Source organism: Physcomitrium patens, chromosome 4, assembly GCF_059467195.1.
Source record: "Physcomitrium patens ecotype Gransden chromosome 4, ASM5946719v1, whole genome shotgun sequence".
Classification (NCBI taxonomy): domain Eukaryota; kingdom Viridiplantae; phylum Streptophyta; class Bryopsida; order Funariales; family Funariaceae; genus Physcomitrium; species Physcomitrium patens.
In genome coordinates, this window is record NC_143413.1 from 1,013,610 (window position 1) to 1,077,190 (window position 63,581).

The following is a 63,581-nucleotide window of genomic DNA, read 5'->3' on the forward strand; positions in this document are numbered from 1 at the left end:
AAATTTTAATTTATGGTTATTAAGTCAAAAATTGACCATTACTAAAGAAATATTTTTTAAAAGAAAATCAAGGTAATCTATAAGAATTTTCTTTCTTAGCACATTCAATATTCTACAAAAAGATTTCAACATGTGAATTGGTGCTAAATCAAAAAAATAAAAAATAAAAAATAAAAAACAAAAAAAAATATGTATAAATATTTGTATATATAAAGTTTTATCCAATATATATATATATATATATATATATATATATTAATACAAAAATTAGGCATATCTCTAAATAGAATAAATTTTAATTTTGAAATTATTTAGTAGAATACACAATGTTTTTAGAGATTTAGAACTTCCTTAAATAGAAAATTGTTTTGAAAATTATGAATTCAATACATTGATATTTGAAAATAACACACATGTTTTTGTTTTTGTTTTTGATTTTTTGTTTTTTTTTGGAATCTGCCTTAAAAACATGCATAATTAAAAGTGTAGGAAGTCATCTTTATTCAACTAATTTTAAAAGCTTTATTGTGATAACATGATTCATATCCACATACTTATAATGGTTATAATTACATATTAATTATTTAAAAAAAAATTATAATTTTGATGTGAGGTATATACAAAGATCAAAGTATCAATATATAAATTATACAACCTCTTGCCCTTCCATCTACTTCTAAAGTTTTCCAATCCTTATTTTCAATAAATTTTTGTCACATAACCTTTCAATTTTTTTCATCAAAAGTTTTATTCATAGAATATAAAAAAGAGGAAAAAAAAATATAGAATAAAACTTAAGCATAGAAACCATGTTTGAAAAGCTATATCAACATTCTATAAATCAAAACCTTTATTAAAAGTAATTATTATTGCTTTTAAGATTGATGTTGATGCAGATCAGAGCGTTACACTACATTCATACCATCTTAGAGTCTAAGTATGCAATTCTATATAAAATTTATACTTTCATTGCTCTTATTGTAATTCATCTCAATTAGGTGATCTGTACAAATACCTTGTTAAATTGCATTTTGGACAATTCTAGTTGTGTACTACTTCTTCAAAAAATATGAGACCATTTCTATAGCAAGTGAATGCCAAAAACATATAATCACCAAATAGTCTCAATTTTAGGTTTTTCTTACCTTCCAAATAATCTTTTAAAAATATAAAATTTTCTTGAAAGCATCTCACATTTGGCTACAAAAAGTGATAAATTACACGTTCTTGGCATTGTTGTAGAAAACCTAGATAGATTTTAGTTCTATTTTTTGATAGTAAGGTTCTAAAAAATCTCAAGATTGCAATAAATATAACTCTTGAGATAGCTTGCTCCTTACCTCCAATGTTGATTATCTCTCACAACTTGCACCTTATTTCTAAACTCCATTGTCCTTTATAATTTGTGCCTTACGTACTTAGTGCTTAATTTTCTAATTTATTAAGCTTATTCTTAAATTATTCATACATAAGGTTTTTTTTTGACTAGAGCTTTTGCATGCTTTCTTTCTTGGAAATATTCCAAAATATCACATTAATCAAAATCAAAGTAGATTTAATATCTCAATTAATTTGAATTTTGATTTACTTTTTATAAAAGTTTTTTGATGTAAACAATAAAGTATTCAACAAATCAAAGAAGGTTTTTATTTCTTTTTATTTATTCCTTATATTTGACTCTCATTGAACTATTATATATATATATATTTAAAATATATATATATTTAATATATATATATATATATAAATAGATAATTATAGATTAATTTCATAAAATATTTTAAAATACCTTTGTAGAAGCTTCATAAACACTGCTTTGATTTTACATATGTTTGAATTTAATTAACAGGCTAAAAACTTGATTAATAATTTAATCAAATTATACACATATTAGTAGTTTATAGAAGAAGCTAGCTATGTGGTATGCATATACATAATTTTTTTTGCAAGTTAAGTCATATGTCTAGCAAATTGAACACGTGTTGGAATTCTTATAGAATATTGCTATATAGCTTTTAGTTAGAAAGTATATATGGAAGTAACAGTGAAGCCTTTTTGACTCTTCTTAATGACTTTTTAATCCTTAATCTAATTTCAAAATTTTTTAGTCTCCTTTTTTTTGATTATAGCCATTGTAGTTAAATATATTACTATCTTTGAAGAACTTTTTAGTCTTTTGAAGTGATACAAGATTATATTGAGATTTTCTTTCTTTGAGATTCATATCCTTGGCAGTTTAATAAGAAAATTAATTAATTTTTTTTCTTATTTTAGAAGTGAATAGATTACTTTATTTCTATTATTCTATTTGAAGGTTATAGATTACCTATCTTTAAATAAATTATTTAGTTTTTAATATTGATTTTTTCTTTAAAGAGAATAAATTACCTCTGTTTGTAGAAATTTTCATTTGATATTAGAGGTTGCAGATTTTCTTCCTCTCATTTGACTTGTGGATTTATTAAATTATTTGAAATAGAAGAAAAAATCATGGATGCTATATTTGAAAAAAATAAAAATAGATTTGAAACTATTATAGATTTTTAAAAATTTGTCAATATTTTTAGGATAGAAATTTCATGCATTACATGCATCAACTATAGAAATACTAATCCTATGCCTATGGAAGAAGTTTAGAGTCTATATCAAGAAATTATGCAATTGAAGGAAAGAAGTAGATCAACCTCACAACCAAATTCAAGAAGTTTTACTTTTTACAAGTATGATGGGAGCAAAGATTAGTATGCCCATGAAGTTTAATGGAATAAGATCCAAGTTTAAAGGATTTTTGTAGCATATAAAGTTCTATCTAAAGTTGCATTTCTTCCAATATCTTAATAGATTTATTGAAGTTGGATTTATAAGCTTATTTTTAGAAGTACGCTCTCTTGATATGTATCCTTGATGAAAAAGGATTCACAATTCTTTCATGATTTGAATTTATTCTTAGAAGTATTTATGACTATATTTAAAAAAAGTCATTAAAAAAGAGTAGTAAATACCAAACTCTTATCTTTACAACAAGAATCATGGTCAGCCACCATATATTTCAAAACCTTATTTGCGACATAGACTAAAATCACAAAGCTTTTATCAATCAATTTTGATTCGAATTGAAAGATAACGTCAAAGCTTTGTCATTAATAATCTCAAGAACAAAATCTTTAGAATAATTTATTACTCAAGCCATTGCATGCAATAATTAATTATTTGAAAGATGTCAAGAATGAAGACTTGGCTAGAGAGGAACATATCAAGTAATCACCACAATTTCCAAGTTTTCAAAAATTATTCATTAAGGCCAAAATCAATGCAAATTGATTTGATATATGTTAAAACTTTTAAAAAGTAAGAAAAGACTTGATATTATGAAAAAGTTTTATGCTTATATTGTCAAAAGACTAAATACATTATTCAATGTTGTTCAAAGAAGCAATGCAATCAAAATATGAAGAGCACAATTGCCAAAGAAGACAATATATCAAAAAATAAGTTTCTCTAGCTATAATAGGAATTATGTGGCTGAAATTATATACAACTTCTATTAATAGACTTATTTTTTTCTTCAATCCCTCATCTTGTTTTACAATGAATGTGTGTTTAAAATCTAAAAATCAAAAAGTCTTTGCATTATTAGATTTAAAAGCTTCAACCTATTTCATTGACAACGACTTTGTAAAAAAAAAAATCTTTATTCAAGAAAAATAAATCCATATATATAGAAGTCATAAATGGTTGTTTGTTGTCTTTTGGAGATATTATCCATGAGACTTTTTTTTTTAGGTGTAGCAATTAAAGATCATAATATCATAGTAATATTTAATATAATAAGATCTTTATTTAATCAAGTTATTTTAGGATTATCTTGGTTAAAAAAGTGTAATCTTGAGATAGATTAGATGTTCTATAACCTTAATTTTTTTAACAATTTGATCCAAAATTTTATTAATTAAATAAAAATATATAAATTTATTATATCCAAACCTTTATTGGTGAATGAAAAAACTTTCATGCATGCCACAAAAAAAGGCTCATCTTTTGCTATATATGCTATATCTATTTTTGATGGTAGAAAGATGGTAAGTGATATTTTTAGCTAGTATAAATATTTTCAGGACATTATTGAAAAGTAAAATTTATGTATTCTTCAAAAGCATTGATCTTATGATTGTTTAATTGATTTGCAATAAAGAGCTCAACCACCATTTGGATCAATATACAATATATTAGAATATGAATTGGTAGTAGTAAGGGAATACATTCATAAGAACTTAGCTAGAAACTTTATATATTATGTAAAATCTATAATAAGAGCTCTTAATTTATTTATGAAGAAAAATTATAGATCTTTATAGATTTGTGTAGACTATCAAAGACTTAATAAGATCACTTTCAAAAATAAGTATCTCCTACTTTTAATTTTTAGACTTCTTGATCAACTCAATCAAGTGAAGATCTTTTTAAAAATAGATCTACAAGGAATATACAATTTGGTCTACATCAAAAAAAAAAATGAATAGAAGATTACTTTTTGGCCTAAATATAGATTTTTAAAATATAATATTATACCTTTTGGACTCCAAAATATACAAATTACTTTTCAATATTTTATGAATGATATTCTTAGTAAATTTTTAGATGATTTTATTATTTATAATTTATATAATATTTTAATATATTATAAGAATATAAAAAAAATATAAAATTTATATTTTTTGTGTGTTTAAAAAAAACTTAAAAATGCAAGATTATATATCAAGATAGAAAAGAGTATATTTCATACTACTCAAGTTGACTTCCTAGGATACATAATTTTCAATGAAGGTCTAATGATGGATCCAAACAAGGTTTAAACTATCAAAGATTAGAAGATTCAAAGAATAATAAAAGATATGTAATACTTTTTGAGATTTTCTAATTATTATAGGATCTTCATCAAGAACTTTTTTCAAGTTGTGGATCTTTTTATACATCTGATATATAAAGATAAACTTGAGTAGAGCAAAGAAGCTAAAGCATCTTTGAAAGCCTTAAAGACTACTTTTATTTTTGTATCAATTTTGTATTGCATTAATTTTTCTAAGGCATTCTTTATGGAAATAAATGGATCAATTTTTTTTATAGGTATCGTTTTATCATTAATAGGAAAAAATAATAAGTTCCACTTGATAGCTTTTTATTTTAATTTTTTTCAGTAGCCAAGTTTAACTATGAGATCTATGATAAAAAGCTTCTTATAATTATGGATTCATTTCAATAATAGTGTCATTAACCAAAAAGTGCTTCAAGTCCTATCATCATATATACAAATTACAAGAACCTTATATATTTCATGTTAACATATATCTTGAATTGTTGTTAAATCCGATGGAGCATGTCTTTATCAAGATTTGATTTTAAGATTACTTATGAATATAAAAAAATAATAAGGTTTGTCAAATGGCCTTTCTAGATGTTCTTATCTTATACCAATACAAAGTGATGTATCATTTCATCAACAAAGAATGATTTTCTTAAAGCTAAGGTATTTTTATTTTTAAGTAATAAAATCAATATTGAATATTGATTCAACTTTTGTTAAGAAAATTCAATCAAATATGTCCTTTGATTCTCTTATTCATGATATCAAGCATAATTATTTTAAGTCTCATGATACTTTTTAAATTGAATTCAAAAACAACCTACTCTATTTTAAAGGTTGCTTATATATTCTAGAAAGAGAAGCAAAATTATATATTCTTCAAATATGTCATGACTTTTTAATGACTAAATATTTTAAATATAACAATACTTTAGAGCTAATATCAAAAGATTTTTAGTAGTAAAAAATGTGAAAGATTGTGAAAAACTTTGTATAGTCATGTGATATATTTTCAAGATTAAAAACTCATTGTTATCAATCTTATAGACTTCTCCAGCTATATCCTATTTTGGAGTAAGCATGGTCTTCTATTTCTATAGATTTTATTATGGATCTTCTAGTCTCATGTTTGTATGATTCTAAATTTGTGATAGTAGATCATTTTGTCAAGATGGCATATTTTGTACTATGTATAAAATTTATTATAAGTAAAGAAATAACTAAGCTATTCTTTGATGACATCTATTGTTATCATGGATTGCTCAAAGATATTATATCGAATAATAGGACTTAATTTATATCAAGATTTTTGAGAATTCTTTTTAAGATTCTAAAAGTAGATATAAATCTCTTTTAGGATTTTCACCTTTAAATTGATGGACAAAAAATATAAATGAATAAAGTTCCAAAGTAGTATAACAAAGAAATTTGAGGCTTTTCATTGATAATATCCATCAAAATCAAGATGAAGAATATCAAATCTTTACTATAAAAAGAAAAAGATATAAAAAAGATAGCATTCTATCTTCTACTTTTGTTTATAGCTTTTATATATTTATAGTGCTAAGTAGATAAAAAATCAACAACCAGTAGATTCAACTCAAAAGTTATTGTTTGATGAATTATCAAACAAGATATCGTAATTGTTACAATCTTCAAGATGATGTAATCAAGATAAAAATATTTAAGAATAACATTTCTTTCTTGAAATACATGGTAAGATACAATATATTTGATATTGTGAATTTAGAAGAGATTTTTGATGTTTAATGATTTTATTAGAGATAAGAACAATTCTTGACATTGTTTCAAATGTTTTATTTGAAGGAAGTTATGAAGGCTTTAATAATGATCAAATAACAATGTGATCTTTTTGTTCTAATATAAGATACTATTGATGACTAAAGGACTTATCAACCATCTTCAAAAAAAATAATGATCAAGATATATGACAAATATAATTTGCTACATCTTTGATTTTTTCAACATTGTCATGATGTACCTAATGTAAGTTCATCAAAGATATTTAGAAGGTAATTAATTTTACTTATAGGAGGAATGAGAAGAATATAATATTAATATATTTATAATTTGAATAGAATTTCGAATATAAAATTGATGTCTTGAATGGATTATTTGAGCTTGAAAATATTATCTTTTAAGATAAATATCGGGCTCTATAATGGTTTAAGAGGTATATTGGAAGAGGGTTAGGAATAGGAATTTTTGATATCAAGATTTTTTTTTTGAAAAAGAAAGGATGGAGTCAAAAAGAGGGAAAAGAGAAGGTTGTTGGAGTTTTTAGGATAGCTGGGTCTTTTTTAAAATTTCTAATAAGCTATTTCATGCAAGATGAGGAGCTATGATAAGAGAGATTCAAGGTAATTTCTAAATAAGAATTTTGAGGCAACAACTACAATAAGTGGTTAATTTTTTTCTCCTTAGTTTGGCTCTTATTTTCTTAAGATTTATTTATGGACTTTTTCAATTTGAATTTTGTAGCTTGAACTAAATTTAATAAGCTAAAATTTATTTAAATTAGATTAAAAAGAGAGTGAAGATTTTGCATGGAGGTAATTTAGAGACTTGAAGTAATTTTGAAGGAAGTTTGACAGATGAATTTTAAGATGAAGATTTTGATAGAGTCACCAAGAGATTATTTTTGGAGTAGATTGAGCAACAACCAAAGAAGTCTATGGCCTCTAATGAATTGCTTAAAGAGTTTGAGAGAAAATTCTCTCAATTGTCATCTTTAGAGAGACTTTTATTGAGTATAAGGAAGACTAAGTTCTTTTTGCAAGGAATACATAAAGTACTAGAAGATATACTCTTTGTGCTTTTGGTTGATAAGTCCATTGAAGGAGATTTAAATAATGATTGGAGGAGAGTGGAAGATGATGTACTGTTGGTGACTAAGAAATGGAAATTAGAGATAAGAAGAAGAACTTCGGGTTGTGAAGCTCTACTACCTATAATGCCAATTATTCTATCAAGTCTAGTGACATCTACTCCAATCTAAGTGATATGTAGGACTCTTTTCAAAGTTATTCTTAAGAATTTGGTTAAAGGCATGAGAGAATTGAGAGTAGAGATGAGTGAATTAAAGTCGAACCAAAGAGCTATATCTTTGTGTACATCCGAGAGATCATAGGGATTTGTTATGAGATGCATGTATTGTGATAGTCTTGAATATGAGTAGAAAAATTGCTTTAAATATGATGAAGACTTGAAAAAAAAAAATCTTTTTTAAAGAAGGTAGAATGAGATTCATTGCTACGAGGCAACCTTTGGAGCTCAATTTTAGAAGACGAGGTATGAAGAAGCTTATAGAGATCTATATAGGGAGAACAAGTAGATTACATGTGAGAGAGACTGAGTTTTATTTCATTGAGATAGAGACTAGGAGTACATCAGCTATTTTGAAGCTATCAATAGAGGCTATGGTTAGAAGAGCTGAAGCCATTAAAAAAAAATGGATTGAGACGACCTAGTTGATGCTATTAGTATCAAAGTCTTCTTAAATGGCAATAAAGATTTAGAGGACCAAGATGCTATTGTAGAAGGGAAGAAGATTAGGTCCTCTCAAAAAGATGTCATTGAACTCTCCAATAGGAGAAGACCACTTAAGATTAGTGAAACTACTCAAAGAAGAGAAGGATCTTTATATCTACAAGCACAAGCAATATCTTCATTTCAACTAAGAAGTGGACTTAGAGCCAAAGAAAGTGGAGCAAAAGACAAAAAAAATAAAGACTTAAATAAGCCTAAAGATAAGGGCCCTTCTTATAAGCTTCATTCAGATATTGAAAGCTTTATTAATATAAAGGAAACTTTAGAAGAAAGGATTTTTGATGCAAAAATGGAGTTTACCTTGAGGGAGGTACTTGGTATTACAAAAAAAAGACTTTTACAAGTTTATTATTGATATTATTAAGAAGAAGAAGCAAATAATGGTAGAGGCAATTATGGTGAAGATATTAGATTCTTATTTGGTTGAAGAAGAGGACTAAGAAATAAGACAACTCTTCTTTTAACTTTATGCTCCTAAGGTTGAAGATACTTTATTTAAAAAAAAAAGAGGTGACTGCTCGAGGCTATGATAGAGGCAAAGATCATGAAAGAGCAAGAAGTGGCAAAAAAGTAGAGTATGGAGTAGATATAAATGAGATAAATGTGTCTAATTGTGCTTTTCATAAGAAGTTTGAGGGTAAGAGGATGAGTCCTCAATTTACACATTTTTTTTGAACTAGGGCTATCACAGAGGTTCAAATGAGATTGAGAGATCTCAAGGAGTACATCTTAGCATTTATTGATGATGGATTGGAGATCAATATCATATCAAAGAAGATTTATGAAATAGGAAAGTGGCCTATTGATGTTAACTATATATGGATATTTACAGAATAGGCAAATAAACTTTGTGGTAAGTTACTGGTTGGTTATTGATAACCTTGAGAATTAGACTGATGGTTAGGCAGTTTAATTGGTAACAATAGGTTGTTAGTGGAATAAATGGTTAAGAATTCAAAAGGTCATAACCTTTGAAATCTGCTGGCCGACGGTCCATCTTTTGGTAGGATAAAGAGGTTGAGGAAAAGGAGATCGGAGCCAGATTGTGATAGTCATAAGCCAGGACAAGCTTGGTACTACATCTTTTTTGTTTCTTTGTTGTTGACGAATAATGGATAGTTTTTGAATACTGAGAAGTTAATCTGGAGTGTAAGACTGTGAGAGTCGTAAGCAGAGATATTGAATTCTGTGTGATGAATTGAAAAACTGAATACAATAGGTAAGCTGGAGATCAGTAATTGAATATATATAAACTACAAAGAGAGTAAGTGGAAGATGAACGGATAAGAATATGGAAGTATTGTTGAATTAATAGTCGTAGAATGGATTATGGATTGAATTAAGATCGATGTAGTAAGTCTTGGTATTTTGTAGTTGATAATTGATTTCAGATAGCTAGAGTACAGTCAATTGTGATACTAACAGACCCAGTTCATATAACTAGTCTTTTTCCGTATTCGAACCTACCTCTATTAGTTCAATTGCTTTGGTATATTGAAGCTTAAACACAACGAGAATAACATTTTGGCACTACTTCTGAGGAAATGATAACAATATGAAATGTTAGAAATTGATTATATGGGAGATGGAATTATATGTTGAATGAAAACATGAAAAGAATCAGTTTTAGGATTACAAATATATGAGTTATAATTCAAGGCAGTATTGATTTTGTAAAGAAGAATGAAAGATTATGAGTGATAATCATAAAGAGAAGGATTATCAAAGAATTAATTGACAAGCGAAAGAAAGATAAGAGCGATTACACATAAGAAATCTCCTAGGAGAACGATAAAAAGGAATTGTAGGTCCAAGTAAAATCAAAGGAAGAAAAATTCAAATTCAAATAACAAAGAGACCGGTGATAACACCAATGGCCACAGGAGTGCCAGAAGTACCAATTGCAGTAGAAATGGGAGTAGTAGGAGACCGAATTATAAGTATGGCACCATTACCTACTTTTATTGGTTGGTCGGGCTGTGATCCCGATCACCATATATCTCAATTCTTGACAGCCTGCGTGGCTAATAATGGTAGAATTGAAGACATTTGGTTGAGATGGTTGCCAACAACTTTAAAAGATACAGCTTTTGAATAGTATATTCGGAAACCAGTGGATAGATTTTTCAATAGGGAGGCCTTGAGGAATGCCTTCCTAACCTATTTTAGACCAATTAGATTCGAAGATCGGCTTAGAGAAAGTTTTATGAATAGCAGGATGTTTGCAGGGAAATTAGTGGAGTCCTATTATGGCTGGGTCGCGGATATACTTCATAAATGGGTAAATAATCAAATGCCAGATGTATTTATATTATCGATATTAATCAATAGTTTGCATCCACTAGAATTGAAAATATTTGTAATAGAGACTCGACCAGCTATAGTAGAGGCATTGTTGGCACGAGCAAAGGTATGGAAAGAATGTCATTATGACCAATTATTAACAATGGGGGCCATAATGATTCCAAGTTCAGGAAGCCAACAAATACAACCAAAAAATGTGTCGATGGATAATTATCCACAAATGGCTACCTCCAACATGAGGAATGTTATGTTGCAAAAATCAATTAATGCTACACCACTCCAAGCAATAGCGCCAATAACAATGACACCTTATTGTACATTGCCAACCTATCAACAATCAGAGTTGCTCACAAATACGGCTGTTAAAGATCCAAATGAAGCCTTGTTATTAAATCTAATAAAGAAGATGGAAGAATTGGCCGTAAATTTGACTAAAGACAAGGAAAAATGACATAAGCCTTCTAATATAAGACCTAATGTATGGTGTAATAATTATAAGGAACAAGGTCATTTTGATACGCAATGTCCATCACCTAGACAAATGGGTGTTCAATGTATATTTTGTAGAAGAAAGCACCCTATCCAAAACTGTTGGCATTTACAAAGGCAACAACAGTTCAATAATCAGACGATACAGCCAACTCAATGGGATGTTAATCAAGTACAGACTAGAAATATGGGTAGTTGAAATAATAATCGCTTAAATCGACCTAATCATGGCTTTGGAAATTTTCAAAATACTAATTATAATCTGGTTTATGGAACAAAGATGTAGAACGGTGGAAATAATCAAAGGGGTAATCTCCAAACTATACCAATTCAATAGTCCAATTCTCGACCAGTAGCAACTGATCAGCCAGGATCATTTACTATGGCTACCTAGAATCGGCCTAGTAGATATATTCTAGTAAATGGATTTCACCAATTGTTATGGTACCAAAAAAGAATGGAAAATTTTACATCTGTCAAGATTTCCACAAATTAAATGTGGCTACCAAGAAGGATTATTTTCTTTTATCATTCATGGATAGTATATTGGATGCTGTCACTGGACATGAATATTACTCATTTCTTGATAGATTCTCCGGTTATAATCAAGTTAAGATTGCAAAAGAAGACCAGTTAAAAACTACTTTTACTACAGATTGGGGGACCTTTGCCTATAAGGTTATGCCATTTTTCATGTCGACCATGATGCTTTAAAATATATGATTAATAAGCTTCAATTGAGTGGTCGTATTACATGATGGGTTTTACTATTACAAGAATTTGACTTTACTATTCAGGTAAGACCATGAAAATCACATTCCAATGTGGACCATTTATCTTGGTTATCTAATATATTGGATAATGAATCCATTAACGATGCACTACTCGATGCGGAACTGTTTGCGGTAGATGTAATTACTCTGGAGTATAGTAAAATAATTCAATACTTGACATTTCAAACCTTCCCATTCAATTTTAATGAAAAGCTTAAATGATGCTTAATATTAAAATGTGCACCTTATACGATGATTGATGAAGCTTTATATAAACAAGGCAAGGATGGAGTTTTGTGATGCTCTATTTATTAGAATGAAGTGCATATTATATTAGAAGGTTGACACTTGGACAGTTGTGGTGGATATTTTACAGGGGACACCACGACTCGTAAAGCTTTACAGGCTGGTTATTGGTGGCTAACAATGTTTGCAGATGCCTACCAATTCGTTCATCATTGTAATCCATGTCAGAGAACGGGTCGACCTACTAGAATTTCAGCAATGCCATTGGTACCAATTCTGGCTCAAGGGCCTTTCGAAAAATGAGGAATTGATTTTGTGGGACCAATTGCACCAACATCAAGAAAAAGACAAAAATGGTATATATTGGTAGCAATAGATTACGTAACAAAATAGGCTGAAGCCGTAGCTACAAAAATCGATAGTACAAGTATAATAGTAATCTTTTTGTATAAAAATATTATTACATGGTTCAGTTGTCTATGAGAATTGGTTAGTGATCGAAGAACTCATTTTATAAATAGTACAATTGAAGCATTCATGGCTAAATATGAGATAAAACATCGAAAGACTACACCGTATCACCCTAGAGCCAATGGACAAATGGAAAAGACTAATAGAATTTTATGTAAAATCTTAACAAAAATAGTTTCAGCAGGGAGAACAGATTGGGACACTAAGTTGTTAGCAACTTTATGGACATATCGTATTGCATATAAAGTTACTACCAATGCTACTCCTTTTCAATTGATTTATGGCCAAAAAATAATATTACCTATTGAATTGGAAGTCCAAAGTTTACGAATTGTTATAGATACTAGATTGGAAGATCAAGATTTATTATGGCACCGTTTAGAAGAATTGGAAAAATTGGATGAAACTAGAGCCAATGCATTAATGATCATGGAAACTACACAAAAATAAAGGAAGATTTATTATGATAGTAAGCTTAGACCAAAGGCTTTTATGCCAAATGATTTGGCACTTCTTTATGATAGTTGATTTAAAAATTTTTTAGGAAAATTTCAAGTTCAATGGCATGGGCCATATCGAGTTCTTGATGGATTTCCAAATAGTTCCGTGTAATTGAAAGATTTTATGGGTACTAAATTTATAACATGGATCAATGGCAATCGACTTAAACTTTACTATACATAAATCCGGGATGGATTTTCTGTTCCAAAAAGAGGGGGAGATAAATAATGATGATGATAGGATATTTCATCATGACGAATCATGGAAAATAAGAGAGAGTCGATCCAATTGATTGGACCATAGTAAGAAGTAGGAGGGGGGCTCTTGACAAGCATCGTATTTTCTTTTGTGATTAAGGAGAAGATGGCGAACTTGGTATCTGAGAAAGCAAGATTGGAGACCAATTGGAAGGAACAGCAAGAACGACTACAAGTAGAGGTTATAATGTTACAGACTAAACTAGCCGCATTAGCAAAGGAGGCCAATAATTTAGTGCAGACCAAAATGCCTATTTCAGCGGCAATACCTTTAGAGATACCTTTGAAATTGACAGAAGAATGGCAGAAGATGTTGGAGGAGCGTGATAACCAAATTATCTGATGTGAGTCTCAGGTACGGGAATTGGATTTATTGAATGAAGATCTGACAGTGTGTTTGGATGGAGAACCTTTGAATACTAAGGCAGATGACAAAGATGTAAAGAGGAGAAGGTCACCAATTCAAAAGATGGTAAGCCAATGCTGCTATATCTTTATAAGTTGAGGCTAAATAATGTTGTGAGGTTGCTGCACAATTAAGAGTGGAGCTATGTAGAATAGACAAATAAAATTTGTGATAAGTTACTGGTTGGTTATTCATAATCTTGAAAATTAGACTAATGGTTAGGTTGTTTAGTTGATAATAATAGGTTATTAGTGGAATAAATGATTAAGAATTCAAAAGGTCATAACCTTTGGAATTTTTTGGCCGACAGTCCATCTTTTGGTAAGATAAAGAGATTGAGGAAAAGGAGATCAGAGCTAGACTGTGATAGTCGTAAGCTGTGACAAGCTTGGTGCTACCTCTTTTTTGTTTCTTTGTTGTTGACGAATAATGGATAGTTTCTGAATACTGAGAAGTTAATCTGGAGTGTAAGACTGTGAGAGTCGTAAGCAGAGATATTGAATTCTGTGTAATGAATTGAGAAATTGAATACAATAGGTAAGCTGGAGATCAATAATTAAATATATATAAACTACAAAGAGAATAAGTGAGAGATGAACAGATAAGAATATGAAAATATTGTTGAATTGATAGTCATAGAATGGATTATGGGTTGAATTAAGATGGAAGTTATAAGCCTTGGTATTTTGTAGTTGATAATTGATTTTAGATAGCTAGATTACAATCAATTATGATACTAACAGATCTAATTCATATAACTAGACTTTTCTCGTGTTCAAACCTACCTCTATTAGTTCAATTGCTTTGGTATATTGAAGCTTGAATACAATAAGAATAATAGTGTTGAAGGCTGTTAATAATAAGCAATGTGATTTATTTGGAGTATGTCGAGAAGTTAGGATACAGATTAGAGATGTAGAGATAGAACAAATTTTTATTGTACAAAATTCTACTACTTATCCGGTGATTTTAGAGCAATCTTGTACTACAACTATGAGGATAGAAATCAAAGTCTTAGATGATGATTTTTATTATACAAGGATTAAGGATAGAAAAAAATTAGTATAATTTCTTATGATAAGATTGGATCATGAACAAAATAGGGACCAAGTGAGAGAAGTTCTTTTGAAGATCAATGAAGAATTTTTGGATTTTTAAAAAGCACATGTATAGCATGGAAGTATAAGGATGCATATGAATCTTTTATCTATATACTTCTTAATGTAGATAATTTTAAGTGTGAATTTTTAGATTTGACAACTTTGGGGGTTTTGAGATTTCAAAGAATTAGAGACTTAAATCATATATATAAGAGCTAAGTAAAGAAACATGAGATTTTTTTAAAAAAATTAGGTGTGATTTCAAGTCAACGTGCATTTTGGATATTATTGAAGAAGAAGGATTTGAAGATGATTATGTAAAAGTTTTAAAGGGATTGGCTTTACATATAGATAGAAATGGAACTAATGTTCTTATAGAGCTTTATTCAAAATAATTATATGAGGAGGTTTTTGAGTTTTTTAAAAGACTTGGAGCAGTTAATAGTCATGTGATATTGCAAGAGGCTATAGTATATACAAAGTATAAGACCATGGCTAAGAAAGAGAAACTCGTAACAACTCAATTATCTCAAGATACTAAAGAATATATCAAACAAGCTACTATAGAATCAAGAACGAAGGAGTCAAGAAAGATTGGTCATAAGTTTACAAAGGAGTTGTTAGGCAAGATGGAAGAGATGATTTTTTGACTGAGGTAGAAAAGGAGAAGTTTTTAGAGATGCTTTCTAAATACAATAAGGCTTTAGTCTTTGTACCTAAAAAAATTGGTTGTGTAGATCTTAGTATAGTATTATCTATGGTTATTTTTATTATTCTACATATGCCTTGAAACTTGAAGCTTATTTCAGTACCAAAGGCTTTACTTCTCAAATTGATAGATTTATTTAAAAAAAGATTAAGATAGGCTTTCTTGAATCTTCTATCGTACCTTACTCTAATTGATGGTTCATTGTACCAAAGAAGTTTGGAGCATTTAAATTCATTCAAGACATACAACTGACCAATAAGGTAACTATTAAGAATATATAGTCTACACCAATGATGGATGAAGTAGTAGAAGCTTTTGTAGAGTATGCTATTTATTCTACTAGAGATTTATACTTAGATCATGATCAATTTCAATTAGTAAAAGAGAGTAAGAACTTAACTAGTATGCAGACTCTTTTGAATCTAGTACATATGTGTACTTTGCCACAATGTACAACTAATTCAGTGGCTCATATACAAAATACAATGAATCAAATTTTAAGGGAGTTTGTATTACAGAAGACTATACCTTTTTTGGATGATGTTTTAATCAAGAATTATAAGAAAGAAACTAAAAATTTGACTTTGAAAGAGGATGGATGCCGTATATTTGTAAAAAACATATTAAATATGTGGATTGTATTTTAAAGAAACTTGAGGAGATAAATCTCACTTTATCCCTTAAAAAATCTATATTTTGATTTAAAAAAATTATGGTTGTTGGACATTTATGCACAAGCTATAGAAAGAAATCAAATCTAAAGAAGACAGATGCCATAGCAAGAATGAAGGCATATAGGAGTACTTCTAAAGTAAGAAGATTTTTGGATGCTTGTGTATTTTATTATATATGGATTTTCTATTATGCTCATATTTCAAAGCCTTTGTATTGATTATTGAAAAAATAAAAGAAGTTTGTATGAAATGAAGAACAAAAGATGGCCATGGATAGTATGAAAGTGCTTTTGAAATCACCTTTGGTATTAAGTCAAGTAGACTATTATTATAAAAGATTAATAATAGTATAGTTGACACAAGCCCTATTGGTATTGGGTAGACTATTAGATATGATGATAAGAAAAATAACAAATTTGTAATTAGATTTAGAGCAAGGATTTTTATTAAGAGATAAAGAGCATATCCACTAATGAAAAGAGAACTTTGAGATATACTTATCACATTGAAGAGTCAAAAGAATTACTTAATAGATTCTCATATGGTATTGGACACTGATTGCTTGTCTCTACTTAGAATGTTTTTTAATTGTATTATATCAAATATTGCTATACTTAGATGGAATGATTTTATTAAATTTTAAAATTCTATTTTGGTGCACGTCATAGACAAAAATAATTCAATAGAAAATATGTTATCTAAGACTAGGTATCCAAAGAAGAAGAAAATGCTTGCACAAAAAGAAGATGGAGACTTCATCCAAGGCTCTTTATTTGCCACAAGCAGAAGAGGCTAAAGTGATGAATTTCTACCTTTCAAAATTAATTTGTATGAAGAGAGGTTGAGAGAAATTGTCTTGTATTTGAGTACTATAAATAGGAAAGAAGATTAGTTACACAAGACCTTTAAGGATATTAGGCAACAATCCTACAACTATCTTTTATGTAATGGATTCTTGTAGAAGAGGCCAAAAAGAAGAGATGATATGCCATTGAGAGTAGTAGATGATTGTGAGACTAATTACAAGGTAATAGGTGACTTTCACAATATATTATAAGCTAGATAGAGAGAAGTTTGAGCTACCTATACTAAGATTAAGGAGCACTATTAGTAGAAGAGCTTATACAAAAATTTGGAAGAATTTATAAGTTCTTATAAAGAATGCCACTTGCAATCTAAGATAAAGTATAGAGATATTTTATGCTCTATCTATCCACTTGCTATTCATTTTCAATGGATGATTGATTTAATTGCCGTGCCAATGGAACTTTGGAAAATAAAGTATTTAGTTTTGAAAAGAGAAGAACTCTCTAATTATGTAGAAAGAAAGACATTGAAGTCAAAGTCTATGGAGGTGGTATATCGATTTATTTTAGAGAATATTATATATTGCTATAGAATCATTGGAAGAATGAGAGTAGATAGGCGTGAACTTGATGCGGCATAGGCATATAATTTTTTTATAAGGTTTAGGATGTAATTGAAATTAACTACCTCTTATAAACTCTAAGTTAATGATAAGAGTGAAAGAAGGCACCTTCTTATTATTTAAGCTTTATTTAAGGCATGTAAGAGTCAATCAAGGTTGTGGCATAGGCTTTTGCCATTTTCTTTATGGACAAATAGAACTACTCATAGATTAGTTATTGGTTATATGGCAGTGGAGTTGATGTTGGGGCAAAAGTCTTTAATACCTATAGAAGAATCAACTCTTTCATGGTTGTTTTTGTCTTGGAAAGATGGTATTAATAGAAAGAATTTTTTGGAACTTCAAATTTGCCAATTAGAGAAATTGCTTGAAAATTATTAAGTTGCTATAAAGATGCTTAAGGTAGCAAGGTTGAATATTAAAGAGAGGTTTGATAAAACGTATTGATTGAGGCCTAAGCCAATTAAAGAAGGTGATTAGATTTTTATTTATGATAGTAGTTTGATTCACCAACATTCTAATCTTTGTAAGTTTGCACAACATTGGTCTTGATCCTATGTAATAGTTGAAGTGCATGAAAATATAATTTATTCTCTTGAAGAATTAGATGGAATACTATTGAAGATAAGGATTGTAAGAAAGCAAATTAAATTCTTCAAGCAATAAGATAAGATAAAATATATAGAAGATTTAGAGGTTTTTGAACCTTAATATTTAGTTTAATGATTGAAAAGTGATATGGCTCCTAATGACTCTGATTCTTATGACGGAGGTATTGCTATCTAATTCTTTGGCACATACAAGGATATATACAGGTTTGAAAGGCATGAGTATTGTAATGTACTAAATTTAAGTGTATCAAAGATATTTAGAGAATAATTAATTTTATTTATATAAAAGAAAAAAATATAATATTAATACATTTATAATTTGAATAGAATATAGAATATAAAATTGATATTTTGAATGGATTATTTGAGCTTGAAGGTATTATATTTTAGGATAAATATCTAGCTCTATAATAGTATAAGAAGGATATTGGAAGAGAGTTAAGAATAGAGATTTTTGGCATCAAGGCTTTTTTTTTTTTTATTTTAAAAAAATGGGAGATTGGGATCAAAAGGAAGAAAAAAAGAGAGTCGCTAGAGTTTTCAAGGTGAGGGGGATGAGATTTAAGTCTAGTTTGGGGTTTTAAAAGCCATTTACAAAATTTTTATTCTAAAATTTTAAAATTTTAATAAAATTTAGATGATATTTTTAGCTTTTTAAAAAACTATAGTATGAAAGAAATAAAGCTATGAGGAGGAAGAACCATGCAAATTTGTGAAAGGGAGGTTATTTGAATTTTCAAGTGGCGAGATTCAAGCCTCGTTAGGGATTTCTATGCCATTTCTTGTATTTTCTTCTTCTTTTTCTGAAATTTTGAAAGAAGTTGGATCTTTTTGTTAGCTTTCCAATAATCTATTTTATGCAAGAAGAAAATCTATGACAAAAGAGATCTAAACTAATTTGTAGATGGGGATTTTGAAGCTGTAAATACAACAAGCAGCCAATTTTTTTCTACTTTGGTTTGGCTCTTATTTTCTTAATATTTATATATGGACTTTATTGATTTGAAGTTTATAGCTTGAGTTAAGCTTAATAAGCTAAACTTTACTTAGATTAGATTAGTAATAAGTAAATTATAGTTATTTTAGTTAGATAAGGTTTGGATTTAAGATTTGAATTAGGAATTGGATACATCTTGGCACAAGAAAGAAATTAGTCTAAATTTTGTACTTAGCTTTTGACTATCTTTTTATATTTGACTTCATTTGGGCAACATTGTACTTCTTACAACCTACTTATAATCAAAGACCTTGTATTCTTTCAAGGAGGCTTGCCTTTTTGACAATGTATGATGATTGATCCTTATAGAATTGGTTCTTAGAAGGAGAGATAATATCACAAATATACATTTTTATTTCAATAATTATCTAAATAATTAGATAGAAGTAAATAAAAATAGATTTATTTTATAATATCTTTTAGAAAAGTTTTTTAGAATCTTCATAGATGCTACTTTGACTTCATACGTATTTATAATTAATTGGTAGGTTAGAAAGTTGGTCAATAAATTAGCCATGTTGTTATACTAAAAAATAACATAGTATATAAAAATAATATGATATATTATAAAATTTTAGATTATAATTAAAAATTACATATAAATATAAATATAAATAAATAAAATATAATATTTATCTAATTTTTTAAAATTTAGTAATTACAAATAAAAGTTGGAGGATTTATTAGTAAGGAGTTTAGATGGGCTTTGGTATCAAAAGTATAATATTTTGACTCCTAGGCCATTCCATGTAGAAGGATAAGATAAGTGATAGAGAACTTTATTCCTATTGATTGAAAGTCATGTCTAATGGACTTTGAGATATTGTTTGAAACTACACTAGAGTTTAGGAATACTTTAAGGTGATCTATTTGAAGCAAGGCCGACCATTTGAGGCAAGGCAATCCATTAAAAGTTAAGAGGTTGTATTTGAAAAAATTGTATTTTGAACTAGAATTTGGATAGAAATAATATAAGATTTGGAGTTTAGATGAATGAGATATTGTTGTTTGAAGTTAAGGTGTGAATTTAGTATCTATTTTTATTCTTTTAAGGATATAGAGACTTATAGAAAATCATATAGAAATAAAAAAGTGAGATTAAAAAGCTAACTTAGAGAGCTGTATTTTATATAAAAAAATTTATACATTCCAATTTAAAACAAAGAAGAAAGAACTATTCAAAATTAGTGTTAAAAACTAGGATTTGTAAGTACATTGTTTTTAATGGAATTTTTGATTTGGACCATATATTGAATTTTTAGATGGATTTTTGGCTAAAAATTTCCACAAGTTTAGATGTCTATGTTAAGAAGTTGTATATAAAAAATTCATAGTATTTGAACATTGGATTTTTGAGATATGATAGAATTAATGCATAGATGCCTAAAAATTGACATATTTAGTATTTACTAGTAATTAGATAATATCCAAAGACTTGTAATGAATATCCTATAGAATATTGCAACATAGCTCCTAATAAGAGGATATATAGAAGCAAGAGTGAAGTCTTCTTTATTCTTTTCAATGCCTTTCTAGTCCTGAGTCTTATTTTAAGACTTTCTAGTCTTCTTGTCTTTGGCAATAGCCATTCTAGTTAAATATATTATCATCATAGTAAGTTGATTATTTAGATATTTTTTTGAATTGCATGCACAATGTATCTAAGATATTATACAATAGTACTTTATATTACAAAATGGTAAATACAACTATGATCCTTCAATATTTCTTATAAGATATTTCATTATACAACAATTTTAATTAGCAAAGAATAAGATGATAACTTAGATACTAACAATATAAGTACCACCAAAAAACACTGTGATTGCTATACATAAGAGAAATCTTAAAAGTTGACTGATTGCACATATTATTTACAATATATACCAATAACTTCATCAAATTGGTCTTGATGGTTATGCTCCCATTTTTTTATTTATAAAAACTTTATATGATAATTAATATCAATTTATATTTCAATGTAATAATAAAAATAAGATTTTTTTATTTTATTTTATTTTATATTTTTTTAAAATTTATATTTTATATATACTAAATATATTATATTAGCAAAGAAATATATATTTTTAATCATTATAATATATCTATATATATATATATATTAAATTGATTTAAGATGCTTATATTACATGTTGTAGAAATAACCAATTCTAATATACCTTTTATAAATGTTGTTGTTTTTTATTAAAGAAAAATATAGTTTTACTTTTGTTAAACCTTGATCCAACTTGTTAAGTTGTATTAAACTATTTAATCCATCTACATTAGGTTTGGTTAATATTTAGTATTAATAAGTGCATTTGATTTTTTTTTCTTTTTGATGTCTTACTTTGCATATGGCACATTTAATAAAACTTCTTAGCAAATTGCAAGAAGTATTTTTCTACCAAATTAGAGTTTCTTTTCTATTAAATATACTTCCACTATTATCCATGCAACTATTAAGTATATGCAAAATACTTCAATATGACAGAAAATACGTCTTGTTTAATGCTTCAACAAATAATTATCTTTATTTTGGAAGTATATTTACATCTTGAATTAAGGATCAACATTCAATTCTCAAATTTTATTTGGAAATTTCTACTAAATTTTTATGAGATGTGTAGATTTGTTTTTTATTTTTTTGAAAATACAACAAAAAAGATTAATATATAAAAAAGTTTAGAAAGGAATTATATATGTTATCAATATATCATTCTTTTTTCACAAATATTATGAAATAAGTATCAATGTATGCCCTAAATCTTATCTTTAAGTAACTTAAATATACAAAAGAGACGTTTGATATTAATTCATATAAAAGCACATTGACAAAGATATTAAAAATATCATTTAATTATAAGATTCAAAATATGCTATATAACATAGCTATTTTGATAATAGAAATTTTTTATCTTCAATATTATTTGGTAAATGTTGCTACTTTAATACTTCCATTATTTCCACATAATGAATTTGTATCTTCTAAAGATCTTCATCCTATCTGCAATGTTGTTAATTGAACATTTGAATAGCTACTCCCTACTAAGAGGAAAGGATGTATGCTCAACTATTGGAGCTTGTTTCAATTCTTAAGAAGTTATAAAATCTAGCAGTTAGTTGTCCAAATGGCCGATTGTATAGAACACCTAACTATACAAGACAATTTGGTGTAGAATCATCTATCCAATATAGACCTTCACAATTCAAAGTTATTAAAGTAACAACAAATGTAGGCCTTTACAAAAATTGCAATGGATGTGGGTACAAAGTATACACTTGTCATACTCAAATTATAGTGCATTCATAACTATCTACAAGTGCATCATAGATATAATGAAGTATATTATAGCTATATATATATACTTACTTAATAAGAAAATTAGCTAATATGTGGATAGTGAGAAATAAGGTTATTGATTGATCTAAGAACAATCATGTTTTAAGATATATTTCAACTATTAACATAGTGTTGATACTTTTCTTTCTACAAAGTTTATATGAAGTATTTTCTAATAAATAAATGATAAATATTTTATCAATATTATTTTTTATTATATATTTTTTTATTTTTAACATTAAAATCTCTATCAATTTTTTAAAATTATATTATTAGATTTTTTAAAAATTAAGGCTAAGAATGTATAAAATACCAAGTATTTATTTTATTTTATTATTGAGTACTTTTATTACAATATCTCTTTAATTTTTAATTACATAGATAGGAATGTGACCTGAATAAATTAAAAGATTATTATTATGTTGTAACATGGCTATAATGTTAAAGAAAAAAATATCAATCATAGTTTAAAAAAATATAGATATAACATAAGAAAGTTGTATATATATTTAGTATTAATATTATTACTTATTTTCTAGGATCATAAATAAGAAAAATTAATTAAATTTAATAAATTAAAAAATAATCATATAAGCATCTTTAAAAATAAGTTAAAAATAGTTTCAAGAAAAAATTACCTTAAAAAGCTAAAAATTGATATTTGAAGACAATCAATTGTGAATCAAGGTCAAAAGTAGACCTTGAGGCACAAAACCACATTCTTATAGCAATTCTAAGATTCTTTTGTAGATTAAAAAGTAAGGTTAGAGAACAAGCTTACTAAATTTTGTTTGAATATTGATTTTGGTTAAACTAAATTAAATGATTTATTTAGAGCTTTTAAAAGTTGGAGGTATTAAAAAAAATAAGATTTTGAAAAATAAAATAGAATTTATATATTTAAGAATTTAACTCAGATTAAAGATTTTTTGAAACTTAATTTTTAATAATATTATAAAAGAGCCAATTGTAGCATCATGTATCTTATAAAGATCTCAATTTATTTGGACAATCTTTCCAATAAAAGCTTAAGTAGAATTATCATTAATATGACATATATTTGTAATAAATTAAAGAAAATATCCTTAATCTGAGATTAATCAATTGATAGAAGATTTTCATAGATATTAAAGACAAATAAGACATATTTAATATGCTTTATTATTTCTTTTTAAAAATTAGATAAACACACTAGCCATACCTTGAATTTGATGGACTTCACTTCATGTGGCTATTTTAGAAGTAGTAATAATAGGTTCTAAATTAGATAGTAGTTTTGGATTTCTAATCGTATGTTGTATGGTTCCAAAATCCAGGATCCAACTCATTGGTGGAATTGTGGAAGATAAAGAACTCATATGTAATACATTTATTAGAAATTTGAGTGACTGAATAACATTGAGTTAAATCTTATTATATTCTATGAGATATGATCTAAGAATATGTTTCAAATTAATTGAATCAATGTCAAATCCAAAGCTTTATTCTTTTATATGTGATTTAAGCTCGCACTATATGTTGTAGGTCATTACTCTACATTGCTCATACTCCACAAGAGATCTTAGTGTTTTGAGTTGTTTGAGCTTCAAAACAATTAGAACTTTAATAACCTTTTGAATTTTATAATTTTTTTCAATATATCTTTGTTTCTTATACATAATATAAAAAAAATCAAATACTTATAGATTCCTACAACTTATGTCTTTCAAACACTTTTAAAATCCTAAAAGACCAAATCTAGTAATTTGATTATCTTTCAAATCTACTTAAGCCTAAAAATAAAATATTTATCAATTTGAAAGACTTAGATGTTTGAATTTCCAAAATCCTAATTTGATCTATAAAAGTAGCAATTTTGCTAGAAGCTTCATCATGACTTATTAAATTTACAATGATCTAAGCTATAGATTTAAATTTTTGGTATTATTAGTAAATATTGGATTCTATAATATATTAAAAGAAAAGTTAATTATTCACTTAATAGGAAAGAGATTAAAACAATGATGCATGATCAATACTATAATGTATAAGCAAATAATTTGTGCTTAGATTTAATACAAAAGCAAGTATTTCTAATGATGTGTTGTATTTTTTAGTTAAAAATATAATAATTTGATACCACATTGAATTATACAAAAGATGAGAATATATTTAAGAGATATATAATATATATACACTATGATAAGCTTAATACAATGTGATTATGGCGGAGATTTTGGATCTTTAATATATAAGTATAAATTACTTCTATATGTTGAGAGCTAATATTAAAAGTCAATAGATTTTATATTTCAATAATAGTATGGAAATAGCAAAGCTATAATGTCTTCATAATAAAATATATGTTATTATTCTTTAACAAACCACTTTTTATGTATTGAAGATCAAAAGCTACAAAAATAAGAAGCAATGTATAGATAGTTGGCTCATTAGATTTAGTGCTTTATTGAATAGGATTGTCTTGTTTTATTCATATGTCGTGCAATTTCACACATTAAAATACCTTTTGCAAGCAATTAGTCTTCATGAATATAATAATAGTCCTAACTTTAGAAGGCTTTGCAATGACATTATTGAAAGTAATGAATATCTTAAAGCTTTAACCAATAATGCACTTAAAGCAAGTATAATCTTTTAAAGTCTGTAAATGATAAAATTCAACAAAAGAAGGCTATAGTAGTATTACATGCAAGAAAGATGTTAGTCTAATAAGTCATATCATTAGAATTACATATTGTTGCTGAATAAAATATCTACTTTGGATGCATTTCAATAAAATAGATACCACGTTGGTCAATTTTGCTTCTTTAAATATTCAACAGTTATATTTTTTTGTATACTTCTATACCTTAAATAACTACTTTATATATTAAACATCTTCAAATATTACTTTTTTTATTAAAAAATTATATTTAAGTTTTTTGAAAAGCTTAATGGTAATAGATCTAAATTTTAAGAATTTATCAATCTATCATAATTTTCTAATAAATTCTAACTACAAATTTATTTATTTTATTTATTTTAATTAATTTTTACTAAAATATTATAAATTAAATAATTTTATTTTATATTTATATTAATAATAAAATTTAAAACTAAAAAAATTAAATAAATCATTAATAATATTATTTAAAATATATTAAATAAATATAATTGAATTTATATATTATATAAAAAATTAGATCTTACAACAAAAAATATTTTATATCAATATATACTTTATAATTTTGATAATTAGCAATTAACATAAATTAAATTAATATAATAGTTATTAATAAAACTTTAAAAAATAAGATTATAATTAAAATTTATTGCTACATAATATGTTTAATTTTCAAATATTATTTTTTAATTTTTTTCAATGTAACAAGATTAAAAAACATGATTTATTTGACACAAATCTAAAATAATTACATAATACTCTAGTAATGGAAATACTTTAGAAGCATTCACATAAAAGAATTTCATATAATAAAATAGATACCATATATATATAAGAAAGCCTATATTAATCATATTAATGTCGAAATATCTTAAATCATGTCATATTTCTAAATCAATAACTAGCAATAGGAATAAATTATATGTAGGTTTTAATATATAGCATGTTATGGATCTTACTAGCTACAAAGAATTATTTGACATTAGAAATAGTAAAAGAAAAAACAAACATAATTTTGATAATAAATTATCCAAGAATAGTTCTTAAAATAGTTAATATTGGTTGCATGCTCAAAAAAAATTATATTAAATTTAAGAAGATAAAAAGTATAAGTTGGCCACTACATGCTAAAAAGCAAGTGTTCAACATTGTGGTTTATATCCCAAAGATGGTGCATCTTTTTCAACTATATACATATGCTTTAAGACAATTAATCTTATACTAGACTGATCAAGCAAGTAAATAGTTGAAGGACTCTATAACTAGTCATAAAAGAGGAATATGGATTTTTTACAATTTCTCCTCCTTCCCTTCTTCTCTACCCTTCTTTGTCATTGATCACTAATTTCCTTAAAATTTTATATTTTTGAAGATTACTTCATTTTTTTATAAATTAATCAAGCTAAGATGAGATAAAGGTAATTTGGAATGCATAAGACAAGGTAACTATGAAAAATGGATCAAAAAAGAACTTGCAAGAATGGTAATTGAATCAATGAAGACCTTGAATGCCCATTCAATGACATAAACAACAAAATTTCAATCAAAGTTGCGGAAGAATAGAACAATAAATCACACTCTAGTTTCCATGATTAGTACTACAAATATATAAGAAGTTGAGTTTGCAATATGAAGAATGTATTAACTATTGAAGAAAAAGTACAACTAATAGATTACTTCAAAAAGATGTATGATGAGAAATATGGTCTTTCATCCTCCACTCTAAAGCTCAAAGTTCATGAAATTAGTAAATCTTGATAGAGACCAATCCATGATAAAACTTGAGGTAGTAGGTGGATGCAATGATTTTGTATTTTCTATCCAAAGTTCATTATATATACATCTAGTTTTCTAAATTTTTCCAAAGCTTTTATCCTATATGAAAAAAAATGTGACAACATTATATGACAATCTAAAAACTTTTTTCAATTTGCATCACTATTTGTTTCATTGCATTTAGAATTATAATTGGACATGCACATAAGAAGGCAATATACTACCTTTGACTTATTTTTTTTTATCTTTTAAATTAAAATTTATTTATTTTTAATTTATTTGCATTGATTTTTTTAATTAAATTTTAATATCTTTTATTTATTTTAATTTTTAATTTTTAATTTAATTTTATTTTTCCTTCAATTTCTACTCACTTCAAATTTCTACATAATTTTTTAAATTTTTATGTTATTTTTTATTCATTTTAAATTTCTTTCTTTTATATATATATATTTCTAAGTTCTTAGTTTGATTTTTTTTAGTTTTGAAGCTAATTTAGTTTTATTTTATTTTTCTAGTTTAGTTTAATCCATCTTTTTAGTATTGGAATGAATTCAATTTGTAATGGTTACTTATGGAGCCATAGATCCATGCCTATGCATGACATGTGTATGTGCATGGAAGCATGTATTTGACTGCCTATTACAAGGTCTAATTTTAAATTCATATATAAGCTTTGGATCTAGAGTATGAAGTTATGTTGCTCCCATTAAGACTTAAGCAAACTTCAAAATTGTAGCTTATTACTTGTTTGATTTAGCTTCTTCTAAAAAAAAAATAAATAAAAAAATCCAAAATCAATTCTTATAAAAAAATAATTTTTAATTTTTTAAATATTATTAAATTAAATGTATGTTTGTACAAAGAATGGAATGTTTAGGAAAGAATGACATCATGATGATTATTGCAAAATTTGGCATGCACTACATATATTCTATAATATTTAACCAACAAGAATGATTGTCATGTAGTAAACGCTTCCAATAAGGCCAAACCTTTTTTTTACATTTTAAAAAAAAATAGTTTTGAACAAATTATATAAAAAGGTATAAACTTGAAGCAACCATGTTTATGTAATTTCAAGCTTGGATGATGTCATATTTGTTTTTAATATGAATTATTTATTTTATAAAATACATTTGCCAAAAAGATGAGATTTCTATAACAAATGCCACTTATTAATACTTAATGGACACAACAACCATGTTATGCTCCAATGTGCCTAATTTATTTGTAGTATTGGTTTGAATATTATAAATTTGCCATCCCACAACTTCTATTATATACAACTTTTAGTTGTATTGGTTTTTAAAGTATTCAAATAATTCTTCTGTCAATATAGAGACTACTCAATGTTAAAAATTTGAATAGGATTACAAGAAAGAATGTATCAATATAATAATTCTTTATTGCATTGTAGAATGTACCAATTCTATCAAATATTCAAAGTAATTTTTTTTACTATGTGGATTTATTCATTGGATAGAGAGACCATAAAAAAATACATAAGATTGTCTAGAATCTATACAAATACTTCTAGAAACACTTTTCTTGTAGATGGTGGCACTTTCAAGCAAGTGCAAAGAAACAATCCTATAGACTCATTAGCCATGCTTAAAAAGTAGGACTTTGGAGAGCAATCAAATACAACTAGTAATCATTTTTTTATATAATTTTTTTAATAGTGCAATCTAAAAGCAAACAATGAGAGAGATGAAATATAAAGTGAAGAAAATAAAGTTAAAAAGAAGAATCAAGAGTCTATAATGTAATTCTTGAAGTTGCCTTATATTGCTTTGTTCAATTAGCAATAATGTAAAGTAGTGGTATATTTTATAAAATCTATCATATTGACCACATACTAATATGAAAAAGTGGTAGATTTAGTAAAACTCCAATTTGAGGTTCTATAAGTAGAAAAAAATTATCAAAAAAAAAAAAAAAAAAAAAAAAAAAAAAAATCTAAGCTAGTAGTAAATAAAGCAAGAAGAAACTAGTATACAAGGTACAATAGAACAAATGGAGCAAATTTGACAACTAGAAGTGCAAGTTGCAAAGAAGGTTCACTTCAAAGTAAACCATAGTGCTGAAAAAAAACTAATAAAGCATATAAAGGACTTATGTGCTTAAGAAGCTACCACAACTTAAATTATAAAGTTAACCAAGCAAGCTACAATTATAGTAGTGAGATATAAATATGTATAAAGAAGACAATAGAAAGTATATATAGATGCCAAATAAAGTTGTTAAATGATACAATATTTAATCAAGTGCATATTTAAGAATCAAGCTAAAACTAACCTCAATTTTTTATTCCAATATTACCATTTGGATCCTACATATTACTGGTCAATGCATACTTTTTCTTCTCTTTTTATTTTAACTTCCTTAAATTTCTATTATTTGATATCTATTTATATATTATAATATTTTTTACATAATTGACTTCACTATTCATGAATATATTATGTACGATACTTCTTACAAGCAGTATAAGATAAAAGAGCATTCCATGGAGCTCTAATCTCAAAGGAAATGGCAAAAGGAAGAACTCTATTTATATAGAGCTTTTACAACTATAGAAAGATTTAATGCACTCACTCTTATTGAAAAGGCCTTTCTTAACCTTTGATTTACTTTGGCTATTTTTAATTAGCTTATGTAGTTTTGAAATAGTTGCATATGGATTTGGAAGTAGTAGCATGTAGATTTGGAATATAAGCCAATAATTTTGAAGCGCAAACTCTTGCCATTCCAATTAGATCAACAAGCAAAGTGTATGCAACTGATAATATTATTTTCGCCTCTTCTTTTGTGTTATGGACATACATATTTTTTCTAATATTTACTTATATGATTAAGTAGAAATAAATAAAAGTAGATTTATTTCATAATAGTTTTTAATAAAACTTCGTAGAAGCTTTACAAACGCTACTTTGACTTTACATATATTTGTAGTTGATTAGTAGGTTAAAAACTTGGTCAACCAATTAACCACGTATTGATAGCTTATAGAACAAGCTAATTATGTAGCATACATATAGAAAACTTGCCTTGTAAGTTAAGATACATGTCTTCTAAAGTCAACATATTTTGGAGGTCCTATAAGACATCACTATGTAATTCTTAGTTAAGAATATATATGGAGGCAAGAATGAAGCCTTCTTCACTCTTGTCAACATCTTTCTAGTCTTTAGTCTTGTTTCAAAACTTTCTAATCTTCTTGTCTTTGGCAATAGTCATTCTAGTTTAATATTATATCATCTTTCATTGATTTTTTAGTCTTTTTGAGTAACTTTAAAGTGTATTAAGGTTTTCTTTCTTCAAGATTCATATCCTTGACAGTTTGACAAGAGAGCTAATTTATTATTTTTATCTTATTTTAGAAGTAAATAGATTATCCTACTTTTATTATTATATTTTAAAGATTACAAATTATCCATCTTTAACAAATTATTTAATTTTCTAACACAAATATCTTTCTTAAAAAGAACGGATTATCCCTCTTTGTAGAAATTTTTACTTGATATTAGAGGTTGAAAATTACCTTCCTCTAATTTGACTTATGGACTTATTAAGATATTTGAAATAGAAGGAAAAATCATTAATGCTACACTTGGCAAAAGTAAAAATAGATTTGTAACTATTGCTGAAGTTTAGAAACTTTTCAACACTTTTAGGATGAAAATTTCATACATCATAAGTACTAATTATGGATATATTAATTATATACTTATAGAAGAAGTTCAAAGGCTACGTCAAGAAGTTGTACAATTGAAGGAAGCAAGTAAATCAACCTCATAATTAAATCTAAGAAGTTTTGCTTTTATAAGTATAATAGAAATAAGGATTAGTATGTGCAAAACATTTGATGGAACAAAATCAAAATTTTGAAGTTTTTAGCAATAAGTCAAGCTCTATTTAAGATTGCATTCCTTCTAATATCCTAATGGATTTACTCAAGTTGGGTTCATAGGTACACTTTTATCTAGAAGTGCCTTCTTTTGGTTTACTCCTTTGATAGAAAATGATGTATCACTCGTTTATAATTTAAATTCATTTCTAATAGTAATTATGGCCATATTTGAAAAAAGTGATTAAAAGAAGAGTAGCAAAGATCAAGCTCTTATATTTACAACAAGGATTACAATCAACCACCATATATTTTATTGAATTCTAAAATCATACTTGCAATGTGGATTAGAATGAAAAAGCTCTTATTAATTAATTTTGATATGAATTGAAGGATAATATCAAAGATTTATTATTGATAATATCAAAAGTAGAATAATTTATAATTCAAGCTATTGCATGTGACAATCAATTATTTGAAAGACATGAAGAATAAAGACTTGGTTGATGAAGAATAAGTCAAGTAATAATGGTAGCTTCCAAATTTTTAAAAACTTATTCATTAAGGCCAAAATCAATGCAAATTGATATGGTATATTTTGAACTTCTCACAAAGTAGAAAATGACTTGATGGCATCAAGAGGGCTTGTGCTTATATTATGAAGAAGCTAAAGATACCATTCAATATTGTCTAAAGAAACAATGTAATTACAAAATGAGGAGCATGGTTGCCAAAGAAGATAATGTATCAAAAAATGAGCTTCTCTAGCTATAATAGTGGTTGTGTAGGTAAAATCTTGCATAACTCCTTATAAAGATCCTATTTTCTTTTCAAATCTTTTACCTTATTTTATAATAAAATTTTATTTAGGACTAAAAAATCACAGAGTCTTAGCTTTTTTAGATTCAAGAGCCTCAACCTATTTTATAGACAAAAACTTTGTCAAAAAAACAAGAAATATTGTTAGTCAAGAAAACTAAATCTCTACATATAGAAGTCACATATAGTCGTTTGTTTTCTTTTAGAGATGTTATCCATGAGATTGTTCTTTTAGATGTAGTAATTAAAGATCATAATCATATAATAATATTTGATATAATAAGATTTTATTCAATCAGGTTAATTTAAAATTACCTTGATTAGCAAAAATATAATCATCAAATAGATTGGATTTCTCATAACCTTAATTTTTTTATAGTTTGATCCAAAATTTAATTAATTAAGTAGAAATACATAAGCTTAATATATCTAAATTTTTATTGATAGGAACAAAAACTTTTATACATGGCGTAAAAAAGCATCATTTTTTTCTATATATGCTTTGTCTATTTCTAATAGTGAGAGGACGTCAAGTGATATTTCTAGTTAGTATTGAGATTTCAAGGATGTTTTTGAAAAGAAATAAGTAGATATTCTTCCAAAACATTGGACTTATGATTGTTCAATTGATCTGTAAGAAAGAACTCAATTACCATTCAAACCAATCTACAATTTATCATAGAATGAATTGGCTACATTAAAAGAACACATTTACAAAATCTTGGCTACAAATTTCTTATGCCTATCAAAATCTCCAACAAGAGCTCTTATCTTATTTGTAAAGAAAAAAGATGAATCTCTATAGATGTGCGTAGACTATCAAAGACTTAACCAAATCATCATCAAAAATAGATATCCTCTACTTTTGATTTTAAGACTTGTTGATCAATTGAATCAAGCAAAGATTTTTTTATCAAAATAGATCTATAAGGAGCTTATAATTTGATATGTATTAAAAAAAGAGATGAATGAAAAACTATCTTATGAACCAAATATAGATGTTTCAAATATAATGTCATACCTTTTGGACTCACAAATATACTAACTACTTTTTAATATTTAATAAGTGATAAATTTTATAAATTTCTTAATAATTTTATCATCTATTATTAAGATAATATCTTAATCTATTCTAAAAATATAGAAGAGTATAAAATTTATGTTTGTTGTGTATAACAAAAAATAAAAGATGTAAAATTATATGCCAAATTAAAAAAATGTGTATTTCACACTACTTAAGTTGATTTTCTAAGATACATTATTTCCAACGAAGGACTAATGATGAATCCAAATAAAGTCCAAACTATCATAAATTAGAAAATTTTAAAAATAATAAAAGATGTACAATATTTTTTGAGCTTTGCTAATTACTACTAGATCTTCATTAAGAATTTTTCTCAAATTATAGCCTCATTTATACATTTGACTTATAAAGACAAACTTGAGTAGAGTAAAGAAGTCAAAACATTGTTTAATGCTTTAAAGAAAGACTTTGTTTTTGCACCAATCTTATATCTTATTGACTTCTCTAAAGTATTTTTTATGAAAATAAATGCATCAAACTTTGTCTTTGTTATATTATTATAACAAATAAGAGTAGATGAAAAATTCCATTTAATAGCTTTCTATTCTAAGAAATTTTCAATGACCAAAATTAAATATGAGATCTATGATAAAGAACTTCTTATAATTGTGAATTCATTTTATAAATGGCATTATTATTTTAAGAATGGTATCATTCTTAAAGCACTTTGAATCGAGTCATCATATATATAGATTACAAGAATCTTGAATATTTCATATTGGCATGTATTTTGAATCATTACCAAGCTCGTTGGAGTATGTTTTTATAAAGATTTGATTTTAAGATCACTTATTAATCCAAAAAACAAAAAGGTTTGTTAGATGTCCTTTTTAGACATTTTTATCTTGTATCAAAAAAAAATGCAGCTTTTAATTAACAAAGAAAAATCTTCTTAAAACCAAAGAATTTTTATCTTCAAGTAATAAAATCAATATTGATTATTGTTTCAATTTTTATCAAATAAATTCAATTAAATATGTCTTTTGATTTCCTTGTTCATGATATTAAGAATAATTCTTTCAAGTCTCATTTTACTTCCAAATTTGAATTCAAAAATAACATACTCTATTTTGAAGGTTGCTTATATATTTCAGAAGAAAAAGCATGATTAAGTGTTCTTCAAGCACATCACGACTTTCCAATGATAAGACATTTTAGATACAAGAAGATTTTGGAGTTCATATTGAAATTTTTTTAGTGGCGTCAAATATAGAAGATAGTCAAAGACTTTGTATAATTATGTATTATTTGTTCAAGATCAAAAATTCTTCATCATTGATCTTATAGACTTTTTCAGCCATTACTTATCTTGAAACAACTATGGTCTTTTATTTCTATAGATTTTATCATAGATCTTCTAGTCTCAAATTTATATATAATTTATATTTGTGATAATAGTTTGTTTTACCAAGATGGTACATTTTGTATCATGTACAAAATCTATCATAGGTGAAGAAATAACTAAATTTTTTCTTAACAACATCTAGTGCTATCATAGATTACTCAAAGATATTATACTGAATAGAAGGAGTCAATCTACATTAAGATTTTGGAGAACTTTATTTAAGATTCTAAAGATAGATAAAAAGTTTTTTTCAATTTTTCATCTTCAAATCAAGAAACAATTGGAAGAGATGAATCAAGTTTTAGAGTAATTTTGATGTGTACCATCAATTATCATAAAGATGATTGGATAATTCTTTTGCCATTAATAAAGTTTGCATATAAAAATTTAATATATTTTTTTACTTAATAAATATTTTTTATTGGTAATTATGGTTACTATCTATAATTTGATACTTTTGACTTTTCAAAAGTTTATAATTTTGTAGCAAAAGATTTAACAAATTTTTTTTTAGAGCTATATGTATCAATGAAGGTACAATTGAAAGAAACTTAAGAAAAAAAAAAAATGAATGCAGATGTCTATTACAAGGAACAACTACAATTCACCATAAGTGACAAAATATGGCTATTTTGTTACAATATCAAGACAACTTGTCCTTGTGATAAGTTGGACTATTGTAAGCTTGGACCTTTTCCTATTTGTAAAGAAACCAATCATATTGTTTATTGATTATATCTATTGGAGTCTATGAAGATTCATCTTATATTCCACATATTTCTTATTGAGTCAAATAAGATAGTAAATATTTTAGAAAGAAGACAAATGTCACTTCTTCTTGTAGAAGTTGATAATAATAAAGAATTTAACATGAAAGAAGTCTTAGATTCAAGGTGGCACCAAAATAGATTAGAATATTTTGTTAATTGATACTGATATGATATTAATAAATGTACATAGGAGCTAGCAAAGAATCTTGTAAATGCAATAAAATAGATTGAAGCTTTTCATTGACAACATCCATCAAAATCAAGATAAAGAATAGTAAATCTTTGTTATAAAAGAAATAAGATTCAAAGAAGATAGCATTCTATTTTCTATTTTTGTTTGTAATTTTTATATATTTGTGATGCTAAAAAGATGGAAAATCAACAAGTAGCAAATTCAACTCAAGATCTATTATTTGCTAACTTATTGCAGAAGACATTGCAATTATTACAACCTTTAAGATGACGTACTCAAGATCAAGATCATTAAGAAGGACATGTCATTTCTTGAATAAATGGCTAGATACAACTTGTATAGTATCACGACCTTGGAAGAGACTCATAATATTTGGTGATTTTATTAGAGGTAGAAACAATTCTAAATGATGTTTCAAATATTTTATTTGAAGAGAGTTATGAAGGCATTAACAACCATCAAATAATAGGGTGGTCTTCTTGCCTTAGTATGGAATACTATCAATGGTTGAAAGGACTTATCAATCATCTTCAAAGAAAACAAAGATCAAAGTATGTAGTAAATACAATTTATTGCATCTTGGATTTTTTCAATATATGATGACCTCTTATTGTTGTATTGTGGTTCGGCTACTATATGAAAATAATGTAACTATGTACTTAATATATAATTTACTAAGTAACATGGTGAGAGCCTTGTTAGTAGATTTTAGTTAGTTGTAGAATATAATTTCATTATTACCTTAAGAAGAGATTATTTAAAAAGATTACTATAGAATTTTTATAATTTTAATTTGTTTTTTGATAGTGGCTTTTAAGATTGGTTTTGGTTGATAGTAAGTTCTAAATATTTAGAATCACCTTTGTTAGACATTGGTGACCTTTGAAAACTTATTTTGGTTCTTTTATTTGGTGTTTAAAGCATAAATTATATAAATCTTATAAGAAAAAAGATTAAAGAAGGATTTTGGTAGCAAAGGGAGTAATTAAGGCACCAATATAGATGAATGGAGATGAATGATGAAAATCTCCATTCCTATTTGTCAAAAATCATGACCAATAGGCTTTGAGGAGGCTGCCTAAGGCCATATTAGAGATTAGGGTTAGTTTTTTGGGGCCATTTGAGCTTTGAAGGCTAGATTCAACAAGTTTAGGATTTTGGCTATGGTTTTGGTGTAAATCTTATATGATTTGGAATTTATATAAAAGAGATATAGGCGCTCAAAGTTAAGGTGTTGATTTGGGAGCTACTGTCACTCTTTTTGGCATAACACACCTGTACAGAAGGCAATTGAGGATTGGCAACTGCGATTGGAGAGAACACTTTTGCGGCTACACTTTTTGCATATTTCTTGCTGGATTTCAAGTTGAAATGAAGGAATTATTAGATTTTGAAGTTAGTGCATGCAATCTATGGGTAGTAAGTGACGCGATTTACTAGTGGTTGTGTCTTGAGCTATATCTTGAGCAATTTGAAAAGATTTTAGCTCAAAATTTCAAGAAATGTGTAAATTTATGTTAATAAACTTTATACATAATTTTGATGACATTTGAGTATTGGATTCTTGAGATATTAAGAAAATAGGACTCAGGTGCTTGTAAATTAGGGTTTAGAGTATCTCCTAGGATTTCTTAGATACGAGAAGTTTGAGAGTGAATTTGGAGTTGGTTTTTTTTGTGATAAAAGATAAAGGTGAATTCTATGTACTTTATAAATTTGAAACAAACTAAATAGCTAAATCAAGAGTTATGAATTTCTAAAATTTGGGATAAAAAAACCCTTTGCGGAAAAAATATGTTTTGAAGGGATTTTGTTATATTTTGAGTTTTATGCAAATCAAAGGAGTTTTGGAAGCTAAGACAAGTTTCATATAAAGGTTCAAGCTAAACTCTCTACGTCTAGATACCTAGTGTATTCCCAGATAGCAAATCATGTCATATAACATCGTTATAGAACTCATCCATAGAAAGAGAGGTAATGTCATGGATATACATATTTATTCTAATATTTATTTACATGATTAAGTAGAAATAGATAAAAGTAGATTTATTTCATAACATTTTTTAGCAAAACTTCTTAAAAGCTTTATAGATATTGCTTTGACTTTACATATATTTGTAATTGATTGATAGGTTAGAAACTTAGTCAATAAGTTAACCACTTGTTAACAGCTTATAAAACAAGATAATTATGTGGAGCACATATATAGAACTTACCTTTTAAGTTAAGATATATGTCTTGTAAAGTCAACATGTTTAAGACGTCCTATAAGACATCACTTATAAATTCTTAGTTAAGAGTATATATATAGAGGCAAGAGTAAAACCTTCTTCACTCTTGTCAGTACCTTTCTAGTCCTTAGTCTTATTTCAAAACTTTTTAGTCTTCTTATCTTTGGCAATAGCCATTCTAGTTTAATACTATATCATCTTTGAATAATTTTTTAGTCTTTTTGAATGACACAAGAATATATTGAGGTTTTCTTTCTTCAAGATTCATTTTCTTAACACTTTGTGGTTTCTAATTGCTGTTGCACTAGCTTTTGTCCCATGAGCATGTGCTCATTAATTTCAAATTGTGCATAGAATCCCACACATGTAGTTGCAAACATGGCTACCTCATAATTCCAACTTTTGTTCAAATTACTCATGATTTTGCTTAAGTCTACACCTTGGTTCAAGGATCAAATACAAAAACACTTTGTTAATTTTTTTCAATTAAACTATTGTGGCAATTTTTTCTTTTTTTACTTTTTTTTTTCTTTTACAACACTTCAAAACCTTATTTGTCATCTTGATTTTTATTTTATTTTTTAAAAAAATGTGTCACAAATTGGTCAAAATCACTAAGTTGGAGGTTTAAGGTATTTTGATGCTAGACATGGATGGCTGAAAGCAGGGACGAGGAGGTCAAGTCATGCCCATGTCAAAACTTGTCGTAGAACCCCCTTCATAAGCACAGGCGTGACTCAATCAGCTATTTTGTAGACATCGCTGTCTGAAACACTTCTCCACCTTCGCTCAAATTCTCCCCGATTAGATCCTTTCCTTCATCCACCTTGTCCTAGCCCTTCTCCGCCCAGCTGAGTCTTTCCACATCATTGACTGTTCTACTAACTGCATCGCTCAAGATTCTCTCTGATTCTTCGTTCATTGTTCCAGCCGAGTTATTGTTTTCTTCGTCGTCCATGTCAAGGTCATCAAACATCCTTGATTGATCAGTTAACTAACGACCCAGTTGATGTAGTTCTAGACATTGAAGCAGCCAGGAAGAGGCAACTATTTCTATCATCATACGTTAGGTCTCCTAACGCAATAATTGCACCTTAGCCTACATGAGGATCTAACTTCTGTAATGACCTTATACGATCGTTGCATCTCTTGAATGCTCTCAGCGATGGTATCAACGAGATCGTGTGCCTTTGATCTGGGTACTTGTCGTTGTGAGTACTGGTAGAATCTTGAAGTACAGCAAAAGGCACTTTTGCTAACAACTGCAGGCGCAATGTTGAGAATCAACGATGTCATTAGCTCTTTTATGTTGAATTCAACATGTTGTTAAAAATGTGACCAAAAAAAAATTAAACCTAGCTTGAAATTGTTGCCTTCGATTTCAAATTGCAGAATTTGTGACAGTCTACTTTCCACCAATTCAAGACGTTTCTTTTCCGGTTTCAAGGTCAAAAGGTAATGATTTAATGTGTCATCCTGGTGAGCAGTTTGAATTGTGCAGCCTGATTAGTAATCCTCACACAAGTCCTTAAATAATTCAAAGATTACATATATGTACGCTTTCTCAGCAGAAGTAACATTCTAAATCATATAAATCTTAGGATTCCATAACCTGCACAACGTAGATAAGGTACACATCCTGTTGGAGATGATTGTATGCCACAAACACAGAGCCTTTCTCCAATTCAGCAACATGGGCTTGGACCGCATCAATAGCATGCGAATCATTGTTATCGAATTCCCAGAGTTGGCGAGCAACTTGGGAAGTGAGTTCCTGAGATTTCAAGCTGAAAAAGCAAAACCCGAGATCGTTGCCGTTCAACGCAAAGGAGGGCCTTCCACCTGAACTCATCCAGCTTCAATTGCAAACTTGGATTGTCAGCGCCTCCTTGTGTCAAGGCTTCCAGAAACGTCTTGTTGAGATAATGCTTTTGTAACTTGGCATACACAGCTTTGTGGCCTTCTAACATGTTGATCCAGCTTTCCGTGTATCTGCCTTTCATGGCATACAATTTTGAGGTTTTTTTTTTTTTTTTTTTTTTTTTTTTTAACTCGCAATTGTAAATCTGATGTGTCTGCGAGATAGAATGGTAAAAAACATGATAAAATCGATGACTTCTAGCTGATCAACTAACAACTCTACAAGATGGGCTCAAAATGCATGTACGAGTATGAAAATTCGGAGTGACCTACCAAGATAAGTTCAGAGAGGAGTGTAACGAACTGGGGCCGTGATGGAGGCTGCAGTACACTACGAGGCAGCCACACCAGTATGCGATTACTACTACACTGGTTTCTGCCCCGGTCGACTCTGTTATTCCCAACACAAAATATGCTTCACTTCATCGCTAATGTTTCTACATACGATCAATCTGTCGTTCTGTTTTTCAGTATGCTTGTTACTGCACTCCTTTCTACTCATCCTCGATACACTTTCAATTGCATGTGGAAGTCAAATAATCGAAAAATATCACTCATAACATATATATATATATATATATATATCTATATTCACCAGGTTTGATCAAACAGTCGATACTTCATGCAGTCAAATACGCCAACTGTACAGCTGGTGACAAGAACCAACACACAGAAAACACTCTTCTATCAATAACAAAGATATATATATATATATATATTGCTGTTAGTTGTGTGGAGTGCAGTTGAAAAATTCTGAGCATCACTCACCACTTGTTACTCATTCAGCAAACCAATAAGGGCAACACTCAATGTGGGTAGACTTGATAAAAGTCTTTGAATGAGCATTCCTCCCTTACATGATTTGTGGGTTCCACTGGTGGAGTTATTAATTTTTTCTGCAATAAATCATCAGTAACATCCTTCTTTTGTTTTCTTACATTGTGGTTGCATCCCTTGACTCACTGTATGTTGGTCTCAGCAAAAGTGGTGTCAACTCTGTGGGTTCTGTGTCTAGCAAATACAGAGCCATTAGCATGCTGTCTTTCTTCTTCTTCTTTCTATGTCAAATGAAATTATAAGAAAATGTGTGTGTGTATGTGTACAGATATATATATATATATATATATATGTATATAAAGTTATTTTATATGTACTTGCAAAAAATTAACGACATTGGAAATCAATTAGATGGCAATCTAAAGTTTAATTTTTTAAAAATGATATCAGTGTTATTGAATGAAGCAACAATAGAGATAATTGTCATTCAATACACACATGTTTGTCATACCATTATAAATAGTATAAAAAATTAATTTAAGAAGAAGATGATGTGAAAAAATATATATATTAAAAGAATATGATTAATTGAATTATTAAATCTTAATAGAACCTAAAATAATTGGAACTCAAAATATTAAAGTTATGGTGAACAATTTTTAAAAAATCCACTCTTATAGTTTTTGAATGTAAAAATAAATAAAAAATCTGAATAGAGATTCAAGGAATTGTGAACCCCAAAGAAATCAATATATACAAATGTTTGTACATTTTATTATTTGATTTGAGTTCCGAAAATTTAAATAGCCACAAAATCAGTGGGTAGCATTAATTCATGTGCATACTTTGTGTAAGTTAGTAAAAATGTACTATCACTTATTTCATATACCTATCTATTTATTGGTATTACTTCTACAACAAATTTTAGATCTACATCACTATATAATATGAAGCACAAGTTTATAAAACTCTTAGAATTTAGAAACTTATGAATACATTTCGTCACGTCTCCTTAAAATTAAATAAATAAACACTTTTAAATCTATAAACTAATCCTCATAAGTTCCATTATCTGACTTAGTGAAAATCACTTATGTTTCATTTTTAAAATAATTTAAGTTGGAAGATAAAATAAGAAAAATAGGAATACCAGAAATAAAATAGATCAAGAAGTTTTTCCACATTGAATTTATTTTTGAATAACTCGCAACTTCTGTTTGATTTTGAATTATATTATAATCTTATAATTGCTCAGATTTCTGTGAACAAAATCTATTTAATTTTTTTTTTCTCCAATGAAATTTAGAGCATAATTTCTTTAATACATTCCTTCCAATTTCTTAAAAATTTATTTCTTTAGGCAATATGATAACAAATCTGCTCTTACATTCATGGATGCCATTGTCTTTATTTTTTTCCGTTCTAATTATACAGCATGAATTTTTTAATTAGAAGACCTTCAATTGATAATTATTTTATTTTATCAAAATTATAATATCCTAAAAAAAAACTATATTCAAAACATCTTTTATGTTTTTATTTTTGTACAATATTATGTTTTAAATAAAATCATGCTTAAAAATATTTTTGAAATTCAATCAATAGATTACACATTTTTAAATTTACATCATCTCATGCTGTCATAACCTTCCTCCTAAACATAATCAGTAAAATAGATGGATCACACAGGAATAACCAATTTCTAGAAGCCAAGTACTGAAAACAATGATTTCTTTATTTATGTACGAAAAATAAAAAATGCCAATAACTTATGTGAAAAATAAAAAATGCCAATAACTTATGTGAAAAATATATATATAGACAATTCCTCACCACTTAAGTTTTGACAATCTTATTAAACTTGTACAACAAATTGTGCAAACCAATTTATAGTATGGCTTCCATAAACACACAGGAATCTAGAGTTCCATATCACCCACTAATTCATTCATCCATGAATACATAGGCATATCCACTGTGCGAGGCATTCTAGAAGCGCGGGAGTCTACGTGGGCCGGCACCGGACCTACGGGAGAAGCTCCCGCCAAACCCTAACTTGTGCGGTCCCGCCTCGCTCCCGCCATGACCGGGAACATCCTTTCACTGGACACGTCGTCTCAGGGATCAGCGTTGGTTTACCGGTGTTCAGGGGTGGGTAACTGGACTTAGGACGGGCTCGTCCAGTCACCTCTCGTTCCCCTTCGCCGTCACTCTTGGAGAGCCGTTGCAAAAATCCATCATCCTGCAGAAGCCATAGCCAATCGCGAGGTATTGACGCCCCTTTCCCTCAACGTTTCGTCCCCCTTCCCGCCTCGAGAGCTCTCTTGCTATGCCATAGCTTCATTACCGGTCACTAGGAGTGTTGTGGTTTTTGTCTTTCGCTGTGTGGTGAAGTATACAGTCTGATGTGTTCGATATTCTGTGTGAAGGTTGGGATTATTAGGATTTGGTTGGTTTCTGTAAGTGACCAGGAGCTTTTGAGGGGCTGGAAGGCTCCTTCACAAGTTAAGCTGCGCAGTTTCAATCTGTTGATTACAGGTTTAGCTTCGATGTGAGTTACCGTTCCGAGTAGCAAGGCTGGATTAGAGGGGTTTGGGCGGGAGCAAAAGCGTGGTTGGAAGCGTGAGCCGTAATTTAACATACTCGTGGAGGCGACGAAGCTTTGGTGGTGGTGGTGGTTGTGGTCGTTGTGCCGGGGAGATAATGGTGGTGTGGAGGTGAGGTACGAAGAATGTGCATGCGTTGGAAGTGCCGATGACTTAGTTGAGTATTTGGGAGTGTTAATTGGATGGTACTTGTAGCAGAAACGCGTTTTGTCACCTTCAGGTATGTGGAGGATAGTTTATCGCGTCTACTTTCGCTGCTGCGATTGTTCGATTGACATGGAGTCCGCTACGCTGGGATCAGTTAGAAAAGGTTGCGATGCAGCGGTGGCTTGAGCTTAGTTCCCCTGTTGGATGTTTTGAGCTATAGAGGTGAATTCCTAGCACACGGGCTTACTCACTTGTAAAGTGCATTTTCTCCAATTTTTTTTGTTGCCATTCTGAAATTTGGAAGCTTCTTCTAGTGCTGGGTGGTCCTGCTAGAAGAGGGGATTCGTGAAAGTACGCGCAGAGGTTTTGGAACATGATTGCATAGGCGTGTAGGATTGGAACTGGATGGCATGTCCCAGGAAACGTCCTACAGAGTTTCAACGCATGTTGTACTTTGTTATGAGATAGACGCATGGATTTGGTGCAAACGAAACGACAGGCTACGCTTGATGATCGTACCATCTCAGGGGTACTGAAGGGTGGATGTGCTCAATTATGCAACACGTACATGTAAATGGCATTGGCGATTTAGCTAAACCTTGTTTCGTGGATAGACCGCGTGTTAGCATCCAGTTTTAAGTATCGCATCGGCGATTACAACGACAGAGTAAATGGACCGCCCCATCGAAGGGGCAGCAAGGAGCGAAGATGGGCCACAGACTAGGAGTAGTTCAGCTGCCAGGTCACTCAACCTGCCCGTTGGCATGTCGCGAGACGCATTGCATCTTGACACCATTGCTAGGCGATCATGGCAAGGATTGGCTTCCCCAATGAAGCACGGTGTATGTACAACCACCTCATCGCCCACCAGGACCTCTTACAGCGACAGGTTCATCCCTAGCCGATCAAGCTCAAATTTGACAGGGTTTGCACTATTGGATCGATCTCCATCCGGAGCCAACATCTCGCAAGCAAATGATACCAGGGAAGAAGGGGGTGCGGCCTACTCAATGCTGTTGCGGACAGAGCTGTTTGGGCAAGAGGCAGGATCGCCGGCTACGCCTGAGAATAGGACGGGGATCAGTGCAAGAGACCCAATGCGGTCGCCCATCAGTCCAACTGTCAGTCGTAACCTGTTCCGATTCAAGAGTGATCCCAAGCCGAGTACCGGGTCCAAGGCGCGGCCAGAGAGACCTTACGATATTTCTCCAGCCGGGATTGATAGTTCGTTGGCGGGGACTCCCATGTCGCCCCGGAAAGCCCCAAGAAAAATCGCGAGATCTCCTTACAAGGTATTGGATGCTCCAGCGTTGCAGGATGATTTCTACCTGAATCTGGTGGATTGGTCGTCAAACAATGTTCTTGCGGTTGGGTTGGGCACTTGTGTGTACCTCTGGAGTGCATCCAGCAGCAAGGTTACGAAGCTGTGTGACTTAGGGCCCACGGACAGCATCTGCTCCGTAAGTTGGACTCACAGGGGTACGTACCTCGCTGTCGGAACTAACCTTGGAGAAGTGCAGCTATGGGATGCTGCGAAGTGCAGAATAGTGCGCACAATGGGTGGCCATCGAACGCGAGTTGGGGCGCTAGCTTGGAACTCACACATTTTGTCATCCGGCAGCCGAGACCGTAATATTCTCCAGCGGGATGTCAGAGTTCCAGACGACTTTGTAAGCAAACTAGTAGGGCATAAGTCTGAAGTATGCGGATTAAAGTGGTCATATGACGATCGCGAGCTTGCGTCCGGTGGAAATGATAACCAGCTTCTAGTCTGGAATCGTCAATCCACGCAACCAGTAGTGAAGTTTAGCGAGCATGGGGCTGCTGTGAAGGCTATCGCATGGTCACCTCATCAACATGGTTTGTTAGCGTCTGGAGGTGGCACTGCCGACCGATGCATTCGGTTCTGGAACACTGCCACGAGCACTGCTTTGAATTGTTACGACACCGGGAGCCAAGTGTGCAATTTGGTATGGTCGAAAAATGTAAATGAGATCGTGAGCACCCATGGGTACTCCCAGAACCAGATCATTGTCTGGAGGTATCCAACGATGTCCAAACTCACCACCTTAACTGGGCACACAATGCGGGTTTTGTATCTCGCCATATCTCCTGACGGTCAAACGATCGTTACTGGAGCTGGTGATGAAACCCTACGATTCTGGAATGTCTTTCCCTCCCCGAAATCGCAGAGTGTGGTCCGTGACAATGAGGTTTGGTCTCTTGGGCGAACATACATTCGGTAACTGCTCTTCAGGAGAAGGAGACCCCCTCCAGCACTCCAATGCTTACATTTTAGTCCTGATGCTGTATTATGAACCCAGGTCACTCATCTAGGTTTAGGCTTTTTTTCTTTTTTCAGATGCAAGTCCACAAATTCTTTATGGTTGCAGGATCATCCCTCCGAGAACATCAGAACTTGTTGCGTGGCTGCTGTATGTAATATTTGGTTCCCAATCTGCAGCTGTGCATCCTGCATGTGGTAGAGTGGAGGAGGTTCCTACTCTTTCAATCCCTGTTTGTCATGCTTGTCTCGATCCCTCTCTGAAAAGCATTTGGAAGTACCCACGCAACGTTGGTGTGGGTGGTTGTTTAAACGAATGATCTCTTCGTAATTTGTTCATACCTCGAGTTTTTTTTTTTTTTTTTTTTTTTTTTTTTTTTCAGATTTGGTATGTAGTGCTCAATTCACAGACACCCATTGTGTTAGTCGGACTAGCTCTTGAGAAATTATACCTTGCCCTGCAAGACTAGCCCAGCAACTGCATTGATATCTGGGAAGGCTTGCATTGTGCAGCTGTCCGTTAGAGACACTTTCAAAGGGCTTGAAAACAAATCAGAAACCCATCATGAAAATATTTGATTTAAGGTGAAGCTGGTCGATATTTTCAATAGCAAAGAAGAGTTTGTGTTTACTTTGGTTGAATCGTTCAATGTTGCTTCGATTTTTGTTCACAAATCTTGCTGATTAATTTCGTATTGAATACTTTTTGCAACTGCGCTTACACGCTTAGAAAACAACAATGCAGAACGTCAACTGTTGAATCCATACGTATGGAACCTAAACAAAGTTCTGCCGAACACCGAGGAATAGAAACAAGAGTGCTAAAAATAAACAAAATAATTAAAACGAGTAGAAAACAACGACAGGGGCAGAATGGATTAAAAAGCAGAGTACTGTGGGGTGCATTGGAAGGAGAACCACCATCGACATCGAACAAAGCGACGAAATCATGCAGAGACGACGACGACGACGACGAAAAGTCTCTCAGAAATAAAAGTCCTGCAAACGTAAAGGAAAGGAAGGGAAGGGAAGGGGAGGACGATTTTCCTCCGACGCCATCGCCAGCGCCACTTGCGATCCCGCAACGCACGCTCACTCACTTCTCACAGGCCTTGCGCAGATCACATGCCCTTTTCCTTGGATTGATTGGCTCCCCTGTCAACCGTTTCATCACCGATTCAGAGACAGACCTCGTCGTTCTCTTGTTGCTGTTGTTGTAGTTGTTTTTATTGTTATTTTTTTCTCTGGGGGAGTGCGGGCTTATTGTATGTAGAGGGAGTAGTGGCGGGAGGGAGGGGGATTTGGAGTTTTGCTGGGTGCGGGAGCCATGGATCAGAGCTCGTTGGAGGCCGTGGTGGTGAGGCTGGAGCAAGCAGTGTCGAGGCTGGAGACATTGGGGTCCAGAGCTACGTCCAGCTCGGCCGATCGGGGGATTTCTTCGCTCGTCGGTTTCGCGGACCCGGGCGCGTCTCAGCCTGCTGGATCGGCCAGTCATCTTTCCGTTGAGGCGTTTGATGAATTAGTGCAGGCTAGGGTTGGTAGGGTGCTCGCCGCGGCGGATAAGATCGGTGGTGGCGTTCTGCAGACGTCGCAGGTGTTGCAGCGGGCTTTCGATGCTGAGAAGGCTATTGTGCGCGCCATTTCTCAGTGCAAGGTGTGTGTGTGTGTTTGATCGCTCTACCTCTGTTTGCAAGTGTATTTTTGTGTGTGTGTGTGTGTGCGTGAGAGAGAGAGAGAGCGAGAGAGAGAGAGAGAGAGAGAGAGAGAGAGAGAGAGAGTTTACACATAGAGGCATTTGCGAAACTTAATTTTCTACTGCGAGATGAGACACGATTCTCACCTTCTTGAAATTTCCTCACAAGGTGCTTATTCGTAGATAGCGTTTCGAGTTGTGATCGCTGATCATATGTTTTTTTAATTGTTGGATTGAAAGCGAATTGAACGCAGTAAGGTTCGCATCGTCGTAGCGGCGTTGAGGATCAACGTCGTTGTCGTTTTCTTCTTCTGCTTCTCCTTCTTTAATTTATTTTTAAATGTCTTAAGAGGACTTCTTTGTTTAAATGGTGATCAGCGTCATCCATTTGTTACGTCCAGGTCAGATTTAGGTGAATTATAAAGAGTATGTAGTCCGGCGAGCATGCTTGATATATTTTTTTTCTCTAAAATGTTCATACAATCTAGTGCATTCCAGAATCAGTGTAGAAGTTTAGGGCTGAAGTACACTTTTATTCTGCAGTCATCCATTTTTCTCAAATCATCAATGTCATACAGATTAGTCGGGACATAATGGTTCTCGTTTTTATTTTTGTGTTTTGTTTATTATTTTAAAACTTGGATCGAGTTTTCCACTTTCTACGGAAGAGAGTGACTTGAGAGAAAAGTGTAGTCTATTTCGGAGCTGAAATTACAAAGTTGATAACTCTTCTAGGTCTTCTAGACAGCGTCTTCATTACAGCGTTTTCTTTCACACATATCTGTTGGAGTTGGAGTTGGAGTTTAGAGGTGTGTGGTATTTTAAATTTACAAAGCTATTTGGAATTGCAGCGGCCAGATCCAGCAGCATTGCAAAAGGTTGTCCAGCCACTGGTTGACGCTCTTACCAAGGCACATGGATTGACTGAGGGCAAGAGGACGGAAGCTTTCAATCATCAGAAGGCTGTTGCTGAAAGTCTGTTGGCCCTTAGTTGGGTCTGCTACGCCGGCAAAGATTGTGGTACTGAACTTGAGCTTTTCGCACTATTCATTGGTGGATTGCACAGTCGCACTCTTGATCTCCACTCTTCGGTTGCATTAGTGGATAATTTACTAAACCCTGCTTAAACTAGTATTGTTAAGTTCACGGATTGTCCTATGAGCTGGTACATTTTTCCGAGCTTGCTGACTTTGTAGCGCCGATCTCTTGTTTGCCTTGTTTGGTGGAGTGGACTTGTTGCTGACCTGAAGGATAGAGTTAGCATCAAAAATCACTAGTTTTTCCGTTTCAGATATGGTTTATTTTTAATTTACTAATTAATTGATTTTTACTTTTTTACGTCTTTAGTCATATTTTGTATTGAAACATTACACCTCTTGGGTACTCAAGAGCGAATTATCGCTTATTTTGAAGTGGTTAGCTTTGAGGTAAGTTGACGGACTCCTTGTGGGTAGGTATGAGTCTTCCAGGTCCACATGTGGAGGAAAGCTGGCAATCTGCTGAATACTACAACAACAAGGTATTGATTTGTTCCTACTACTAATGTTTTTCAAGTATGTCAGAGGTAGGTTAAGTACGTTTGGACTTGAAGTCGTGGGCAGCTCACCTCGCTGTCCGGACTTGAGCTTCGGCGACCCAATGTTTCTTCACTTTTTTGTCTCTTCATTGGAGGGTGTTTTAGAGGACTTTATATTCCTTACTGCAGATCTTTAATTTGCAAGTTTTCCACAACGTTATTCCTAACCTTCAGCAACATGTGTGTCATGTTACTCGTTATCCATGTTGTTCTAAGAAGTATATGATTATCCCTTGGTTATTCTCTCTAGTTGCTGATGTCTTTCAATTGACGATGGCATGAGTTAATCTTGTGTACCCGATCGCTTCTGGCATGCGACATATTACAGGTTCTTGTGGAGTACAAGGGCAAGGATGCTAATCACGTTGAGTGGGCGCGTGCCTTGAAGGAGCTCTACCTGCCAGGCTTACGTGACTATGTTAAGCAGTTTCATACCACCGGACCTTCCTGGAATACCACTGGTGTTGATTTATCTACTTGGTCTCCTGGGAGTCCAGAGTCTGCCAAGAAGACAAGTGCACCTCCACCTCCTCCTCGAGGGCCACCACCTCCTCCTCCAAGAGGACCACCACCACCTCCTCCACCTGGTTCACTTGCCCCACCCTTATCTGGTGCTTCAAGTTCTACTGGTGGAGCCCCTCTCAGCATGTCTGAAGTTCTTAAAGACATCAATAAGGGAGAACAAGTAACCGCGGGTGAGTTTGCCAAAGCTTGGTTGTATCATTCTCTGTTTTTCATTTTTGAAATTGATGTGTCTGATAATTGTTTCTCGTTATTGTCAATTTCGCTATGAGTGTTAATTTGTATCTTCGTAATTACAGTCGTGTTGGTTAGAATTCTTGACGAAGTCTCCTCTTAGTGAGCAGCTGCATGATTTACGAAAGTGTCGGAATCATTTGCTTTCTCAGATGCCGCTTCAGTAGTTTTGATTGTTTGATCCTTCAAATAATGATGTTCTCAAACAATTACCAAATTTTTTTTGCAGGTTTGAGGAAGGTGACTGACGACATGAAGACAAAGAACCGTGCTGACAGGAGTGGTGCAGTTCCAGCTGGTTCTGCACCTAGTGAGAAAATTACTGATGCTTCTACTGCAGCTTCGCCCAAGATAGGCACCCCAAAATGCGAACTTGATGGTCGCAAGTATGCCTCCCTTCGATTTATTCGTTGTTATTTTTAGTTTTTGTTTTGTTTTTTGTTTTTTGTTTTTTGCGTTTTGTATTTAGTCTTCTTGCAGTTTACTAACTCCCCCGATTCGTTCAATCATCTGCCCAAGTGATTGTCCACTTTAATTTGATATTTCTTGACAGCCAGTAGATTTTTTCTTCTACACAATCATGACAAACGTGGATATCTATTTTTGGTATCATGCATGCCATGCTATCTGTATAGAATCCAGCGGATGCTCCCCTTGAAATATATAGATATTGTCTGTGCTTGAGGAAGTTGACTGTTTTGATTACTAGTAGTGCTTGTCGGGACAATGATTTAGTATCGTTTTGAGGCTTTCTACCACGAAGCTATTTTTTTAATTTATTATGTTTATTTTGTGGGGCAGGTGGGTAGTTGAATATCAAGTTGGTAACAGAAACATCATTCTGGATAGTTGCAAGCCAAATGAATCCATTTATATTTTTGGCTGCAAGGATTCAGTTATACAGGTTCAAGGTAGGAGCTCAGATCACCTAATTGAGTCACTTGCAAATGTATTTTTGATGCTTTCGACAGTCCGTGCATAATTTGAGCGTTATAACTTCAACTTTTGTAATATTGTGCTTACTATGCTTTCGTTTAGCGAGGATTTTAATTCAGTATTGTATATGGATCTAACTCCAGTTGCTTGCTTTATCAAACCATGAAGTTATTTACACATTACGAATGACCATGCCAATGCCGTGGTGTAGCATCTCTTCTGTCCTGCAGCAAATTTTAACATATTTTTAAATAGTAACTTTGGTTTATTTGGTCCGAATTGTATAGATTGACGGTGTTGTCCGACTGCATAGAAGTTGCAATTTGATGTTCTTTTGGTTCAGAGGTCTTGGTTGTCATCCGAATTAGCTTTACACTATGAACTTGTTTAAGCCGTTGAAAAGGAATGTGCTTTATCTCTGAGCTTTCAACCAGCCAACCCAAACTGGATCTGTTTAGACAAAGGTTGTGTCGGCTCTTTGTTTTTGATGTGATTTACATTGTTCAATCCTTTTTTGCAGGAAAAGTGAATGCTATCGCCTTCGACAAGTGTATCAAGTCTGCACTTGTTTTCACTGTAAGATGTTTTCCCTTCTTGCTCTAATCTTTGGTTGCTATCAGTGTGTCTGGCATCTTCCTAGCGAGTAGAGACACAATTACCAAATCGTACTGGAGCTTCATTCCCATGAGCAATCCCAGATTCTGAGTTCTGCAATGGGGACAGGATACATTGTTTCATACGCCATTTCTTTCATTACCCATAACTCCACTGTATTTCTGCATGACAGTTAACTTAAATGAGCGTTCGTGCAAATTTTATTTATATCTGGTACTGACAACTTCAAACTGTTTTCTCTGTTATCCACAGGACGTTGTGGCAGCTTGTGAGATTGTGAATTGCACTAGCGTGGAGGTGCAATGCATGGTGATTCTCGAATCGGCTTTTCTTTTCAATATTTCATTTTGATGTAAATTGCTGGTATCTAGTAATGATGTCAATAGCCGCCACATTGTACGATGGACGATGCCCTTTTCCGTGTCCATGTGTTTTATTTTGATAATTGAGAGGGTCTACGCACGCAATATTTCTTGTTGTAGGTTTTGTGTTGCCTGCAACACTGGTTCATATTCTTTTCTTTTGCTTCGAGGAAATGAATGAAGTAGTATGTCTTGTCCCTTGTCTTGTTTTACTTGAATCTTTCCCTTAATATAGTGTCATTCAATTCAGGGCACTGCACCAACAATTTCCATTGACAACACCAATGGATGTCAGCTCTATCTGGGGTTGAAGTCTCTAGATGCTGCCATCACCACTGCCAAGTCAAGTGCTGTCAACGTGCTTGTACCGGGCGCTACTGAGGATTCTGATCCTGTGAGTTAAATTTTTGCGTCTACGTTTATCTCCCCTGTATATCTGTACATGAATACCAGTTTATTCATGGAGCCTACTTTGCACTTCAAGATTCGCGGCTACAGTATTTCAGTATTTCAGATGCTTGTGTGCGCTAAAATGTGCAGGTGGAGCATGCATTGCCGGAGCAGTTTCTCAACTCTTTCAAAGACGGGCAGTTCACGACCACCCCTGTTTCACACTCTGGTGGTTAAAATATATGCAGAATTGCTACCTTTCAACAGCTTACAATTTTCAAAATCAAGATAACTTCAATCTACCAAGCGAGGACATGTCCATCGCAACCATTATCTACTGTGATAACTATTTGTAGTTTTCTGCTTCAAGATAGATTTGGATAGTTGCACTTGATTTCTCGAAGTTTCGTCGCTCTTATCCGGTCTTCCAGTGGACCGACAGGTACATTTCGTCGCATGGCTTCCATTTCCTTCTCAGCTTTTCTGGCCATGATCTGATCATCATATGATACTAATTGTGTGAAGTACCCTTTTTTGGGTTCAATTTTATTTTTATTTTTATTCAAATAGAATGTTTTCTTTACATGCTTTTGGTCGTGCCATGAGTGTCAACCCACGTATCCCAGCAGCAACCAAGAAGTCGATGGCTTATTTTTGCTTTTGCAGTCGCATCATTTTTAAATCAATGAACTGCTTGTTACTTTGAGTAACCCCTGGACATGGTAATTTGAAATATTTCTCACAGAAACACTACTTTTTCAATTCGAAGTTTTTAAATGAATTGGAACGAATTTTTAAAGAAAATTACACTTATCTTCGGAAGAATTGATCCGCAAACAACAGTCAACATAGTGAATGGAAGGCAATTGTTGGGCAAGGGGAAGTTATTGGTAGTAAACTCAATTATTGCATTTACATTGACAAAATGTATCTCTCATTTATATCATAGAGATGAATATTATCCAGTAGGTTACCATCTAGATATCAATACTAGAAGAAAAAGATTGTTCTACCTGGTGTTCTTCAAGCTTAACTGCAATGGGAGGAAATAGAATCTTTCTTCATATATTCATTTTAAATGGAAGAGCAAGAGTTGAAAATCATAGAAACTCTTGTAAGGTGGTAAGTTAAAACCTTGTTCCAAACAAGATATTGAGTTTGAATCTAGATGTCAATGGTAGACCATTATTCTTTCTTTTCTATTGTTAATCACGTGTAAATATTTTGAAATAAAGCATTTTCACATGGGCTTATCACTTTCTAATTCTTGACCTAAGTACTTACCAAATCAAAGATGTTAGTTCTAACACAGAAAGTTTGGTTAATTAATTAATCATTGCATCCAGAAAAAATACATAATTTATATTTATGAAGCTCACAATTAATATATAAATCACTTGTAAATAATCACCAAAAATATTGAACGTAATTTTAATGTTAGAAATTAAAAATAGTTTTTTGACAAAGAAAGTAATGATTTTAAAAAAATGTATCTTATCACAACTACCCACCAAATAAACAATTTAGTTTTTTGCATTAGTTCCTAATCAATATATACATCTAGTTTTTCATGTTTTATTCTTTGAAGAGTATAAATATAATAAGTTAGAAAAAGAAGTTCTTTAAAACCAATTTTAATTATACATAACACATCACAATTCAATAGAATGTTGATGAAATCTTTAATTCATAGATTAAATACAAAACTTTAGATTAGTTAATACATTGGAAACTATATAATACATGCAAAAAAATACAAAAATCATCGTCTAATATAGAAATTGTTGTAATGATTGCAAAAGAGTTTCTTCAACCATATTTGTATAATAAAAAAATACATTAATAGAAAATAAAAAATTACATCACACAAATAACATCAATAAAGTTGCTTCAGTGATATTGTAGCAACAGAAACTCATCGTCATTCTTGTTGTGCGTCAACATGGTGGACAAGATTCAGTATACAGACTCACCCGGAAACACACCCAGAGATGCATTTTAACGTCTCAGCTGAAGTTGGTTTAGCATGACTCTGTGTGTGTATGCATGAACAGGGAGACTTGTTCGACAAGAAGGGAGACTTGTTCCTGGAACCGTGAGGTGCCGTTTCTGTGGGATCACAGCAGAAGAAGTGCAATCTGCCAGCGTTGAGACCCCGTCAACAACAGAATAGAGGTCCTTTGGAGTAACCAACGGTTGACAGTAGCATCGCAACCGTTAAGTCGTCGATGAATGATCCCACCTCAATCCCAAACAATTGAGGCGTCACCTCCCAGCACCGCCTTGTACCACCCCATGTCGTGTGAGGAACCGTGTCAGAATCATGTCCTCTCCATTGTACACTGAGTGCCCGAAACTCATGAATAAGTTTAAAAAAAAAAATCGTAATTCAGAGTCAGTTGAGTTGTGATGCATTACGCACATCTAGTCATGTGTTACCACTCTTTCAACTTCCTCTTTCGAGATGTTTTCGAGCAGTTTCCGTTTCTTTTACGGTTAGCATGAGATATGAAGTGAAGGGCCCTATGAAGTTCTTCGAGTACCTTTTCCCGAGTCACTCCTTCGGCGATTATGATACGGATTTACTGAAGTTTGCTATTATCTATTTCAAGACTCTCCTGCTCAATTTTGGACGAGAGTTCGGTCGTTGAAGCAAGTAATAAATAAAATTGATGATCTGCATTGAAGACTTGGAAACCCAGGTAGTTTGATGGACCTTCTATTTTATGTTCGTGTTAGGACTGTTATACAGTAGAAGTACACGAGTTATACATCTCTACAGTTATGTCTCAAAAGACACTAGAACATACATATGTATGAAAGTGTAAATTACTCATTGGTGATATAATCTCCTCATATTTCCCACATGGTATCAGAGCTAAGTTGTGATTAGAAGGTTTGTCTCTTGAAAACATGAGTATGGACGAAAAATACTTTGATGGTTGGATTGAGGTTGATGTTAATCAGAAAATCCTCAATTCCATAGAAAGTTGTTTATATCTAATACTAAAAAAGTACAATTAATGAATAAATTAAAAATAGAAATTTCCAATAACAGTGATATTTTTTTACATAAACAATCATGCAAGACGTCAAATCTAGCATGGAAAAAATTAGTAAGATCATTCAAATTTTAAGATGCAATAACAAAAATGTATCTCAACAATAAACTATACACTACTTGGTCCCGGGCATCGCAATCGGAGCCAACTGTGCGGTGGTGTGTATGAATTATTCCCCCTTCACCAGAAACGCAGTACCCGAGTCCCGTCAAAGAAGCCAATGAAGCGACCTCCAAGAGCTGCCTTAGAGACGCTGTTCCCCGACCTCCATGGCCCCGCTGTTGATGTTTGCTGGTATTTTCCGTCCATTTGCAGCCAGCCCACGGATCATAGACCACAAGATCACAAACCATAAGCCCACAGGATCACAGACCAGGAGGTCACAAGACACAAAATCTCAAGTGTCGATAAACACAAACAACAAAAACAAACAGCAACAATCAAAAACACTACTATCTAGTAGCAAATGGATACAAAGTTCATCACTAACTTAGATCTGATGAAGAAGTGGGAGCGCTCTAGAGCATTCTCACGTAGAGAAAGAAGAGATCCACAACCCCTAAATCTTGGCAACATAAACATTCACAGCAAATGATATTCCAGCAGATGAAATCACAGCGAATGAAACTTGTATCCTAGTGAAAGTGTTCGGACTATTATACAGTTTGAGTAAACAAATTATACATCTCTACAGTTATGTCTTTACACTAAGAGGTGGGTCCTCTCGGTGGACACTAAAATGTGAATAATTCATTCTAAATATAACCTCCTCATATTTTCCACAGTCCGATCCTTGTGAAAATTTTGTAAAGGTTCAGGACTAATCTTGATCATATCCAGCCATGGAACATCGCCATGTTCTCACTTTCTACAGGAACACTTCGAATGACCATATGAAACGTTTTGCACAGTCGTTCACTCCACATGCCATTCAAAATCTTTGTGTTCTATTACAAATTCATGTTGTGAACCGGAAACCAATAGGAGTTGGAAAATATTATCAGTTTTATTCTTGATCTCAGAACTACACTCCCAATATACTTGAGAATTTCTACAAGATTAGGATCCTACTAAAATACACGCCAATCTCTATAAGAGAGTGTGGAATCACTTATTAGCTTAAATCCTGAGTACAACGTATTACGAGGAGAGAGCGAGGGAGGCTGAATCAAAATTCTATTCCGGGCTCAGTTCGCGTCGGTGGACATGCTCCCACGATTGCATCCTGATTTTCAAGGCAAATCGATATAATGCAAAATCGAGTGCTGTTTACAAGAACAATAGGGCAGTGGAGAGAGCTCCGAATGAAACGACAATGGAAAAGGTGATGGTAAGGGCAGAGGCAACAGCAGGCTGGCCGGGGCTGGTGCTCTGGCCCTGGTTGCTGTAGGAAACCATGACGGAATCCTGAGCCTGTAAGCAAGTCGGGACGAGGATGTAGTTCATGTCGTTGTAAGAGACGTCAATGTGTTTGATGTTCTTGTGGTTGCAGAAGGAGGAGGGGATGGAGCCCGTGAGGTGGTTGGACTTGAGGTCCAGCTTCTCCAGGCTTTGGATGCCGGCTAAGTTGGAGGGGATGTCATCTCGGAGATTGGCGTTGTTGATAGTGATGGACACGAGGTTGTTGGAGAATTCGCCCCACTGCAAGGGAATGGGGCCATTCAAGAGAACCCACTGGATCTTGAGCTTTCGCAGATAAGTGAGGTTCACCAGCCCTGCGCCTACGGTTCCCCCTTGGTAACTTGTGTCGCGGTAGGTCTGCTGATTATACGCTGACGTTCCCTTGATCTCAAGCTCCAGGATGGCGCCATCTCCCTCTCGACACTTGACGCCGCTCCATGTGCAGCAATTAGTGCTTGCATCCCAGGTTGAAAACACCATGTTCCTGTCAATAAACCCCGACTTGAAATCTATCAATATCTGCGTATCCGTGGGCGAGCAGTTCCACGCTCTGCATCCTGAGATGGCCAACAAGAGCCCTACCGCAATTTGAACGAGCAGATCAACCTTCCTTGCTACATTTCGGTCGCTTCTCATTTTCTTTGCGACCCCAACCATCTCTTCCGAATTCGGCGAATTGCGCAGCAGAAAAAAAAATATCAACTTGACTCTGTTCAACGTACCACAAAATCAGCCATCAAAGGTAGATTCTAGTCGTAGAAATCAAGTGAGAGACAAACAGCGGTCAAATTCTGAGATTGGCAAATTCGAAAGTAGGCAATCTGCTATTCTACTCCGAGCTAAGGAAACTCAAATGGCATCATTCATCGATTCTAAAACAACTGAGTTTCTTATACTTTCAGAAACTAGAAGAAAGATAGAAACCTACAAATGCGTCCAAATGGATAGCTGGGCTTCAAACACCGCAGGTAATGGATGGCGCTGACTGGAGCTTTACTCTGAATATCAGAAATTCAACGGCAAAGAGTAGAATGCTAACTCCAGAGTAGTCTGATCTCATACAATGTGGTTGCCGTTCACTCGGTGTACCGCAGCTTCACCGTTACACACTAACTCCGGGCACAGCGCGTGTATTAACACAGTAAATTGGGAAAAAGCTAAAGGCATGTATCGAGTAGAGCAGAAGAACTTCGCAGCTCTCTTGTCATTGAAAGCAGTCTTACTTACAGGCAGTGAGACAGACTGCAACGACAGAGCGTGCAGAGACCGGTTCAACGAGAGGCAATCGGAAGCAGACGGATCCTAGTCACCTATCCATGATTGAAGCTCTGTCCAAGCAAAAATGTCATTTATCACAGCTCACCGCATCCCATTCATCAGAACCCCACTCAGCTTCCTATAATCTAGCTCTCTCTGTCCACTTCAGTACTACGGTTCAGCAACAACCTCAGTACTAGCTCACAACATCCATGAAGCCTCCAGGACCATGGAACTGCAGGAACAGCCAACCTGAACTGCTACAGGGCCAACATATGGGCACCTTTTCAGAAAAAAGCAGGCAACCTCAAGCCATATTTTCTAACGAAATTAACCCGCACGGCCGAAACTGTTGGTTACTGTAGAAAGGTATACGACTGATCTGATCTGAGCTGTACTCTAAGTGTGGTTTTAATAAATCAAGTGGGACGTTGAATAGGTGGTGAGAGAGAGATTCGGTGGCATCAAGCTGGGCGAGGGAATCCAAAGGAGTTCATTGGATCATGTGAATGGTGACTTGGTTGGTAGACGGCGATTGCCGGTGGGGTTAGTCGATGCGTCGCGTTCAGGAGGAGGAGAGAGCTGAGGAGTAGTAGCGATGGATGGTGGTTGAGTAAGACCAGCAGGTACCAATTGAAACTGGTGTTGAATCGGTGAAGGCCAAGGACAGCATTAAAAAGGCAATTGCTTCTACTTCTCCTCCTCTTCCTCCTTAGGATTGGATCGCCTGAACAGAACCGAACTGCACTTAACTGAATAGGAATCACTCAACGCCCCTTGTCAGGCCTTAGGCAGCATTATTGCACGCTCTTTGCAGGCTTTAGCGATGATCGTGGCTTCCTTGCTTGCTTGCTTCCTTGCGAAGTGCCTGTAGGTGGGTTGGTGAAATTCAAGGGGTTCAATTTGAGGAGTAACTACCCATCTCATGGCTTGATGTTCTTGTTACAAAATAGGCATAGAAAGAACAAATCAGTGAATAAAATTGTGTGATTTATTTATCCATGTGTGTATGATTCAGCTGCAATGGAGGATTCTATTTTGCTTCATAATTCTATTTCAATATCTTTTTCTTATACAGAGTGATCAAATTATTCTAAATCTTTCAAGTATTGGTTTGAGATTTTGAACAGATAACATTTTTTGTAGAAGTTATTTTTTGATGTTTCTATTGTGGTGTACTAGTTACTGATTAGAAGAAATGTAGCACAATTCCATGTCCATTTGACTTGAGGACATTTTTAAAAACTATATATTATTGGTTTTATAATTTAGAATAAATAAAGTGGATATTATTTTAGAAAGCACCCCTTAATGTTTGCTCACCATTTATTAACTTTAACTTATGTATGCAAAATTAGCTATATTAATACTACTTATTTTAGAAATCTCATTTGAAATCTTATAAAAGAATCTAAATATGAAATATATAATAAGATACATCTAGGATTTTTTAAAAATTGATAAGATATACTTAGGATAATTGGAACCTTTATTTAAGTTGTTTAAGATTGCCAAATAGGTATTTCTAAATATTATATGTATTATTTTGGATTGTAAATCCAACTTCAAAGTAAGATTAAATCCTTACACAACCAAATGTCTAGTATATTTTGAAGTTGATTTTTACAAACACGATAATGACATAATTGTTAGGTAATTTGCTAAAGGTGCATTGATATAGAGCATTACATTAATTGAGAAGAAATTTTTATTAGTAGCTTTGAATAAATCTTGGAATGTTAACTTATACCACTAAAACCTTTTAATTTGTAAAACATGAACTATGAAAGATTGATAGTAATCCAATTTAATTAGTAATAGTAGGTTTTTATTAGTAGTGACAAGTATAAAATTTAGAATTGAAGCTACATACTATGGATTAGTTTTAATAAGTAACATAGAAGTATCTAGATAAATAATCCAAAATTTATGCAATATAACCTCAAGTGCTTTGGATGCAAGAAGTGGAATCATAGTTATTAGTAATAAATTTGATCTGCTAAACATAATAAGTAGGAATCTTGTGAAAAAATTAGAACTTGCACTAGATTTTGATGTAATTGAGATATAGATTCTCTTATAGTACAGTTGTACTCTACTTAGTTATTTGCTTCTAAAATATAAATATCTTTATAAATTTAATATTGAACAGTAAATAGATCATAGACTTGATAGCTTTTGTTTTTGTTATTATTGCTATGAAGAATCCTTTGAGTTTAAAATTCCAAATTGCCACAATTTGATTAATATTTGTAAATGAATAAAATTGATTCAAAAAAATGTAAATATTTAGCTAGTAGTTTTTGTCTAAAAAACAATTTCTTAAATATTTTCTTTAAATATATTTTTAAAGATGGAAGTTTTTAAATGATAGATACTATTTAAATTACTTCTTTTGAGAAGACTTTAAAAAGATATTTTTCTATTAAGAAGTAATAAGTGATATCTATTAATGCATAATTTGTAGTTTGACCACACTATTCTTATGAGGCATGTAAGGTATAATGAACTAATATTGAATATTGAGTTGATCACAAAATACTTAAAACCTTTAGAATGTATATTTGTCTCTATTATTTGAATTCAAGGTCAAAATAATTTCATATTATCTTGCTTGCATCAATTTCTAAAAGATTTTTTTTTTTTATTGTATCAGCATTTCTTTTTCTTTTTTTTATAAAAAAAGACCTATGTTTTGCAAGATTTTTTTTAATAAAGTTTTCAAAATACTTGGATCCACCTAATTATGGCTTCTAAAATGGTCTATAAATATTGATATGAATAAATTATAATATTAAAAATCTATAGTCATCTTTGAAATTGGTATAAAAACTTTTTTTTCTGTAAAAATAAGTAATATATAGTATATTTAGATATCACAATGTTAATAATTCAAAGATATCATTAGAATTGATCATTCTCATAATCCTATCTTTATAAAAGTATCACAATTTATTATGCCATAAATAAGCCTTTGTAACATGATTTGCTACTCTAATATTGACTTTAAGAGAAGGTAATAAAGTAATTTTTATTAAAACAATATATACCATATCTCAGCTTTTAAGATGCATATGTAATTACTTGTTTGATAAGACATTTGTAAATTTTGCACCTTTTAGCTAAAAAGTTCTATAGACTATAATTACAATTAACAATTATACCAAGAAAAAATATATTCTTATAAATAAAGGATAAATACAATATCTTTAAGATGCTCTATAAATGTCATTATTTAAGAATTGTATGCTAACGCTGCAAATTCCTAATATATTATGATTGCATCTTCTTATAGATTTGATATTTGGTCTTTAGACTTGATAGAGGTTTAAAAATATTCTTTGACTTCTATTAATGTGATACATGGTACCATAGTCAATATACTATAATATTAGAGATAAATTTAATTTAATAATATTTATTTTAATTTGAATTCCTAAGATAATTCTTTCAAAAATACATGCTTCAACACTTAGAAGATTAACTAAATCTATGTGGTTTCTATTTTCATTGAATTAATCATGATCATTTTATTCTATTATATTTTCTTCAAATCATATATATTTTTAATTTTGAAGCAATGCATCTTTAAATCCTTTATCATTTTAATCAAATCCTTCATGCTATATTTTTATTCAAGATATATAAGCAATCTTCAATAATTGTATATCTTTTAATATAGTTGATTAGGTTTTTTTGGTTTGAATCTTAATTGATTTTAATTTTAAACTTATTTTGGAATAACTATTTGATAATTTAAAACTATTCCATTAATTACTATAGCAATTCTAGAAAAAAAAATTATTTAAAGATGCATTATAATTATTATAGACATCTAATAAGAAGATTTTAGAAACATTCTTAGAATATTTTATTAGATTTTAGATGGTTTTAAGAAATTTTTAAAATATTCTAATAGAATTTTTTTTAAAATATTTTTAGAATATTTTAGAAAATTCTAAAAATATCTCAAAATATTTCAATGGATTCTAAAAAGTTCTAAAAGGATTAAGGAAGTCGTTTAAGATGGATCCTCCAAACAACATGAAAGCTTCTCAAGAAGCTTCCTAATATCTAGTACATATTGGAGTGAGGCTCAACAAGACGTCTTTTGGAGCTATAGCTCACCTCTCTTGATATTGACCTTGTATTCATTTAGTTTAATCAAGTTCATGCTTGCTTTCTTGTTGAAACTCTTCTATTTGATTTCTTGTTCAATTTGTTGTCATATTATGTATATTCTTGTTTGAGAATGCATTAGACACCTAGCCATGGAAGGTAAATAATAATGAAACAATAATTTTAGCAAGTCTAATAGATCCTTAAATAAATTTCAAGCAATTTCTAATAATCCAATTAAACTTTAACCTATCAAAACAAATTTAAAAAAAAAAAATCTCAAAAGAAATATAAAGAATCCTATAGAAATATTAAAAATAAAAATCCTAATGAAATACTAATTAAAATCCTAAATCCTAGATAAATCCTAGATAATTTCTAAACCAAATCCTAAGAAAATCCTAAATCAAACCCTAATCAAATCCTAGATCTTAAACAAACTCTTAACAAATCCTATAACAAAAAAAAACCTTGATAACTAATGATCAAACTATTGATATCAACTCAAAATTTGTACACTTTTTAATGTCTTAGTTAGAAACAAGCACAAGAAAGATGAAAAAAATCCCACTAAGTAATTGAGAGAAATGCAAGATAAATCAATTGGATGTTGAGTGGCTTCCTTCTCCAAGTTGAATACTTAACTTCTAGTGCCAATATTTCCTTCTTGAATTATTAAATTACTCTCAAATATTTTTTTAAATCTTGAAAATCAAGTTTAATATTTATATAAAAAAAAAATTCAATCCAATTAATAAATTGCTAAAGATTTTAGAAACACTCATTAATCCTCAAATTCCAATTTCTTAGACCTCAATCCACAAAAACCTTTATATTCTTCAATCTAATTGTTTGATTGATCCCAAAATTAGCATACAAATATATAACTAATACATCAATACATTGCCAAAACTTTATCCCTACACACACCAAAAAAACTCAAGAAACCCTCAAATTTGTTAAAATATTTTTATTTTTCAAATCCTAATCCAATCAAAAACATTACTAACTTTGAAAATCTCTCAAAATCTCAATATTGATTTAAACGACATGAAACTAATGCTTAAAAATCTCTCTTTAATTTTTCTCTCAAATTTAATTCTTCAATCTACCAAAAAATTCTAGAATCACTATAGGTATGTGATTTTGTATCTTGAGATCTAATTTCAATCTAGGTTGACAACCGGTCCTCTTTGGACATCAATTTTTGGCTTCTTAAGGTAAATTTTTCCAAAATCTACTCTTAATTCCCTCTCATATATGCTTGTATCATATAATTTTTTAATAAATTTTATTTTTCTTTAATTATGGTCCTACAAAGTAAATAAAAGAATATTTTATAAAAAGACATTATTAGTATTTTTTAGTTTTACTATCTTTTTGACTATTATGTATATTTTTAAGATAATTTTTTATAACATTTTAAAATAAGATCTTCTATAATATAATGGTTTCTTTTCTCTTTCATTCATTAGCCATTTTACATCATGACACCATATACCCATGATAGTTTTTCAAGTCTACATTCTCAACTACATTAGAGCTTGATTCTTCTTGATAAAGAATGAATTATGCCTCTTTTTGAAGGCATTTGAATTCTTTAGAGGTTGTGGATTATCCTCCTCTAAACTAGTATTATTTAAAAACTCAATTTTTTTTCTTTTAAGATGTTTGGAAGAAAAGATATTAGTATGATTAGATCTATTGAGTATAAATTAGATGTTATTATGAACATAGTAAATGCTTCATTTTTCGTAGAATTACTAAAATTAAGAGATTTTTTATAAGATTTTATGGTAATTCAAGACTTAAAGTAGTTTAAACTATGATGAAGCTACTTGCTCAAGCTTCTACATTGAAGGAGCTTAACAAGATATTTTTTTTTGTAAGTTTTATCATGGTAGAGCTTCTTAAAATGAAGAATACAATGGCACAAATGCAAGAGAAATTGAAGGAGTTGATGTTTGCGATGCATCAACTTAGTTTATTGCCACCTATAGCAAAATAAATAGCAAGAAGTTAAGATACAGACATGATTGGAGCCGCTTCAATATCTACATTACATCACATCTCTTCTCCTATGGTGGAATATTCTTATCATACTAGAAAACCAAGAGTTGCCTTACTTGAAAAGTTTGATGGCACAAGATCTAAGTTTTGAGGATTTATTAATCAAGTACAACTTGTGATTGAACTTCAATTCCAA

The 63,581-nt window shown here is 31.0% G+C and overlaps 3 protein-coding genes and 1 long non-coding RNA gene across 19 annotated transcripts; 2 read left to right on the plus strand and 2 right to left on the minus strand.

Annotated features, from left to right (window-relative positions):
* Window positions 1–38,024: 38,024 nt before the first annotated feature.
* On the minus strand, window positions 38,025–42,280 carry LOC141045301 (uncharacterized). 14 transcript variants are annotated; one of them, XR_016502450.1, is made up of 6 exons: window positions 42,005–42,191; window positions 41,322–41,593; window positions 40,163–40,399; window positions 39,990–40,043; window positions 39,668–39,785; window positions 38,025–39,470 (listed from the first exon to the last, which is right to left on the minus strand). It is a non-coding gene; the product is annotated as an uncharacterized LOC141045301 (long non-coding RNA). The 14 variants fall into 14 exon arrangements; XR_016502455.1 differs by having other exon boundaries at window positions 38,025–38,950; window positions 39,087–39,470; window positions 39,668–40,043; XR_016502449.1 differs by having other exon boundaries at window positions 39,990–40,078.
* A 106-nt stretch (window positions 42,281–42,386) lies between these two features.
* On the plus strand, window positions 42,387–45,546 carry LOC112281371 (protein FIZZY-RELATED 3). 2 transcript variants are annotated; one of them, XM_024517798.3, is made up of 2 exons: window positions 42,387–42,439; window positions 42,710–45,546. In XM_024517798.3, exon 2 carries the CDS (start codon window positions 43,596–43,598, stop codon window positions 45,168–45,170), a length of 1,575 nt encoding a protein of 524 aa, XP_024373566.1. In that variant the 5' UTR covers window positions 42,387–42,439; window positions 42,710–43,595; the 3' UTR covers window positions 45,171–45,546. The 2 variants fall into 2 exon arrangements, with proteins under 2 accessions (XP_024373566.1, XP_024373565.1); XM_024517797.3 differs by having other exon boundaries at window positions 42,399–42,439; window positions 42,601–45,546.
* A 970-nt stretch (window positions 45,547–46,516) lies between these two features.
* LOC112281372 (cyclase-associated protein 1) lies at window positions 46,517–52,119 on the plus strand. The gene is made up of 10 exons (XM_024517799.3): window positions 46,517–46,862; window positions 47,753–47,921; window positions 48,356–48,420; window positions 48,806–49,172; window positions 49,463–49,619; window positions 50,035–50,144; window positions 50,690–50,745; window positions 51,037–51,093; window positions 51,397–51,540; window positions 51,687–52,119. Exons 1-10 carry the CDS (start codon window positions 46,536–46,538, stop codon window positions 51,771–51,773), a joined length of 1,539 nt encoding a protein of 512 aa, XP_024373567.1. The 5' UTR covers window positions 46,517–46,535; the 3' UTR covers window positions 51,774–52,119.
* A 3,466-nt stretch (window positions 52,120–55,585) lies between these two features.
* Window positions 55,586–57,530, minus strand: LOC112280942 (receptor-like protein 50). Of its 2 annotated transcripts, none has more exons than XM_024516909.3 (2): window positions 57,062–57,530; window positions 55,586–56,708 (listed from the first exon to the last, which is right to left on the minus strand). In XM_024516909.3, the coding sequence occupies exon 2, from the start codon at window positions 56,654–56,656 to the stop codon at window positions 55,868–55,870; it is 789 nt and encodes a 262-aa protein (XP_024372677.1). In that variant the 5' UTR covers window positions 56,657–56,708; window positions 57,062–57,530; the 3' UTR covers window positions 55,586–55,867. The 2 variants fall into 2 exon arrangements, with proteins under 2 accessions (XP_024372677.1, XP_024372676.1); XM_024516908.3 differs by having other exon boundaries at window positions 56,928–57,525.
* Between the last annotated feature and the right edge of the window lie 6,051 nt (window positions 57,531–63,581).

Excerpts from the sequence above, each read along its gene's own strand:
- LOC112281371 (XM_024517798.3), top strand. The coding sequence starts at position 43,596 with ATGGACCGCCCCATCGAAGGGGCAGCAAGGAGCGAAGATGGGCCACAG.
- LOC112281372 (XM_024517799.3), top strand. The coding sequence starts at position 46,536 with ATGGATCAGAGCTCGTTGGAGGCCGTGGTGGTGAGGCTGGAGCAAGCA. Across the intron at positions 47,922-48,355 it reads CTACGCCGGCAAAGATTGTG|GTATGAGTCTTCCAGGTCCA; the intron begins GTACTGAACTTG and ends CCTTGTGGGTAG. Across the intron at positions 50,145-50,689 it reads TTCAGTTATACAGGTTCAAG|GAAAAGTGAATGCTATCGCC; the intron begins GTAGGAGCTCAG and ends CCTTTTTTGCAG.
- LOC112280942 (XM_024516909.3), bottom strand. The coding sequence starts at position 56,656 with ATGGTTGGGGTCGCAAAGAAAATGAGAAGCGACCGAAATGTAGCAAGG.